The sequence below is a fragment of the Chiroxiphia lanceolata genome, chromosome W (genome assembly GCF_009829145.1).
Source record: "Chiroxiphia lanceolata isolate bChiLan1 chromosome W, bChiLan1.pri, whole genome shotgun sequence".
Taxonomy (NCBI): domain Eukaryota; kingdom Metazoa; phylum Chordata; class Aves; order Passeriformes; family Pipridae; genus Chiroxiphia; species Chiroxiphia lanceolata.
In genome coordinates this window covers 234770-306655 of record NC_045670.1, presented here as the reverse complement: position 1 = coordinate 306655, position 71886 = coordinate 234770, and the positions used below count along the sequence as shown (strand labels likewise).

General features: G+C 47.3%; 1 protein-coding gene across 1 annotated transcript; it reads left to right on the top strand.

Annotated features, from left to right (window-relative positions):
• Nucleotides 1–33794: 33794 nt before the first annotated feature.
• Nucleotides 33795–63051, top strand: LOC116780084 (transitional endoplasmic reticulum ATPase-like). The gene is given in 18 exon segments (XM_032674567.1): nt 33795–33830; nt 37058–37169; nt 39036–39208; nt 41912–42054; nt 43581–43711; nt 45450–45581; nt 46017–46119; nt 48215–48348; nt 48599–48734; nt 49752–49864; nt 50377–50419; nt 50422–50540; nt 50651–50773; nt 58629–58841; nt 60150–60458; nt 61877–62032; nt 62374–62528; nt 62946–63051. Coding segments are annotated over 18 exon segments (2418 nt in total). The 5' UTR covers nt 33795–33813.
• Nucleotides 63052–71886: the final 8835 nt, after the last annotated feature.

Genomic DNA, 71886 nt, shown 5'->3' with positions numbered 1-71886 from the left:
ATTTGCAATTATGGCATATCACTTTGGAGTGGTCTAAGGTTGCTGCTAAGGCTTGGGTCATTTTTTCTGCCATCTGTTGAGTTGCTTCTGCAATTTGGTTGCCTAATTGTGTATTAGTTTCAGCTAATTGGTTAGACATTGACACTTGAGCTTGGACCAGACTATTTGTTAACTTGTCATTAGGGCTAATATCTTTACAAGCCTTTACCATATCCATTGGGGTAGGGTCATGAAGGTTTCTGAGTATCTGCTGACACTGTGCATTTGAATTGGAGATAGTTAGCTTCAAGAATAGGGCATCTTGTGCTTCTTTCACATTTATTTGTTTTTCCATAGATTCTTTCAGTCGCTCTGCAAAATCAAGAAAAGATTCATCAGGCTTTTGAATTACATTATTGAAGGGTGGAGTTGTTTGAGAGGCATCAGCTACTCATTGTAGTGCCTGTAATGCCATATTTCTGGTAGCAATTAGGTCTTGTTTTGGAATTTTGGCCTGATCTGTATTTGCAGCATATGGACCCTCGCCAAAAAGCAGTTGTATTGTAGTTTCTATAGGTCTACGTGTAGTGGTACTTGTTTCGTGAGCATATTTTCTAATTAAAACTTTCCATTCATCTAAAAACAATGTTATTTGTACCTTATTTAGCAAGGATCTCATTATATCTTTTAAATCATTTGGAGTTAGTACAAAGGCTGAGAATAAGGACGACAGAATTCCCATTGCATATGCTGAATTTAAACCATAAGTTGTTACTGCCTTTTTTGCATCCTTGAGAAGGGTTATGGCTAAGGGGTCCCATACAGGGGGTGCACCTGGGGTATAAAACACTGGATATGCCTGCAATAAATTTAAACCATTAACATGTCTATCAGTGTTATTTATATCATTATAATTATTGGTATGGTTGGTTCCTGTGGAAGAAAGAAAAGGGTTAAAAGGAGAAACAGAATTGTTAAAATTATTTGACATATTTGAAAATGGATTATTGGAAGAAAATTGGTTAAGTGTTGTTAAGGATTGCGAATGGTTTGTAGTTGGAAAACTATTTGATGAGTCTGGTTCTGCTGAGTCAGTCACAGCTAGTTCCATGCTGTGAGAGGTGGGGGGAATACTGTCCGTTAGGTGGGTGAGTCTTTGATGCTCGGTCGTGGAGGTGTTCTGAAGCTGTTGTTTTCCTTGCATGTCGCAGCACGATGTAGAAAGGAGCGGGGGAGAGCTGGAACTGCAAAGCAGAGGTTTGCCCGTCCCCAGCGCTGGGCATAGACAGAGAGGGGGGGCCGATGACGTCATCCTGTCCCGCTCAGCATCCGTAGGGAACGCAGAAGTTCTCGCTGTTGGTCCGGTGTCGTTGGAAGCTGGAAGTTCCACGCCTCCTTTGTTTGACCATGCGGTGATGGCGGTTGGGGGTTGCGGCTGTGAAACTGCCTGGGGAAGCCGCAGCTGGTGATCTCCTGCCAAGAGCTGCCGAGCAGGAGGGAGGGCTGGGGCCACACAAACACCTGCTGGATTTTCCTCCGCACAGTTCTGCCCCGAAGAGTGCCTGTGGCAGCTATTCCGTGTGAAGGGCGGTGGAATAAAGTTTTGTGTCACTGGGGGTGTGTTTGGAGCGGCGTTGCTAGTCGGGTGAGGAGAGTCTGGGCTCAGGAACGGCGGGATAGGTTCGCCCGTCCTCGGAGGGAGAGGGGGACGGGGGCGGGGAGCTGGTCGCGGGCGGCTCCTCCTCCCCTCGTTCCACCGGCAGTCGCGACGGAGGAGCCCGGGACAGGGCAGGTGGCGCCTCGGTGCTACCCGGGAGGGGGGTTGCCGCCCCAGGTCCGACCCGTACGCCCCTGGTTGGGGCGGGCCAGTGCCAAAACCGCCAGCTGTATCAGGAACCAGGGGCGCGGCACCGCCATGCTCTGACCACGGTGGGGGAGGCCGAAGGGGGACCCCTGCCCGCGGTTGCCGGACAGGATCTCCGTCTCCCTCCTCCCCCGTTTCCTGCAGCGACTTCGGTCGCCCCCCCTCTCCTAGACCCAGGAGGGAAGCTGCGTTGTTCTCCCGTAGGGGCTTGGAACTTTTCTGTTGCATTTCAAGTATTGCCAAAACGTGGGTCCAAGCTATGTTAGCATGTACTGCTGCTTTATCATTGGAATTTGCAGCCATCCAAATCTGTCTGCCTAGTAAGTCACAATTTTTAGTCGTAAGGCAGAAAGGGAGTTTAAAGTCATTTTTTCAAACCCTTATAGTTCTCTTTTTCAGTCTTAGAGAGGGATGTACCCATTTTACAATTTTAGGTGTTGTTTTTTTTGTTGTTTTTTTTTTAAGGGAATTTGCCGGCGCCTGCTCCTACCTGCTTAGTTCCCAGGGAGGTTGAGAGGTATTCAAAACAGACTGCTATCCCGAAGGGTTGAGTCGTGGTGACATTGCTAAGTCTGCTAATACCTTGAACCGCTTAGACGTCGGTCTGCCGTGGAACGCAGAATCGCCCCCTTCTGCGTCTGAGAACTGCTTATATCTTCACAGAAGAGTTCAGACAGTCGTTGCCTCACCACGAGGGCACCATTTACGGTGGATTAGTTGGAGGGGGAACCTTCAGGCCCTGGCTGCCAGCCCATCACCTGGAGGTGAATGCTCTTCCCCCCTGCCCCCGCCACGTGGCCCGGTGACCCCGTAAGGAGCTCACACAAGACCACCAGGGAGGGACGGATGAAAGAGGAAGTTTATTGTGGGGATAGGGGTTTATAAGGCTTTTAGGAGGGTCAAAAGGGGACCAATTACAAGTTCAGGGTCTTACAGAAAAAAACCAATCAGGTAAAGAGTTAACAGCCAATAGGAAGGGGTTAACAAAGACCAATGAGAAACACCTCAGGACATCTTCCCAGGACACTCCTGTATGGGAGACAATAGTCCTTCACAGGGGGTGTTGGGAAGAAGGAGCAATGACTTTGCAGAAATGCAAAAGCCATTTTGAAACCTGTTTAAACCACATTAAAAACTTCTGTTTCTATAACATTTGAGCGGTTTTCTTCTTTTTCTTCACTAGTCCATCTCTGACAGGACTTCTTCCATCCTACATATGGCAAATCCATTGCCACAGTCCTTCGATCATACTGTCATACAACCAGAGTTTATTTATTATAGACATCACTGGCTCCCGCTTCTCCCCAGCCTGCAATGATGTTAGGTAACCTTTATGTGTGGACGGCCCCATACAGGTGAAGCTCCACCACATCTGTGGTGTACACTTAACCCTGTCAGGATTGTTGGTGGGTTGCCCATCCCCTCCAAACAATACTTCCAGCAATGCCATTTCCCTCAGACGTAGGATCCCTTCTTCTATGGTCTTCCAGCCCGTGGTATAATGATCTGCCTGCAAGGAATCTCTGTAGATGAACCTCTCCCTCACACCATCCAAAAGTCATGCCCAGAGAGACAGGGACTTCGATTCCTTCACAAACGCTTCCTCAATACCCACATCCTGGGCAATAGACCTCAAGAACCTCGCTTCACTGTCATCAAGGTTTATGGCATCACCTGTAGAGTCCCAAACTCGGATCATCCAGGCCAGAACAGGCTCATTCGGACGACGAGCAATGTCTGTCTGTAAGCTCCGGAGGTTGTTATACGACAAAGACTCAGTGATGATTTCTGACTCTGGACCAGCCACCTGTGAGAGTCCTGCCTCCCCATCATCGCCACCTGGGCGAACTGATTTGGTTTTATATTTCTTCTTTTGGATAGGGGCAACCTCCATTGGCTTGGTCTGCCCCTTTGATTTGGCCTTATCCTGAGTCACCTTGGTATTAGGGATTTTGTTCTCATCTTTTCCTTTTCCCTGGAAGTGCTGCACCATACCGAGCAACTTCCTGTAGGCAATGGCCAAAACCCCACATGCAGCTGCCAACTGCCTCTCCATGGATCCATCACGACCTCTCTCCCTCACGGCTTTCATTATTTTTGTAGGGTTCAAGAGTTGTTCAAGGGTGAGCTTCCATGTTGTGGGAGCTGAGCAACTTTCTAGGAATTTACCCATGTCCTCCCATAATCCATGCCACTCGAGGTTTTCCATCCCTGAGGCAGGCTCCTGGACGCCTTCTTGGTAATTCTTGTCCTTGGCTTCGTATATTAGGTATACTATAATGGCACAGACTAGGATAGAAAGCCCAACAATTAAAACATCTCTAACATCTAAAGATGATTTGAACTTCCCAGAGGCCATTGTATTGTATCGAAAGGGAAACTGAATAAAGGGTTGGGCAAATACATTCCCCTGTGTTTCTCCATAGGAATGGGTGCTATTATCCTTAAAACCCCAGAGGAAACAGCTTAGGCTAGAACAGTAGTGCATCCTTGAGGACATATTCCGGATGAAAATCACAGGTGCTGAGTTTGCCGTATCATAAACCCAATGCACAAACTCAAAGGTACTTATCGCAATGAGAGTACTAGTATCTGAACTGAAACACATTAACAGGTGGGACAGATATCTTGGCATGGTTATATGCCAGAGGAAAGTAACAACCCGTAACATCATGGTGCCTACAGGTTCAAAATGCATGTCAATCACACAAGGGGTTCCAAACGCGTATAACTCACACAAAGGGTAGTTATTCTTTTTCCACCTTTCCTCTTTCTAGGTGCCACCTTGGGCGCCAAAAAATGTCTCAGTTTGAAGAGACTGGAATGTTTCCTAAAGAGGATGAGTTATGAGACAAACCAAACTCCTCTCTCTCAGCAATTGTAAATTCAAAATTAAGGGGCTTTAATCGAGGAAGTGTGGAAAAACAGAAGAAATAACAACCCTTTATTAAAAGATATATGTACATTGGCAAGAACAGGTACTGTTGGATCACTGGAGGTGCAGAGCCTGCAGTACTCTGTTGTGGTCTGCAGGGGGCGCTGTTGGATCGCTGGAGGTGCAGAACCTGCAGTACGCTGTGGTGGTCTGCAGGGGGTGCTGTTGGGCTCTGGCGGTCACCACGCAGGGAGAGGGGTTTGGGGGGTGGTCTCCGGTCGCGGGAGAAGCCGAAAAGAAAATGGGGACCCTTCCCCCAATGGGAGAAGGGGGAAAGGAAAACAGTCCACCCCCACGAAACTCACTGTTGTCCTCAGATGACGGTGTCCCAAGGCTCCTCCTTTCTTCTCCCGGTGAGCACAAAAACTCTCCGATGAGAACGCAGCAGGTCTGGGCCAGAGACAAAGACAGCCTGCCCGCAAGTTGAGGCCAGCAGTCAGGGCTGACCAGGGCGGGAAGCCAGAAAGACCGGTCTCCAGGCCTCCTCTCCAAAAACACGCATGCAAGACCCCCGTCTCCATCCCAGAGCGAGAGTTCAGCAAAAAACTGACTTCTTCCTTCTAAGGAGTGCCAGCAATCCCCCAAAACTCCTCCCTACCTTCCCCCAGCCTCCGATGGGCCATTCGTTAGGAATGCAGCTCGGCTGGCTAGACCGTTTTGTAATGCTAATTGCCTCCCTTTCCATTCAAACTCCGTCTTTCCTACAGTGGGGGCAGGGGGAAGAAAAATTCCCCCCTCCTGGATTTCTGACCTATAACACCAGGTAATGGTACCACCTTGCCCTAAGCAGGAACATGGGTGTGCCCAAATAATGGAGCCTGGTGCAGGGACTCATCCCGCAGGATGCTGCAGGGCTCTAGAGAGCAGGATCAGCCCTGGGTGGTGCAGGGTATTGGTTTGCAACTGCAGCGTCCCAGCGTCAGTCCCACAGTGTCCATTGCAAGAGGCTCACTTGTTCCCATAGGGAGGCACAGGTAGCTCTCTGTCTCCCCTCTCTGCTGCCCACTCTGCCAATGTGTCTGCCCTCCTGCAGCATCACTCATCCCTGTACCCTCCCTTGGCAGGGCCACCTCTGTCACAGGCCAATTGAGCATCCTCATAGAAGAGCTTTTCAAGTGGAACAGAAACAGCTAATGAAGGCCGACTTCATTAACTGGGGCTGTTAAGGGGATGATTGCTGCCTTCCTGAGCCACTTTATGAGCAATGAAGCTGGAGGAGAGGGGAGGGGAGGGGAAAAGCCTGGTCAAATACCTCTGCCCTGCTGGTGAGGACACCACCGGGACTCATTTTGGAGGCTGGGGGCAGATGCAGAGCCCAGATGGCTCCAGGGGAACATGGCCCAGCAGAGATCTGGGTACGACCATCGCACCCCCGCAGGACACAACTGGGTCTTGTACTGCCGTGGAGGTGGGACGCAACATGGATCACACCCAAATCAGGGACTATGTAAGGCTCTTGGGTGCTGCTATTTAGACAGATGCTTGCAAGTGAGCCCGGCAGCCACCACATTGCTTTTGGTGTCTCCAACATCCCCAGCCACATGGCACTTTGCACCAGCTCCATCCCCATGCAGCAGCATCCTATTGGGAGGCTTCATGCAAAGGCTTTTCTCCAGCCTCTTCAAGTCTGGAAACCTGGTCCTATATCCATGTGGGGGTCTGTGCATGCTCCCTGGGCTGCATCTCAGCCCCTTGTAGGACCTGATGCCTCTCACCCTTCTTGGACAGCCCCAAACACCTCCAATGGTGTGAGCAGGGACAACTCTATCCATCCCCCACTCGCCTCTTAATCAGCTAATTGTGGGTTTGGGGTTTTAGGCGAGGGCCCCAGCCTGATGTTGCCATACTAGCTGCATCAGCATCACTTTCAAACATTTACCAAGCAGGTTTGAAATGCAGAGGTGGGGAGGAAAAAAAGGAGATGAGGTCAAACAGAGGATTGATGGGAGGGGAGAGTAAAAGGGCTGTCTGCAACTCTTATTACACTGCGTGGAGTTCCGCATGGCAGAAAGCTCTGATTAAAATGATTCTTGATGGGATTCAGAGGCTTTTTAGGGAAAGAGAAAAATGCCTCTGCCTGCTGGAGTCTGCCTGAGGCACTGTTGGTGGTAAATTTCTTCGGCAATCAAGAGTGCAACTTTTTGTATGTCACTGAGAGGGGGCCATCCTTCCTAAGCAGGCTTCTGCTGGAAACTCCTGCTGACCTGCAGGAAGGCACAATGACCTGCAAGAGGAGCCTAGGGACCCCTCCCCCAGGGGGCTCCCTTTCCGGGGCTTAATCACTGCAGTCACATGCAGCTCCCACCTGGTGCCTCACAACAGTGCCACTGCCCCTGGTGTGCGCAGGGGCGGTTCCCTATAGCACTCTCCTTGTAGCGTGCACCACGGGAAGGGGAACGACTGTAGCGATTATTAATTAAAGCAACGTCTCACTTGAGCTAGAGGTGCTCGGAGTCCCTACCCCGAGGGAGGAGGGGGAGCCGGGCGGCTGCCGTTCCCTATGCCGCTGCTCCTGGGCAGACGCTGCCGCTGCGGAAGTAGCTTCCGGAGCGGGAGGCGGCAGGACGGGAGTGCTGAGGGGGTGGGGGTGGTGCCGAGGGGTCACGGGGGTTATGGGGCTGTGAGAGAAACTGAGGAGCAGGAGGAAGAGTCAGGATGCCAGGTGGGGTACGAGGGATGCTCGGAGTCCAAGGTAGCAGCCTGGGGCTCAGGGTGGCTGGGGATGCATGAGAGCACCTGGGAAGAAGGAGGGGGATTGGGGTGCAGTGTGGTGGGGGATACAAGAAGGAGCTGTGTGCAGGGCAGTTATTTGGGTACGGGGTGGTAATGGGTCACAGGATAGTGGCTGGGGGAGTCTGAGGAGTATCAGGGGATAGGTGGATGTGAGGGGTGTTATAGTGCAGAGTAGTGGCCAGGGATGGGTACTGGGGCACAGGGAGTGGGTACTTGGCCCAGGTAGAGCCTTAGGGGCCTGAGCTTACCTGTTCTTCCCTTTAGGATGGAGTAGTGGACAGTGCTGATCTTCCTAGCCTGCGTCTGCTTTCTCTTTTTTGCTAGTATTAGATTCTTCATGAGTGGCTTCCTACTTACCTGGATTGAGCTTGCCAACAACAGTTCCTGCTCAGACCTACTCACTACCATCATGGGAGAGGCAGAGCCTCCTGCTGGTCTCCTGTTGGGCACCCCAGCACTTTTCTAAGGCCGTGCTTGTCATCATCGATGCCCTCCATTTTGAGTTTGCCTGGTTTAACCCAGCCAAGGTCAGCCCACTGCCCTATGAGAACAAGCTGAGTTTCCTGCACCACCTTGCACTCTCCCAGCCCCACCATGCCTACCTCTACTGCTTCCAAGCCAATCTCCCCACTGCCACCATGCAGCACATCACGTTTTTGCCTTCTCTTTTCTGCATATGGAAACCCACCAGCGTTGTGTTTAAAGTCGGAGTCCAGAACTCATGGCTTCCACTTAGCCCCTGCCTGTCAGCAGCCATCTACTGCCTTGTGTTTTACAGCGGGGTTGCAGGGCCTTTGGCAAGGGTTTGTCTGCTTTGCACTGCACCTTCCTAAATTCTGCGGTAGTACAAATGGGTCTGCTTTTTGGCCTGTTGAACCAGGTTTTTCTGCTGGGGTGACACGTCAGAGCTCAACAATAAGTAATGAGGTTGTGCTAATGGATTTAGTGCGGAAGGCACTCATAGGCTCAGAAACAGGGCTGGCAACTCTGTATATTCAAACTCATTTACAACCAGATGGTGATTTTAATTTTAGGTTGCTTTTGAGTGTGGATTGGAAAGGAGCCAGTGCTCCAGACCATGACCTGGATCTGCCCAGACTCTGCATGACTTGGGTAGGCTCCTTACTCTCATTAATTCCCTTCTTGCTGCCTCAGGAAGGAGAGTGGTCTTCATGGCTGATGACGCTTGGGAAGGACTCTTCCCGAATGTGCTGGTTGCGGCTGGGATAGAGTTAATTTTCTTCACAATGACTGGTATGGGGCTGTGTTTTAGATTTGTGCTGGAAATAGTGTTGATAATTCAGGGATGTTTTAGTTATTGCTGAGCATTGCTTACGCAGAGCCAAGGCCTTTTCTGCTTTTTGTACTGCCCTGCCAGTGAGTGGGCTGGGGGTGCACAAGAATTTGGGAGGGGACATAGCCAGGACAGCTGACCACATCTGACCAAAGGGATATTCCATACCATACAACATCATGATCAGCAACAAAACTAGGGGGGCAGATTGGCAGGGGGGCTGCTGCTCATGTGTTGACTGGGGATCAGCCAGTTGGTGGTAAGCAATTGTTTTCATTTGCATCACTTGTCTTTCTTGGGTTTTATTTCTCTTTGTTATTTTCCTTTTAATTAGAAATTGTTATCATTATGTTTTGTCTCAATTATTAAACTGTCTTTATTTCAACCCACAAGTTTTCTCACTTTTACCCTTCCAATTCTCTTTCCCCCATTCCAGTGTGGGGGGGTGAGCGAGCAGATGTATGGGGCTTAGTTGCTGGCTGGGGTTAAACCACACCACCAAACAAGTTTTTCTGCTTATATTTCTTCTCTTCTTTTAACACGAAGGATCTTCACACTGTGAACAATGGAATCCTGCAGCATCTCTATCCAACTGATAAACAGCTCTTTCCTCAGGGCCTGGAAAACCTTTTATGTGATGTGGAAGTCCTACTGCAAGTTTGGGGTAGGGCTGAAGAGTTTTTTCTGTTATGAATGGCACTGGGCAGTCATATCATACACTGCTGCCTGGGGATTACAGTGCTCTAGCTGGATTTCCACCGATAAGTTAGCTTTCAGGGCCTGTAAACTGCTTCTATAAATACCTTTCCTTCCTTTGTGAGAGAATGCAGCTTGATGAGACAAGGCTACAGGTTAGACTTCTACATCTGTCTCAGAAATACACTGCCAGAATAGAGCAGGAAGAGCAGCTTTTTCTTCATGCTTAACTTTGTGTGGATGCCTGAGCAGATGGTAGGAGGGGAAGAAATGGCAGTTTCCAGAGACAACCAGACTGCTCTTGTTCTGTTCTGTTAATGGGACATGTGAATTGCTCGCCTCCTCGGTGTGGACCACTGTGGTCACAAACACAGACCTGTTCATCCCAAAATGGCTAAGAAGCTCACCCAGATGAGTGAGATGCTCAGGTGATTAGCACGGTGGTGGAGGGGTGCCAATTGGCCTCTTCCTTCAACTAGGCTGGTGGGGTCTTCCCAAGGCATTTACAGATGCAGAGGACAACAGGGAACATTTACTGTGCCTGTTACCATGGAGAACAGCTTTGACCAGCGGTAGCTGAAACCCCCGGCCATGGGGTAGTCTCAGTTGCACTGACATGTTCATGGGGGAATGGTAAGAGAACAGGGTTTCAGAGGTAAGGCTGTCTTCTGGTCTTGGAGCCTTGGTTTTCAACCAAACCATCAGGTGATGGTGCTGAGTACAGCTGAGCCTCACTCTCAGTCTTTCAGTTGAAGTTGTTACACTGAGACTTGGCTAATGTTTGAGAAGTACTTGGAGGGCCCTGGCTAGGGAATGCTCATGCAGATGCATGAGTTGTGCCTTTGTGTCAGAGGGCAGAATGGGATTCAGAAATCTTGATCACACAACCATGCCTCAGCTCCAAATGTTGTGGCTTTTGACTCTTAGGACTGCTTTAATTTTTGCTGATGGAAGGACCAAGTAACTTGCGGCATCTGAGAGTGCAGCATACATTATGTCATACTGCATCTTTCAGGGACAAATCACTTCTATTTTCCTTAGAAGTAGGAAATTGTTCACACAATATGATGCAATAGACAAGTCTCAAATAGAAGCAGCCTGAAATTTGTTCCCGTTGGAAACCTTCCTTCTGAATTGCATTTTATCAAGATCCCTGAAGACCTTGAGGGACCAACTACTGTTTACAGGGAACCTCGGCAAGATCAGTCTACTCTCTCAGGGCTCTGAATTTTCAGTTCAGTTTTGAAGCATCCATTGCTCTCTACCTCGCTCAGTTGTTACAGCTCTGCATTAGCACTTTTGCTCAGATCCTTTTGCGGGCCTGTCCTGGTTTTGTCTGTAGTAGCTGGCACAGTGCTGTGTTTTGAATTCAGTATGAGAATAATGCTGATAACACACTGATGTTTTGGTTGTTGCTGAGCAGTGCTTACCCTGAGTCAAGGGCTTTTCAGTGTCTCATGTTCTGCCAGTGAGGAGCTGCACAAGAAACTGGGAGGGAGCACAGCTGGGACAGCTGACCTGAACTGGCCAAAGGGATATTCCACACCATAGAACATCATGCCCTCTGGAGCATTTACAGGATAGTGGACACTTTGTGAACAATCCACACTGCCAGCTCTGAGGAGCAGTAGGCCTCACTTGACATAACTTTGGAGGTTGTTGAAAGAATAGTTTATAGTTGCAAACTGTGTGAAACTCTGTGTGTTTATACTTGCAAGTTGTGTGAAAACTGTATGTTTATAGTTGTAAGTTATGGGAAAACTGTGTGTTTATAGTTGAAAGTTGTGGGAAACTGGAGATAAAGAGAAAACTGGAAAGTCCCTAAAGGTGGATCAATAGGAGGGACTTTGGACGGCACGAATGACGTCAGGACGCGTGGACAGAGCATCAGGACCAATGAGCTAAAGGCATGAAACGCATGCACAGACTGAGCTATCCAGTCGCTTTGTTGTAATCACGTACCCGGAAGAAACTGACTGTATAAAAGCTAACTCATTTAAATTTGAACATCGTTTGATCATATTGATCGTCTGTGCGGTGTTTCCTGAATTCCTGCCATCCATAATGCCCAGTATATAAACTGGGGGGTGTTGGCCAAAAGCCACATATTGCTGCTCAGGGAGGGGCTGAGCATCGGTCAACAGGTGGTGAGCAACTGTATTGTGCATCACTTGTTATTCTTGGGGTTTTATTCTTCTGTCTCTCCTTTAATTATTATCATTAATATTATTATATTTTACTTTGTTTCAATTATTAAACTTTCTTTTTTTTTTGTTAAAGTTTTGGAGGAGAAAGAGTATTAGCTAAAAAGCCATTCTAGATCAGTGACAGAAGGAAAACAGTAAGAAAAGACTAAATAAAAATAACGCCATGTAACAGGTGACAGTAAAGTGGGATAGAGAAGGAACAGTTTGCACCAAGCACAATGAAAACCAGAATCCCAACAGCTGAATGACAAAATTTGAATGAGAGTGACTATGCCAAGCATAAAAGAAGCCCAAGCAATTGAGCAGGCCATGTGCCAGGGCAAGTCAGAGCCTCTATGGAGGATGTGAGGGCCATAAGTTGTGGCTCTTGGCATGTTACAGAACCAGATTTGCCACGTGTTACAAAGCATGTGTCTCAGCTAAGTTCCTGCCTGCCTTTGATGGACCCCTGGATTGCTAGGAGCACAAAAATAGCTCTTCCAGCTCCCTGCTGTACCCCTGGGGTTCTCAAGGAAGAAACCAACACAGCCCAGGTCCTGTTTTGGGCCCAGTTGCCTGGAAACAACCCATTATATACCGATTAGACACCATTGGTGCAAGTCAGCAAGGAGCTGGAGAGGATTTAGAATCGTAGAATAGTTTGTCCTGGAAGGGACCTTTAAAGGCCATCTAGTCCAAACTCCCTTGCAGTGAGCAGGGGCATCTTCCACTAGATCAGGTTGCTCAGAGCCCAGTCCAACCTGACCTCGAATGTTTCCAGGGAGGGGGCATCTACAACCTCTTTGGGCAGCCTGTGCCAGTGTTTTACCACCCTCAACCTAAAAAAAATTTCTTCCTTATATGTAGTCTGAATCGACCCTCTTTTACTTTAAAACCGTTCCGCTTTGTCCTATCACTCCACGCCCTTGTAAAAAGTTCCTCTCCAGCTCTCTTGTAGCCCCTTTAGGTACTGGAAGGTGCTATAAGGTCTCCCCAGAGCCTTCTCTTCTCCAGGCTGAACAACCCCAACTCTCTCTCAGCCTGTTTCCATAGGGGAGGTGTTCCAGCCCTCTGATCATCTTTGTGGCCCACTTTGGACTTGCTCCAGCAGGTCCATGTCCTCCTTATGTTAGGGGCCCCAGAGCTGGATGCAGTTCTCCAGGTGGGGTCTCAGGAGCGTGAAGTAGAGGGGGAGAATCACCTCTCTTGACCTGCTGGCCATGCTGCTTTTGATGCAGCCCAGCCTATAGTTGGCTTTCTGGGCTGCAAGTGCATGTTGGCGGCTCATGTCAAGCTTCTCAACCACCAACACCCCCAAGTCCTCCTCAGAGCTGCCCTCGATCCATTCTCCACCCAGCCTGTATTTGTGCTTGGGATTGCCCCAACCCAGGTGCAGGACCTTGCACTTGGCCTTGTCGACCTTCATGAGGTTCACACAGGCCCAGCTCTTAAGCCTGTCCAGGGCGCTCTGGATGGCATCCCTTCCCTCCAGTGTGTCAACCACACCACACAACTTGGGGTTGTTGGCAAACTTGCTGAGGGTGCACTCAATCCCACTATCCATTTTGCCAACAAAGATGTTAAACAGCACTAGTCCCAATACCAGCCCCTGAGGATGCCAGTTGTCACTGGTCTCCACTTGGACATTGAGCTGTTGACCAGAACTCTTTTGAGTGTGACCATCCATCCAATTCCTTATCCACTGATGAGATGGTAGACAATCTGGAATATCCCATCTATCCCTAACACTTGAGCCTAATCTTGGACTTTATGTCCACTAAAGTGTATTCCTTGTTCACTTTGTATTTTGTGAGGAGGTTTTGTATTGACAAATGAGCTGTTCTAATGCTTCGATTGTGTTATGTTGGTTAGCATATTTGGTGAGTTTAGCAAAAAATTGTCCTGACACTGTATCCACAGCAATGAATACATATTGCCACCTCCTCAACAGGGACCCATGTAATCACCCTGCCAGGTATTCAAGGCCCATTGACCTTGTTTTATCTTTCCCCATGGCCTATATAATGCCCTTAAATGTAGCTGCATACAAATAGTACAATTATGTGCACATGCTTTATAAATATGTAATGTCAATGGAACAGAAAGTATTAACAAGATCTATCACCATCTTCCAGGGCTGTAAATTTTTGCTAATTTTTTCTATGAGGGGTAACCATGTCTGGCACTGTAACTGCAAGTGGGAGGAGGGGTGTGACTTTATTCAGTTGTCTGTAATCTACAGTCATTCTCCAAGTGCCATCTGGTTTTTGAACAGGCCAAATAGAATTATTAAAAGCAGTCATAGTTTTCTTAATGATTCCCATTTGTTGAAGTGCCTGGATGGTTTGAGTAATTTCCTCCTCCCCTCCCCCCTGGAATTCGATACAGTTTTACAGTCATCACCTTAGTAGGCACAGGCAGTACAACAGGATCCCACTTCAAGAACCCACACAAGATGGTTATAGATCAAATAGTAAATCCTGTTTGTGACTTCCCCAAGAAGAAGCAACCATTTAAAGTTTCAACTGTTTGTCCTGCTAACACATCAATACCCAAGATATATTCTTTAATTGGGGCAATTAGCACCATTGTGACAAATGGGGAGTTGTTTCCTATCATTAAGTTAACCTTAGATCGGGGGGTGGGGTTTCCCCCCAAGCCACAGATCTGTGATGTGCCTTCTTTATTAGTAATATCACTATGTAATACCCTGTATCCACCAGAGCTAAGATATGTAAAATCTCCTCAGACCACTACTTTATAGTTAAAGGAATGTAGGGGCATCAGTCCCCCTCAGGGTAAGAGGCTACAGTGGCAACAATTTTGGAGAAAAGGCCCTGCTGTTTTGGCATTTGCCAGGTAGTGCCTTGCCTTAAGGTGGCAGGCAGTGGTGGAGGGTGGGCATAGAGTTGGTGGTGGGGCCAGAGGCAGTTGGTTTTTTTGAATAAGTGCTAACTTTTGCCGTCAGTGAAACATTTCTGATGTTGTAATTCCATTTATTTCTGATTGGGGGATACCAACTTGTCCAAGATCATTCCACATTGGTTTTGTCATCGCCCATGATGTAACTCCTTTGGGTTTTGCCAGCTTTCCTTTATATTCTCCACCTTCACAGATGATCCCAACGTTACATCCCCAGTTTCCCTCAAGGTATCTGCTAGGGTGCCTACATTACCAGCAGCATTTTTGATTGCTGCTATAATCAAGGGTTTCAGTGAGGCAGGCACCCCTCTCAAAAGCTGCACTATGATACTTCTCGTTATTGCTGCCCTGTCCAGATTGGATCCTGTAATCAACGCATGACCCATTGCTGTTATCAAAATGTTCCCAGGCACAGCAGAGTAAGGTGATGAGCAGCACAGCACTACAGCAAGCAGCAAAAGCAAAAAGCAGCAACTAACGAGCACTAAACTAATAGTCAGGCAAGCAAGCCCATGTGTGAGGAACTGGACTTTTTTAATTGACTTAAAACATTGCTACTGTAACAAGCTGTCCAAAGAAGCCACTGCCAGGGGATTGAAGATAAGGCTGAGGGGAGGAGGCCACAGCCCACAAACTGTTAACTTTGTGAAGGCTGGATGGGGGGGGGGGGGGAGGACTCTTTGGGTGTGTAATGCCTATCTAAAAGAGACCAGTGGCACTCTCTTGGTGTGTAATGTTTATCTCTTATGGGCCAGGGTTAGGGTTAGGGTGGGTGCACACATCCACCACTACCCTGGAGAAGGCCTCAGCTCTTAGCAGGGGTGCCTCCAAAGCACCCCCCACCGAAGCCTAGAATGACTTTGCAAAAACCATCACCTCCAACCTCTGCAAAAACAGCCCCCCACGCACACACAGGGAGGCACCAGGAAGGTTTCTGAGGGTATATAAACCCATCGAACTTAACGTTTTGTGGGCTTCTCTCTCCCACCACTCCCCGACAGACCAAGACACCAATGACGACAACAACCAAGTTCGCCGGAGATCTTTGAGTGGTGACTATGAACCTTTTATTCTTTTTCTCTCTCTTTCTTTCTCTCTTTTCCCGTACACATTTTCTTGGGTGGCTATATTACAACCAAAATGGCTAAATGTAGTGGTTTAGACCTTGTTTTCCCCCAGAGGCTAAGAAAAATGGTAAAACCCCAAGCAAGTCTTGTCCCTGCTGGCAGTCCACAGGTGAGGCCTTCGCTTGGACCGAAGGAGAGCAGAGGGGCTTGGAGACCCCCTTGTGTATATTGAAAAGAGATCCAGCTACAACAATCCAGTTGCAACTGCTGCATGGAAGACAGATGAGGAGAACCTGCTGCCTTAGAAGATACTACTGCTGTTCAGAGACTGGAAGGGATCTGTTCCCTCCTGGACTTTTATTTGGAGGGGAGAAGAGATTTGATCCATTGTAAATACTTATGTCATGGTAGAGATAGCTAAGGTTGTGTATAATGTATTGTAGTATTTATTTGTACAGTCATTGTAATATATTCCCTTCCCCCCATTCTGAGTCTGGTGTGTTTTTGTCTGGAAAGAATCATCCCACATTAGGTTGAGATGTGGGAGGGGGGATGGAGCTAAGGAATTAGATTTTTGGGGTATCTCAAACAATGACACTAAATAACTGTTTTCCTTTGCAATACCTTTATATTGCCATGTTATTATAGATCATAACAACCACAATGGCTATATACCTGTTTTCTTTTGCAACCAAATTGTTCTAAAATAAACCATATATATATATATATCTGTAAACACTGATCATCTAGTATCAATTTAATTCACTCCAAGGGATTTAATAATAAAACAAAAGTTACTCCTGTCTGGCAGGGTGGGTTGTAACACCATGGCAAACAGGAGCCTGCCCAATAGCTAAACAGCACTAACACCTATAAATTCAATCTAGCACATTCCAATCAAATCTGTCATTATCTCAAACCCTTTTAGCCCCATGTTGGGCACCAAAAAGGACTGTTGTGGTTTAACCTCAGCTGGCAACACAGAGTCACTTGCTCATCCCCTCCCCCCCATTTGTTAGCAATACATACTGTTCTACAGTATCTTGCAGTCCATGGCACCACTCTGCTTGAGTAGTAATTACTTCTTGCACGATCACCTTTGCATCTTGTGAAGTCTCAGCTTCCTTTTCCAATTCTCTCATCTTACTCAGTAGTGCAACAACTTCACAGTCGAGAGCTCTAAGACCAGTAGCTAACAGCCATCCCCATCTCCCCACTAGCTTTTGAGAAGACACTGATGACACTTTCCATGGGAATCCGCACACAGTGATCTCAATCGTCTGGGGGGGTAACCACTGCCCCATCATCTATTTCAGGCCATGCTTCTGGTGGAACCCATATAGCCAGGAAAGTGTCCATGGGGGGCCAGGTCCAGCACTCAGAACTGGGCCATCCTGGAATGCAGGGAGTCACCATCATGGCTGTCCCAGTCCCCAACTTTTTTGCCAGCCATGACATGCTTGTTCCTGGATCCTGATGACTATGCCAAATGTGTGAGCCAGCACAGGCAGGACACAGGAACAACCACAAACTCATGGATGAAATAAAGGAGTAAATTTATTTTTGTTACCCCACAGACTGGGGGATCCCTGAAGTAGCACCCAAGCAGAGGCACACAAGCAGGGATGCAGGCACTGCAGAGCTCAGTCCATGCTAGAGGATCACCAAACCTGCTGTTTTCACCTGCATATCAGGGATTTGTGCAGGCATAGTTTACCACTGTGCTTTGATCTTTCCCACAGCAGGGCAGGAATTTCAAGCATGCTTGATAGGGTGTCTTTAAGTCTATCACAGGCCTATGTTTTCTAAACACAGATGTTCTACTTGTCAAGCACACAAGGATAAACAAGGATTAGTATGATCTACGTGTTTTTCTACACCCCAGCTGCAAGTCACTTGAGTGTGTTTACAATCCTCCTCACTAATCATCTGTTATTTTCCCACAGTAGGCACTTAGCTAGACCTGGGACCTTTGTCCCCGCTAGGACCAGCCTCTTACATGGAGATGAATGGAAGTACATGATATCCAGTCTGGGGGTGCAGTAATGATAAAAGTCCACTCTCACAAAGGAAAGTTGGACCCTAATAATACTGTGTTATTAACTTCTTACTTTGCTGTAAAGGTTGCAGAAATGGATAACTGGATTCACCACTCTCATGTTAAATGAATGACCAAAGAACATCAGTCAGATGGACCGCTGTCAACCCCACGGGACTCTGTCAATCCTACCTTGGAGATTGAACTGGGACCAGTCCTTCAGCTTACAAAGGCCAAAGGAATCCCAGAACCATGTCAGTTTTGTTTTCTTTCTAGAGCCACCTGGACCAGGGGGTCACCCACTGCTTGGCATTGAACCATCAGAGACTGTAAATCAAGGACAGTGTGATATTTGGTGTATTCAATCACTCCAACCTCAGTTCCAAGAGGGGGAGGTTTGAGATGGCATCAACATGGTTGGCTTTGGTTATCCTGCAATAACCATGGCCCATGTCATCCTGAGCAGTGTTATAAAGGTCGTTGGGAAAACCATCATCAAGGTTAGGGCTGGGGAAATATAACCAGAAAAGGCAGGTGGCACCAACTGCCCAGTGAAGAAGAATTAGATGCGAGACTTAATGTTTAATTTTAGATTATCTTCTATACCTTCTTAAGATAGCAGTAGAGTGGTTTACCCTAGTTCTGGTATTGACCCTTCTTTGTGTTTTCTTCCTTTTTCTTTTATACATTTGATTGAAAACAGCAGGCAAACCATCACCAAAATGGACTCAACCATACATTGACAACCCCATTCTATGAGTTATTCCCAAAACTGTGTTAGTACAATCCCTTTCTTTACTGCTTTTACTAATACCCCCCTGCTCATAGTTATAAGGAATGCAATTCCTTTATGTTGTTGGCCCATCATGTGGCCAACCTAACTACCTACAAAGAAGCCCAGAGTGCATACAACCTCCCTGAAAGTAGTTACAAAACTTGCTCTCTGGATGGGGATTATCATAATTTAGTTCATTGCTAAAAAATCTTTTACCTGTGTTTATTATGCTTCTGTGCATAACCTGTGGTCATTATGCCTGTTGTGTTTTTACTTGTATTTGGGATTGTTTGCAGAATATGCTTATGAAATCTATACAAGGGTATCAAAGAGTCCTTATACAAGACCAACTATAGATGGACAGGAATGCCCAAAAAAACCAAAGGTAGGATGTTATAGAAGGAGTTTGATTAACTGTATTCTTCTCTCTGAATAGTCTCATTTAGCATTAGCAGCTTAGCACTAGTAACTAAAGTAATTGAAGCTTTAGGCTGCAAGAGCTGACCGAGAATAAAATTTTTTATAAAACTAGTGCTGCTAGCACAGAACTAGCTGAATCTGGCAGATGTGAGCAAAATGAAGAAGATAAGGACCAAGGAAATCATTCCAAGAGAATGAGATAACTTCAGAAGAAGGCCAGCCCAGCAACAGTGAAAACCAATAAGAAATCAAGAGACTACCAACCAGAGTTAAGTGATTGGACTTGAGAATCGGGTGCTGGGTGGTACAGGTATAATCTTGGGTAGGGGTCCCTCCTCAGAGGCACCCAACTTGAGCTGTAACCTGAAAACTAATAAAAGAGGAATTGGAAACCTACATTAATCAGCGGGATCCTAGAGCCACCCTGTTATTGTGGCTGGCATGTGTAAATCCATAACAGGAACAGAGAGGATTTCCTGAAATGTTTCCTGGGTTGCTTTGCTGTCTTCAATAGAAAGGTCTCATGCTTTGGACCACACTTATTTGAATGCCAAGAGCTACATTAGGGCTACTAGCAATGTTACATACTTGAGATGCTCCTCTGGGGCCTGGTCAACTCACTGCCCTAGAGAAGCAGATCAAAGCTATTGTCAGAGGAATATTATCAGAACCCTGCCCATAACCTGTGCCCTGAGACAGCTTGGAGGTTTCTCTTCTTCCTGCCCAGACTCAAGCCTGGTATAGCCAGCTTTCTCCCAGAGAGGGTCTGCTTTCTTAGAACAGAGGTGCTGGAGAGATGGAGTTTTGCTTCATCCCAGGAAGCAGTGTGTCCGTACCTAGCAGTCCAGAGGCCAAATACACAAGCCTGTCAGGGGAGAGGGGAGTGGAACCGGGAGCTGTATGTTTTCTGAGCATAGCCCAGGCATGGCTAGTGCTGCTCACAGGGATAATCCCATGGCACTTGGGCCAGCCTCTCCTGTTCAGTGCTCCAGCCATACTGACACACTGTAGGGGTGTGAGCTTTGCCAGGATCTGCCAAACCTGATGGTCCCAGTCCTGACCAAGGCTCTCTCCCTCTGAGGGTGCAGACCTGTCTGCAAGGAAAACCCCAATCTGTGTCCAGAGGCGTGGCTGGCTGTAGCACAGGGTTGATGCCATCTGCCTTGGCTGCCAGCCCTGGGGTTAATTAGAGCCTGTGACACAGCTGGGATGGTCTCCTCCCCATTATGCCACCTTTCCTCATGCTCACCTCTCTCATCTGGCTTCTATGCTTCTTTTGCAACACTCCACAATCTACAGCAGTACTGGGGACTGTGGGAACAAGTTGAGCCAGCAGCACCTGCGTTCAGTTAATTAGGATCAAAAAAGAGTGTTTTGGCCTTGACTGGTATTTTTGATAAAGAGAGTGCTGTGTTCTCAAAGTGAACACCGCTTAACGGTCTGCATGATAATGTATTTTTCTCTCATGGCTGAACACAGCCACCACATGATGCGAGGTGAACGTGTGGGATCAGGGTTTAGGACGATCCTGGGAATTTCGGTTAACTAAAGACAAACACCAGGTGCTGTTTACAAAGGAACACTAATAAAAGGGGAAGACCGGAAATCAAACTCTGTGTGGTGGCAGCCTCATTTCTTTTGGCACCCATATTTGCCATAGGTACCTGCTCCTCCCCAGACGAAGGGGGTTGAATTCCCCTTTGTGTCTTGCAGGTGACCCAGCTGCTGTCTCCTACCTGGTACAAGCCCTGTGGAAACTGAACTGAAAGCAGGAGATGGCTGTTCACTGTCAGAAGTTCTCCCAGAGCCCTGCAGGGAAGGATGGGGCAGGGAAGCTGTATAGAGGGATGGGTGGAATTTCAGCTGCCACACAGGAGAGCTCCAGCAGCATAGCCCATTGTTGTGGTTTAAGCCCAGTTGGCAACTTAGCACCACACAGCCGCTTGCTCATTCCCCCCCCCCCACCTTACCCCAGTGGAATGGGGAGGAGAATCAAAGCAAAAACTTGTATGTTGAGATAAGAACAGTTTAATAACTGAAACAAAGTAAAATATAATAATAGTAACTTTAAAAAGAAATATAAAACCCAGGAAAAACAAGTGATGCACAATACAATTGCTCACCACCCGCTGACCAATGCCAAACCCTGCCCCCAGACCTCTGGAAGCCTGGCTCGAAGTGAGGTCTGTGATGGAAGCTGTTCTGCGTACACCGCCATGGGGCTCAGCATATAAGTCTGCTCACGTGCTGGCAGGCAAAGTGGGCTGGTTTCTGCTGACTGGACTTAAAGCCCTTGACCAGGAGAGTGTGGCTTTGCAGGACCAAGTGGCAGCTCTGGAAGAGTAGATCAGCAATCTGAAATGTGCACGGAGCTTGGAGCAGGCTGTGTTGGCTGCTCACGAACAGCATGGTCAGGAGCTGCAACGAGTCCTGGAGCACTTGGTTTCCTGCCTCTCTGGCGTGTGGCTGATGGAACAGGGTGCAGGTACTCTTTCTGCTTCTTTGGTTTTTGCCCCTGTCCTGAATTTCTTTGGAAGTCCTGGGAAGCAGGATGGATATGGTTTGACAGTCTTTGGTCTCCGAAGTATTCAACCCAGGCCAGTGGACACTGGTTTGATGTGGGCCCTGCTCTGGCTGCGGTGTGTTTTGCCCGGTGGGGAGGTGCAGTTTGCTGGGTCGTATTCCCCAGGGACATTGAAACAGTTCTTATACGCTTGTTGGCGGGGGTCTGGGGACTGCGTGCTGGCCGAGTTTCGGTGGGCGGGGGATGGGGCCATTGCGTTTAAAAAGTTTTGACGCTGGCGGTGGCCTGTGGGGAGGCATAGCCCCCCCTTGCCTCCCTCCCTCCTTCCCCCGCAGTTGCTTGGAGGTGCGTCTCCTGGCGGAGGCCGAGACAGAGGAACTGGCTCCGCCGAGCTGCGGCTGAGGCCCCGTGCCACGGGGGGTGGCCCCGCCCCCGCTCGCCAGGTTTGTGTTGTTCTGGCATTAAGAGGTGCCCTTTTTTGGGGTTTCTGGTGCGTATCGCCCCCCCTCCAGGACTTTGTTTCGAGTGCCGCTATGGTGCGGATCATTATCTGTGCATCGTGCATTCCAGAGGGAAGGGGGGCCGACAGCAGCCTCCGGTGGCTCTAGGGACTGCAAGGAGATAAGGACATCCTGGCTGTTTCGACTGGCTCTATTTGGACTGTTCAAAACTTGTATTGTTCTGGAGAGATGTTCGTTTCGTTCCTGGAAGCATTGTTGAGTCCCCTGCAGGGACTGACCAGGATGAGAGCTGTTTGGCAGTGGGCCAAACAACGTCAAGGAGCTTTGTAGGTTTGCAGACCTGTTCATTTCATCTGCACGATTGTACTTGATTGTATTTGAAGGGATTACATAACCCTTGGAGGATATTAAGAGGGGTCAGTAGGTTTGCTGCTTGGCAGATGCCTGCATTGACACCACCACCACCCCGCCTCTGTCAAGGGGGTGGTGGCCCATGTACCTCGAGCTGTGGATGTGGAATTGGGAATACTTCTGCTGCTAACATCAGCTTCTCGAGTTGCTGTGTTTTATGTGTTTTCTACACCTCCCAATGCCTTCTCCCGAAGGGAGTCCATGGACCTGTGTTTTTTGATTTCATGCTCACGCTTTGATGGGCATCCTGCTCAGCTAGAGTGGTTTGTGCCTCATTGGTCTGGGTGGGCGGTCACCCCATCCCCGGGCTATCAAATTCAGATATATCCTTGTAGAATTACCATGTGTGTACTTGAGTGTAATATTTCCTCTGTGTTCTTTCTTTTTCCACATGGTAGGTACAGAGCACACGCAATGTGTTTGCACCTGAGAACTTGCCCAGTCCAGTTGCTGCTATGCTGCACTCTGTCTCCAGTCTGCGCAGGCTGTTTGAGCCTGATGGCCTGTGCTGCTTATACATAACTGCTGACCCAGCTGCATCAAGGGGGCCTTGACAACGGTGGGACTCCATATGATAACTATGGCACCTTGTCGGTGATGCCCTGTTGGCTGAATGGTTTAATATCACAACAGACAGACTGGGACATTTACCTCTGGCATTATGCGTTTGTCCCTTTCGTGTATGCTGTGCATGTGCCTTTATACATTGTCACCTTATGTATTTTTGGTTCTGGTGGGGAAAGCCTTCCTTAGCAAAGGGGGTGGAATGCAGGAGTAAATACCCTTTTCTGGAAGATTTTGCTACTGAGGAGTCTGGTATTTCGCTTAGGAAAGGCTTCGCTGCCACTTTCTCAAAACAGTGCTATTCTCTCCTCCCTCGCATTTCAGAAGCTTGCTCTGCAGATGCCACAGGCCTTTGAATCCAGCAAGGAGAGAGGGGAGAGCAGAGATAATAAAACTCGAAGAAGAAACAGGAGGCATGTCTTTCTCAGGCCCAGTGCTGCTTTGCAGCCTGGTTCAGGGTCTCCTTTGAAAGTTTTTAGTGTTCTCATATTCAGAATAAACCTTTTTGGATTCTTTCCACTGCCTTGGCATTTTTGGGGGTACCTGCATGTATCTTACCACACATTTATATTTCAGTCATCGTCCTCCATATCAGAGAGGCTTTACCCACTTGGCCTCCTTAATTGCAGCACATTTTACATTCATGGATAACCTGTGCAATAGTGTCCATGGTTAAGTCCAACCCTCGATCACGAGCCCATTTGTATGTTCCATCTCTTCCTTGATGTCCCAAGGTGTCATGGGCCCACCGAGTTAGAAATAATTCACCCTTATGCTTCCTGTCCAGATCCACCTGAGCCACTTCAGTCCTAGCAGCCTGATCCATCTGCTGGTTGTTCTGATGTTCTTCAGTGGCCCGACTCTTGGGAACATGAGTATCTACAGGATGTACCTTCACAACCAGGTTCTCCACCTGGGCAGCAATATCTTGCCACAATGCAACAGCCCAGATGGGTTTCCCTCTGCACTACCAGTTATTCTGCTTCCATTGCTGCAACCACGCCCACAGGGCATTTCCCACCATCCACGAGTCAGTGTAGAGATAAAGTACTGGCCATTTCTCTCATTCAGCAATGTCTAAGGCCAACTGGATGGCTTTCACCTCTGCAAACTGACTCAATTCACCTTCTCCTTCAGCAGTTTCTGTGACTTGTCATAGGAGTGTCCATACACCTTCCATCTCTGATGCTTTCCCACAAGACGCCAGGATCCATCAGTAAACAAGGCATATTGCTTCTCACTTTCTGGTAATTTATTATGCAGTGGGGCCTCTTCAGCAAGTATTACCTCCCCCTCTGGTGACATTCCAAAATTTTTCCCTTCTAGTCAGTCCATGATCACTTCCAAGATTCCTGGATGACTGGGATTCCCTATTCAAGTTTGTTGTGTGATCAGTGTGACCCACTTACTCCATGTAGCATCTGATGCATGATGTGTGGAGGAGACCCTCCCTTTGAACATCCAACCCAACACAAGTAACCGGGGTGCCAGGAGGAGCTGTGCTTCGTTACCAGTCACCTCCAAAGCAGCTAGAACCCCTTCATAAGCTGCCAGTATCTCCTTTTCAGTTGGAGTATAGCAGGCTTCAGATCCTCTGTATCCCTGACTCCAAAACCATAGGGGTTGACCTCAAGTCTACCCTGGTGCTTTCTGCCAGAGGCTCTGGGTCACTTGATGGAGAAGGCTGACAATCAGGCTGTAATTTGGAATGTACATTCTCCAAAATCCCACAACACCTAAAAAAAGCTTGTGTCTCTTGTCAGTTGGTGGAGACATTGCTGTTATCTTGTTAATCACATCCACTGGGATCTGCCATTTTACTCCTAAAAACTGGATCTCCTGTGCAAGTCCCTTTGCTTTGTTTTATGGAAAAACCAGCTTTCAGAATGATTTGGAATATTTTCTTCCCTTTCTCAAAAACTCCTTCTGCTCTCTTGCCCCACACAATGATATCATCAATATATTGCAGGTGTTCTCGAGCTCCCTCCTGTTCCAGTGCAGTCTGGATCAGTCCATGGCAGATGGTAGGGCTGTGTTTCCACCCCTGGGGCAGTCGATTCCAGGTGTACTGGACACTCCTCCAGGTGAAAGCAAACTGTGGCCTGCACTCTGCTGCCAAAGGGATCAAGAAAAATGCATTAGTGATATCCATTGTGGCACCACTCTACTGCCTTTGACTCAAGCTCATATTGAAGTTCCAGCACGTCCGGCACAGCAGCACTCAGAAGCAGCATGACTTTATTCAGGCCACAATAGTCTAATTGTCAAGTCTCCATTAGCGGTTAGACTTTTGCACGGCCCATATGGGGCTGTTAAAGGGTGAGTGGGTCCTGATGATCACTCCTTGGCTCTCCAGTCAACAAATAAGCTTATGGATGGAAATTATGGAGTCTCAGTTGGTGTGATATTGCCTCCGGTGCACCATTGTGGTAGCAATTGGCACCTGCTGTTCTTCGACCTTCAGCAGTCCCACAACAGAAGGATCATCTGAGAGACCAGGCAAGGTAGACAATTGTTAAATTTCCTCCATCCCCAAGGCATCTATACTTAAAGCCCAACAATACCCTTTGGGGTCCTTGAAATACCCTCTCCTGAGACAATTTATGCCAAGGATGCACAGAGCCTCTGGGCCAATTCCAATGGGATGCTTTTGCCACTCATTCCCAATCAGGCTGATTTCAGCCTCCAGTACAGTCAGCTGTTGGGATCCCCCTGTCACTACAGAAATACAGATGGGTTCTGTCCCTGCATAGCTTGATGGCATTAGGGTACACTGTGCACCAGTGTCTACTAAAGCCTTGTACTCCTATGGGGCTAAGGTGCCAGGCCATCGGATCCACACAGTCCAGTAAACCGTTCTCTCTCTCTACCTGGCTGGGGGCAGGGCCCCTCTAATACTGATCACAAGATTCCCACTAACTTCCTGTAGAAATGGAGTAGAACTTCTCTCCATAGAGTCAGTAGTATGATCAGCCCTTCTATTCTGCCTGGAAAACTGTCCACTGGAGACTGGAGCGGGAACTTTCCTGGAAGAACTCCCATTTATGGTTGTTTCTCCCTGCAATTCCCGCACCCGTGCCTCTGGGGTTAAGGTAGGTTTTCCATCCCACTTCCTCATGTCCTCTCTGTGGTCCCACAGGTAAAACCACAGGGTACCCTGTACTGTGTACCTTCTGTATCCTCTCTCTTGAGCAAGAGGACTCCTGCTGTCAATTGCTGAGATACCGGCCTATACAGGTGGGGAGTAGGACAGATCCTCTCTGGATTGCTGGAACTCCCGGGACAGTTTATCTGATAGTTTCTCCACAGCTGAGACAAGAAAAGAAGAAATAGTGTCTTCATATTCCTGGAGTGGACAAACTGCTTCATCCATTGTTAGTGGTGTATCATCTTTCCAAATTAATGTTGGCATGTGCCGTTGGTGTGCTCTGTATAAATTTCCACTACATGGGTCATAGACATTGGACTTCATCTGGATCCGTGGGGAACTGTGCATTTTCCGGGTCATAATATCTCATTTCTCACATGGCTAATTCCCTCAGGCATTGGATACCTTTCTCTACTGCAGTCCGTTTACCTGGCTGACATGGAATATCATCTTTATAGGGATACCTTTCCCTCACACTTGCCAGGAGCCACCTCCAGAGGCTCAGGGCTTGTGTCTTTTTCCCCCATCACTTTGTCAATGCTGAGTTCCTTAGCAAATGATCCCAGCTGCCTGGCTTCCTTACCCTCTAATTCCAAACTGCTAGCCCCATTGTCCCAGCATCAGAGCAGCCAGGCTCACCTGGATGACAGCTAAAATCTAGTTTTTCTGGATTCTGCACTTGCTCAGGGGTAAGTGCTGCAGGATGTTCTATCCCTATAAGACCTAAAATCCAGTCAGAGAAATGCAAACAACGCAAGCTATCATACAAGTTATCTGTGGTGAGTTACTGGTGGTGCCAGGGTACTGGTTTTGGTGTTGAATTATGCTAAAACCAAGCTGGTTCACAAAACTTCAAACACACATCCTGCTTTTTGAAGTAGGATTTGACAGAGAAGCTGCTTGCTGGCCTGTAAATTTTTGACTAGCAGTCAATCACTTTATAAAAGCCCAGTCCAAATTTCATATATCAGATTCTTCCACATACTTCCTTGAAGTGTGTGGAGCTTCTCCTGTGAAGCAGGGATGCCTGTTCATGGTTACTCCCCAGAGGTTAAGTGAGAGATCTGCCCGTGTTCATCGTGTGGTGAGTTATATCAATCTCTACTTAATGATTGTTTCTTTTTGCTAGCTTTGATACAATTGCTTTAATGTAATTGCTTTGATACAGTGCACTATACTATTTTATGCTATCATATACTCTACTAGTAGGTTTTAGCTTTTACACTGTGTAGCAAATAACTCTGATTAAGATCTTTCATCTGTTCACTTGTCTGTTCATTTGTCTGCTCATTTGTCATAATAAATAATGAATTTTATATAAATATATCTGATTTGCTATCATTAAAACTTGCAGGACAAAGTAATTCAATCACACCTCTATAATTCCCTAAATTTAAACCACTGACAAAATCTGAGGCTAAGATTGGATCCAGCTGTACCCAGGCTCCTTTGTGAGAAGGAGTTTAGAAAGCAAGGGAGTCCTTTCTGCGCCTCGTGACTCAATGGCAGGGCTTCTTTAATAAACTTTGTCTTAAGTCATGACAGTAAGGTGCAAACACGTTGGAGGTGCCCACTGCCCTAGGTACTTGCCCATACTATCCCACACACCCCGCCACTCTGAACTATCCAGCCTTGGGGCAGATCTCTGAGTGATGTTCTTAATTAACTGTCTGACCTTAAACAAGACTTGAACCATATGCAGCAACATGCTGGCTCCTAGCAAAAGGACCAGGTTGGTTTCAAGGGTATTCAAAGCATATTCAAAATCTAAAATTCTCAAATGCTACTGTAATCAGCCTGGAAGAGAAGGAAGGAAAGAAGGAGGGAAGAAAGATGTAGGAAGGTATCTTCCCCATAGGTTGGCTCTCTGAGGAGAAAAGACCAAAGGTGTGATTATTAATTGTTCCCAGTAGATGACTCCCAAAGCACAGAGGTGCCTGCAATGCTGAATACATACACCAGATTGGTGTCCCGACCAGCAATTCTACCATATCATAAGCCAATACTACAAAGTACCCCACAATGTTAGTCTTATCCCAGGCCACAAGGACAATAAAAATCACCCCAGGGAACACATACTGCAAGTAAGGCATTACCAGTGTTACAGAACACAAGCCTGAGACAAAACGCAACAATTGTGAGAGCAAATAAATCTACATTGTAACCAGCAACTATTAAACCAGTACAATGAATGTTTATCACAATCTTGTTTTAACATGCTCTGGTCAGATCTGTTGTTATCTCAACCCTTCAAGCCTCACACTGGGCACCAAAAAGGACTGTCATGGTTTAAGCCCAGATGGCGACTAGACACCACACAGCCTGTGAAGTAAGAAAACCCGCAGGTACCCCCAAAATGCCAGGCAGCGGAAGGACTGTAGGAAAATTTATTTCCAAAGTTGAGAATGCTAGACTTAAAGAACATTAACCTTAAAGGCATTTCAAACACTGGCCCTGTTCTTCTCAGGGCTTTTATCATCCCCAGCCCCTGCTCTGTGGGGGCCTTCACATGTCTGCAAGGACTTACCTTTTTTCACACCAGGGAGAGTTTCTCCGGAATGCAGGAAGTGAAAACATCTAAAACTGTCTCTGGGAAAGATGCCTCTTCCAGTCAGGAAAGTCTTCCCAAGCAAAACAAGCCCTGATCTCCTTGCAATAAATCTTTCAGAAGGGTCTTCTACCCTTATGCAGCCACTCACTCACCCCCACCTGTCGCGACGAGGGAAGTGAGGGACGCTCAATATGAGAATCAACAAACTTCGTTTATTGATAAGTGCTAACAGCTTAATATAGGCCCCATAATTAGCTCATGCATATTGCAAAAGCCGAGCTCACCATTGGCTTTGGCTCAAATGTTGATTCCACCTCTCACTCCCTTCCCATGTTGACACAGGTGGCTCTCAGTTGCTTTTGTTTTGTTCCTGTTTACCAGCCAAGTAGCAGGCACAAAGACACTGTAGCTTTGCTATCTCAGATTTTCTCACGGCCTAGTCAGGCCGTGTTCTATACTCCAACAGTTCATCCATAGCTCCAGCTACATCCATATGTCCCCGTCCTGCCAGCCAATCCTCCACACCCACCTCCTCCCCACCCCCCTGGAACAGGGATGAGAATCAAAAGTAAAACTTTTAGGTTGACATAAGAACAGTTTTATAATTGAAACAAAAGAGAGATAAAACCCAAGAAAAAGAAATGATGCACAATAAAATTGCTCACCACCTGTTGACCAATGCCAAACCCTGTCACCAAACCTAGATCAGCTCGCCTCCTGAATACCTCTCCCAATTTATATACTGAGCATGATGTTCTATGGTGTGGGATATCCCTTTCACCAGTTTGGGTCAGCTGTCCCAGCTGTGCTCCCTCCCAGCTTCTTGTGCAGCTCCTCACTGGCAGAACATGAGACACTGAAAAGCCCTTGACTCAGGGTAAGCACTGCTCAGCAACAACCAAAACATCAGTGTATTATCAGCATTATTCTCATACAGATTCCAAAACACAGCACTGTACCAGCTATTGAGAAGAAATGAACTCTATCCCAGCCAAGACCAGGACACCTGTGTCTCAAACTGTGTGGACAATTTAGCTCAGCAACTGCTAGCTTGCTCCAATGTGTATGAAGAGCTTCCCTCATGTCTGCTCTGAGAGACCATGGGCTGTAGCTCTGCAGGACTCCCCAGGGCACAGAAGAGCTGACACCAAGCCAAAGCCTAGTTCTGTGATGGCAAATGGGAGGGCAGAAGCTGGGGGCAGAGCTGGGGGCTCTGCACAGAGCATAGAGAGTGAACTTCCTTGTCAGACCATGGCAAGGGAATGCTGCAGTTCTTAATGCTGCAATACTCCCTTCTCTTTCAGGCCTTTCTCTTTGTACCTGGTGTCATGTCTGGGTGAGTCAACACAGGCAGGCAGCCAAAACAACCACAAAACCACAGCTGAAATGCAAAGAGTAAATTTATTTTATTACCTTGCTAACCAGATGATCCCAAAGCAATACCCAGACAGAGGCACACAAGCGGGAATGCAGGCACCGTTAGGCTCAGTCCATGCTAGCGGGTGGCAGGCCTGCTGTTTGCACCAATTTATCAAGGGCCCGCGCACGTGTAGTTTACCACCATGCTGTGAAGTCTCCTGCGCTTTTTATGATCTCTGAGCTTTGATCTTCTCTCTCCCAAAACAGGGAGCTCAAGCATGTCCGTGAAAATGCCTCCAAGTCTCTCCAAACACCTACATTATCTCTACAGAGAGATTCTACTTCTCAAAACAGTCAGAGGATAAACAGCAGTAGGCATAATATATGGAGTTTCCCACACTGTTATTCTCCAGGCCTTAGCATTCCCACCTGCAAGGTCACTTGAGCGAATCTACCATCCTCCTCCCCATTCTTCCGCTTTTAACCCTTTGCTCCCAACAGTGTCTGAAGCAGATGACCTTCCCACAAAGTGAGTCTCTTGCTAGAAGCATACAGCATTACTTTGGGACTACAAGCCAGGAACCCCTCGAGCTAACCCAGTCAGTCTCCCCATCCACACCTGCTGAAGTCTGGTAGTAAACACTCTGGGGGGGTGGCTGGATCAATGGAAAAAGATCAATTGGCAGCACAGAGGGAAACCCATCCGGGCTGCTGAATTGTGGCAAGACATCGCTGCCTGAGTAGAGAAGTTGGCTGCAAAAGTCAATCATGTAGATGCACACATACCCAAGAGTCGGGCTACTGAAGAACATCACAACAACGGACAAGTGTATTGAGCTGCCAAGATTAAAGCGTGGCAGGTGGATCTGGACTGGCAACACAAGGGAGAGTTATTTCTGGCTCGATGGGCCCATGATGCCTCAGGTCATCAGGGAAGAGATATAACATACAGATGGGCTCGTTATCGAGGGGTGGACTTAACCATGGACACTGTCTTCCAGGTTAACCGTAACTGTGAAACACGTGCTGCAATCAAGCAGGTCAAGTGGGTAAAGACCCTGTGGTATGGGGGGCAATGGTCAAAATATAAATATGGGGAGGCCCAGAAGATTGATTACATCACAATCCTGCAAACCTGCCAAGGTAAGCGCTATGTGCTTACAACGGTAGAAACAATCACTGGATTGCTGGAGATGTACCCTGTGCCTCACGCCACTGCCCAGAACACCATCTTGGGCCTTGAAAACAAGTTCTGTGGCAGCATGGCACCCCAGAAAGAATTGAGTCAGACAACAGGACTCATTTCAAAAATAGCCTCATAGACACCTGGGCCAGAGTGTATACCAGTGGGTATATCATATTTGCTATCATGCACCAGCCTCTGGGAAAAACAAATATAATGGACTGTTAAAAACCACATTGAAAGCAATGGGTTGTGGGACCTTCAAACATTGGAATTTACATTTAGTGAGGGCCACCTGGGTAGTTAACACTAGAGATTTTACCAATCGAGCTGGCTCTGCCCAATCAAAACCTCCATGTACTGCAGAAGGGGATAAAGTCCCTATGGTGCATATGAGGAATGTATTAGGAAAGACAGTTTGGATTAGTCCTGCTTCAAGCAAAGGCAAACTTATCCGTGGGATTGTTTTTGCTCAGGGGCCTGAATGCACTTGGCAGGTAATGCAGAGGGACAAGGAACCACAATGTGTACTTCCAGGGGATTTGATTTTTGGGTGAGAACAGTCTGTAATGTTGAATTGTATGATATTGGTTGCTGAATGACACTGCCACTGTATGTCATAACTACCATGGACAATGAGTATGGACTGCTCCAGATACACCAGTCGTGAGCTCCTGATGCGGTTTGCAACCAGCCAACAGCACACCAGCCCTCCTGCCCTGGAAGACATCTAGGACAGATAGAATCCATAGTCATGGATTAAATGAACTCAACAGACATCTTTGATGGATGGCCATTGACTATGGAAATGATACCTGTGCTTGTGTATATATATATATATATATATATGTATATAGTTAGAAGGTGTAGGACCTGGGCATGATGTAGATGATATAGAATAAGGGGTGGATAACATCCTAGTTCTGGCCAGGACAGGGTTAATTTTTGCAGTATCTGAGAGGGAGGTTATTCTATACCACCTCACATCATTGCCAGGGGCAGGGGAAAGGGACTCTCTTGCTTCCAAGGAAAAGGGGTCCCTCCCGGTTGAGAAAATGTGGAGGATGGAATTGTTTCTTTTCTTATAACTTTTTTTTTTAAAATATTGTTGCTGTTACCGTTCATTTTCTTATCTCACTGCTGTTTCCGGTAAATTGTTCTTATCTCAACCCGTAATCTTCACCTTTTGTTCCTCCAATTCTCAACTCCATCCCGCTGCAGTGGGAAGGGGGAGCGAGAGAGACCAGCATGTGGTTTGGGAGAGTCTCGGTGGGGACACTGAACTGGGGAGTACCATTCCTAAACCACAACAAATGCCTTGCTTAGAGAGATTAAATTCAGTAGAGACAGACTCCTCTGGGCTGGGAGAGCCCCATAGCTGCTCTTCTTCAGTCCCACCTTACTGCCTGGGCTTTAAGAAAAGGAGGGCAGAACAGAGGAGGCAGGGATTAAGTATTAGCTGGCTCCTTGGAAGAGAGCACCAGGTCATTAAATTATTCATAAGCATCTAGGAGAAAACAAGGGAGTGCCCGCCAGCAGTGGATGGTTGAGAACAGCCATCAGACACATTTGATTCCTCCTGATATGAGCGGGGCTTGGGCTGTGGGTACAGTACCACTTGGCTCCAGCAATGTTTCTGGCCCCAAGTAAATGCCACCCAGGTGGGGATGTGAGTGCCCTAACAGACCGAGAAGTGGCAGACCGAGAAGTGGTCGTGGAGGGGTGGCTGGTGGTGGAAGAGCTGCAGGATGGTTGTTTTAGGTGGTTCAAGGGGAACTAGAGCTTCAAACCCCTGATGGGTCAGGGTCTGTGCTGGAATAAGTGGCTTGGAACATGGGTCCTGCGGTGGGGCCTGGTGGGGCAGTCCAGTCCTGCCTAAAAAATCAATCAGGGAAAAGAAAAACCTGCCAAAAAAGAAACAAATCCAGAAAAGGAGTCCTGCAGATACCTTTGGGTGGAGAGGAAGGGCTGGGTCCCTCCCCCACACCCTTTTACTCGGGGGGAAATTAAGCCTCTGGAGCATGTCCCCCCAAAGCCTCGCCGAGGCTAAGAGACCGCCTCCGACGGGGCCAAACCCGCCTCGCTGCTCGCGCCCACTCGCGCGGTCCCTTCAGCTGAGCCCAGGCCTGCTCAGCGCACTCCAGCTGCTCTCCAAGCACCCACCTCCCGCCTCTCCTGCTTGGCTGCAACCCTACTCGCGCATTTCCCTTTGCTCGGGCACTAGCCAATCGCGAGGCGAGGATATCTCAGATGACTTTCGTGGTGAGACTTTCCGCCTGGATTTTCGCGTTGGTGGATTTTTGCCATTGGCTGCTCGACCCGTCTTGCCCTGTAGAACAGCCATGGCAAGGAAGGAGCTGCGATTGGCTGACGGGTGTTGCGCTTGGCTCGTGATGATTGGGAAGGGAAAAGAGAGGGGCGGGACAGAGGAGGGAGAACGTGCGTTCTTTTTTTTCCTCGTCCCCTAGCTTCCGCCTCTCCAATTGGCTGAGATGCTGGCCGGACGAAATTTCCGATTGGTCAGCGCACGCCGTTGTTAGGCAGGTGAGGCAGCGCGAGGTGGAGTCTTCCGACGAGTCGGTTCTGAGGTTCAGTCAGTGTGAAGCGCCTTGACGTACCACCGCCGCGAGTCTGTCTGAGACCTGTTGTCGACCATCCTGAGGAGCTGTCGCCGGCCGCCTCGCCTCTTTTCCTCTAAGCGCCATGGCCTCAGGATCCGAGTAAGTGTGGGCCGTCCGCCGGCAGGCCGCGGCATAGGCCTGGCTGACGTTGGGCCCGGCTCGGCCTAGATCTCCTTACCTCGCCTCCGCGCGGCGCTGCCCAGGCTGGACCCGACGTCGGGCCCGATCCTCCCCCGATCCTGCTGTGTCATTCAGGTTCTGAGGAGGTAGGGGTGGGGCCGGGAGGGGGATGGGCCGCTCTTCGCGTTCGCCCAGCCAGGCTCTTGTCCGCAGTGGGGCCCTGGGCGCCGCCGCCGCCTCCCTTCGCTTGCCGGGCCTCCGCGGGAAGTGTCGAGTAATGGGGGGCGAGGCCTGGCCGGGGCCGTCTCGCCTGGGCTAGGCCTCAGCCAGGGAGGGCTTTGTCTTCCAGGCCCTAGAGCGCCGGGGCAAGTGGCGGAGCGGCTGGCGAGGGGGGGGAGTAGGCATGTCCCGGTCTCCTCCCCGCAGGTCCGCAGCGGCCGGGTCGGGGCTGGAAGAGGGTTGGTATTAGAAGATGACGATATGTTATACCGGGCTGGCCCCTGTGGCAGCTGAGGCAATCAGCTATATTTTTGTCTCCAGTGTCTTGCCTCAGTCGGTTTTCAGTTCCAGGCTGAGGGTCATATTTTGTGCTCCTCAAAAATCAGTCGAGTAATACTGGCCTCTCAGCTCCCAGGCCACGTGTGCAAGTCACTTCATAGTCCCTTGAGAGGAGTAAAAATAATTTCTAAATCCAGGAAAACTTCAAGTGACTTGTTAGCTTTGCCAGAGGCTCTTTCAGTCCCTTTAGTGTCTGTGGTTTATCTTCTCCTTTTCTTTTGCAACTTCTGCGATTTAGACCCACTTGGTCTTACTAAGTCAGTTCCAGCAAGGTGTGCCAAGAATTTAGTGTGCAGTAGAGCTTGTGGTGGAAGTGATGGTATTTTGAGTCTGAGTGAGGTGAACAGTGTTTTTTAAAAAGAAATTTATACTTTTGCAAAGTTGTTCTCACCACATAGGAATTCACAAAAGTTACTCTGCAACTGGAAAACAGTTACTTCTTAGTTACAGTTTTTGGGTCAATGCTGTTGGCAGCCATCTTGTTGAACTGAGCTTTAGCAGAGTATAGCATTGCAAGATCTAACAGAGTGTTTCTGAAGAGATTCTTGGTTTTGTGTGTATACCTGTCTAAAACAGTATTTGAGAACTTGGCATCTTGAGCATGGGTATGAACTCACTGCTTGGTTGTCATGTGTTGTTCCAGTAAGTGGCTGCAGTCATCAGATATTTCACTCATTTACTTTGAGGGATTTTTTTTTTTTAATACTTACCCAGAGAAAGTAGCTCAGACTGTAATAGGGATGTTCAGGGTGGTAAAAAAACACTGACAGGTTTTATCTAGGAAGTGAGTTCATGAGGGTATTGATAAAAAGGTACACCAGCATACAGAAGGCATGACTGTTTTCACTTCTGTTACTAAAGCTGGAATAATTTTGAGTTGGTGACTTTTCATTGTATATTTAACATAGACTTGCAGGAACAAGTCAGTTCCCTACTTTATGTGGAGCTTTGAAGGTTGATAGTCATTTTCAGGAGAATCAGTAATTATTTTCTGATCTCGCTCTTCATACTATCTACCACAATGCATAGCCTCTGGGCATTATCACATGCTGAACAAGGAGAGCTCTGACACAGAAAAGTGATGAAGTGATGTAATCATAGAATCACAGAATGGTTTGGGTTGGAAGGGACCTTAATGATCATCTCGTTCCAACCTCCCTGACATGGGTAGGGACACCTTCCACTAGACCAGGTTGCTCCAAACCCCATCCAGCCTGGTCTTTAACACTTCCAGGGCAGGAGGTGGGAACAAGATGATCTTTGAGGTCCCTTCCAACCCAAACCATTCTATGAACCCCCAGGAGAGATGCAATGATAGCAGATGGTCATAATAATATTCTAAATTGCTATTGGAAGATGGGTAGTGCTTGTCTGTTCAAGTCCTTACTCTTGTCTGTAGGAGCAATAACATCATTCTCCTGTGTAGCTGTCATAATTTCTTTGTCTGCAGAACTGTTAGGTCAGATAATGAATTATCTGTCACATATCTTATGGTATAGTAGGCTAGAGCTGTAGTGATTCCTATGAAGGTATTATGGGAAGGCGCTTATATCCTAAAAAAAAAGGAAACCCCATTTTTCATGAGCAGTTGAATATTTCTACTGGCTTGGTACGTTTCACTAATAGGCTGTGACAGGCTAAACTCTTACAACTCTTCCTGTCAGGGGAGCTGCAGCATTGTCCTTTAATTCCCCTATTTATCTGGAATTTGACACCAAATGGACTTGAACTTTTGTTTCCATCGTAGTGGTTACATGTGATTTCAGACGAGCCTGACAAATTCTTTTAGGCAAAACATCTTAGAGTCAGCAGCATCTCACTGACCACTTCTTTTTATAGATTGCTTCATAGCTATTTCCATTTGATTAGTAAAGTAGTTATATTTAGTGACAGAAAGCATTCTGCTTTGAACTCCTGAAACTGGTGCCTAGGAATAATATTATCTTTTCTCTTACTGTTGTGGTTTAAGCCCAGCTGGAGATGAAGTACCACGCAGCCACTCGCTCAACCCCACCACCCCCTCCAACCTGGTGGAATGGGGAGGAGAATCATAAATAAGAACAGTTTAATAATTGAAAATAAAGTAAAATACAGTAATTATGGTAAATGCTAATAATAATGATAATAAAAAGGGAAAAACAAGTGATGCACAATGCAATTGCTCACCACCCGCTGACTGATGCCAGACCCCCCTTCCCGAACCTAGATTGGCTCCCCCTTCTTGGTAACTCCCCCCAGTTTATATACTGGGCATGGCTTTATATGGTGTGGAATATCCCTTTGGTCAGTTCGGGTCACTTGTCCTGCCTATGCTCCCTCCCAGTTTCTTTTGCGTATCTCTTCACTGGCAGAACATGAGACAAGAAAAAAAGTCCTTGACTTAGGATAAACACGAGTTAGCAAAAAACCAAAATATCAGTGTGTTATCAACACTATTCTCATAGTGAATCCAAAACACAGCACTGTAACAGCTACTGAGAAGAAATTAACTTTATCCTACCTGAAACCAGGACATTTACAAACAAGTATAGTTTCTAAATGACAAGACAACAAAGAAACCTGTAGAAAATGGAGAACAAAACGGGTGGTGGGGGTGAAAGGGGGGAGTAATATCACTTGGACTCATTAACTTCTGTTTTCTTTGCTAGTTCTAAAGCAGATGACTTATCGACTGCTATTCTGAAGCAGAAGAACAGGCCCAATCGGTTAATTGTTGACGAAGCCATCAATGAAGACAACAGTGTTGTGTCACTGTCCCAGGTGCGTCACCTATAAAAGCAAAGCATTTAATCTGGTAATTTGCAATCTATTGCTGTCTATAACCTTTCGAGCCTGCGCAGTGGAATTTTTAGGTGAGACACAGTGTGCGCTGAACTGAGCCCACCCTTTAATCCTAAGGTTCATCTGCCAGGGCCGAGCGAGCTTGGACGGTGGCAGCGAGGTCCTCAGGAGGTAGGTTTGTTTAGAGTGACCTTCTCCTAGATGGATGGCCTTACAGGGCTGATGAGCTCCATCTGCCCGGAGGAGTTCCCTGACCGGGAATCAAACTAGACTAGTGGTTAGGATGCAGCGCTCTCACCACCGCGGCCCGGGTTCGAAGGGTAATGACCTTTCCCAAATCTTCGTTCGCAAAGACTGGCCATGATGATGATGTCTATTAACTTGAAATGTAACTTTGCAACATGAATCTAAGTATTTGTGTCAGAAGCTGCAGCAGTTACAACTGAGAGGGGTGGGGTAAATAAATAATCGTATATAATAATTATTAATGAATGATAAAGTACATTTTGACTCTAACTTTTAGGATTCAGTTGAACTCATGCCCTTAGTCTGGCTTTAGGATTAGCTCTTGACTACTGTAGTGGAAACCTCTGTCTTTGTAGATCTAGTATATTGCTTCCAAGATGAAATTCTCCAAAGTCAAGTAACTTTCCTTCAAATACTTGAATCCATAGAATCATTAAGGTTGAAAAAGACCTCCAAGATCATCAAGTCCAACCTTTGATCAAACCACCACCATGTCAACTAAACCATAGCACTAAGTGCCAGGTCCAGGGATGGTGACTACCACTTCCCTGGGCAGTCTGTTCCAATGCTTAACAAACCTTTCTGTGAAGAAATTCTTCCTGATGTCCAACCTGAGCCTCCCCTGGTGCATCTTGAGGCCATTTCCTCTTGTCCTGTCACTAGTTGCCTGGGAGAAGAGACCAACCCCCACCCCACTACAACCTCCTTTCAGGTAGTTGTAGAGAGCAATAAAGTCTCCCCTGAGCCTTCTCTTCTCCAGGCTAAACAACCTCAACTCCCTCAGCCACTCCTCATATGACTTGCTCTCTAGACCTTTCACTAGCTTCGTTGCCTTTCTCTGGACACGCTTCAGCACCTCAATGTCCTTCTTGTGAGGGGCCCAAAACTGGACGTAATACTTGAGGTGTGGCCTCACCAGTGCTGAGTACAGGGGAACGATCACTGCTCTGGTCCTGCTGACCACACTTTCTGATACAAGCCAGGATGCCATTGGCCTTCTTGGCCACCTGGGCACACTGCTGGCTCATGTTTAGCTGCTGTTGACAGCACCCCCAGGTCCTTTTCCACTGGGCAGCTTTCCAGCCACTCTTCCCCAAACCTGTGGCGTTGCATGGGGTTGTTGTGACCCAAGGGCAGAACCTGGCACTTGGCCTTATTGAACCTCATATAATTGACCTCGGCCCATCAATTCAGCCTGTCCAGATCCCTCTGCAGAGCCTTCCTACCCTGGACCTGATCCCTTGGTTGTCCTGCATGTGCTGCGTGACCACGCTCAAGGTGATCTGTTCCATAACCTTCCCTGGCATCGAGGTCAGGCTGACAGGCCTGTAGTTCCCCAGATCCTGCTTCTGACACTTCTTGCAGATGAGCATCCCATTGGCTAACCTCCAGTTCTTTGGGACCTCCTCGGTTAACCAGGATTTCTGATAAATGATGGAGCACGGCTTGGTGAGCTCTTCTGCTGGCTCCATTAGTACCCTTGGGTGGAGCCCATCTGGCCCCATAGACTTGTGAGGGTCTAAGTGGCTCAGCAGGTCACTAACTACTTCCTCCAATTGTTTTGTCAAAAGCTTGTTCTAATGCTGTTATTCTTTACAGGCAAAAATGGATGAATTGCAGCTGTTCAGAGGAGACACTGTCCTGCTAAAAGGGAAGAAGAGGAGAGAAGCAGTCTGCATTGTTCTGTCAGATGATACCTGCTCGGATGAGAAGATTCGCATGAATAGGGTTGTTCGCAATAACTTGAGAGTGCGCCTGGGTGATGTGATCAGGTGAGGACTAGTTTGCTAACTGTTGCGTATCCCTGGGTTGCCTAAATAATTTGTGCACTGGCTTTGAATTGATTTGGTCTGTAGCAGAGACAGAGTCTGCAGGAAGTATTCTTGCATCTTCCAGAGGAGATCACAGAAATGTTTTCAAATGTGTGTCTTACATCAGGGATCTCAGTTTATTTTTGCATGTGTTTCTGGCTGTATGCATATTCAGATTAATACTAAAAAATTATGCTAAAGATTCTTGAATTCTCTTCAGGACCTTCATAAGCCCGAATCCTGTCGTTAAATTAAATAGCTCAATTTACCCCACTGTTGTCATAGTATTCTTCCCAAATTTACATTGTCAGATGAATTCACAATTTTTTTCCCATCTAAATTTTTAGTGTCAACAAAGTTAACTGTGAAAAGTAGTAAGCAACATTGTAATTGATCTTACAGTATGGTTAGCTCAAGCACTGAGCTGCCCTACAACAAACAGAAGTTAAAACTTGAAGCAGTCAAATAGCAAGATTAAAAATCCCTGAAGGTTGTTTATATTCCAATTTTTGTTATAAAATAATTTTAAAATTAGGAATGCTTTAAGTGTTGCAGGAATTTTGTACAGCACTTGCAGAAAGTAGTGGGAAAGCATTGAAGTATACGTTTTGGCTTACAGGAGGCAGGTTCCATTCTATGATGGGAGTGGAGAGAAAAAATGTGTCAGCATTTCTTAAACATAAAAATGCTAATTTGCAGGCTTAAATATGTGAGAGCTGACAGCTCTTTCTCCTGAGCATTTTTCTAATCTGGAATATTGTGCATGTTCTGGGAAAATTGGAGCCTGGTTTCTGATAGTGGACTTCCTGGAGTGATATCTGGAATAGTCTTTAAATACAAAATTTGTTTCGTATGAACTGTAGAGGAGAGGAACAAGTCTGTTCCACCCATCTCTCTACCACTAGAAAATGCAAGTTTTAAACATGACTGCTTTGAGCTACTCTGTGGATTTAAAATAAAGGTGAATCCTTACTTTAACCCTATATAAGGTTACTGTTGGAGTAATTTCTAGTGTGATGGTTCAGCCTGTGCTATCCCCTTCTCTGCTGGGACTGGGTGGTAGTGGTTCTCAGCCTTCCAGATGTGTTACTGATTGTCTTGGCTTCATTGTTTTCCTTCTGTGGGGCAGTCTGTCTTTACCTTTCTGCTATATCCTCACTGTAAAGCCTGTGGTTAAAGAATCTCTTAATAGTCTCAAACTAGCACATGAAAAGTTGCATGCTCAGCTGCAGTTCCATGTAGGCTTTTTTTAGCTGGCAAAGCCAGTTTGAGCTTTTTGCCTCTCTGCCACAGCTTGATACTCTGAAGTGTCACTACAGTAGGCTGTTGGCCTACACTATAAAATAATAGCTGAGATATTTATTTAAAAGGGGGAAGGGGCCTTCAGACTTTAACCTAAATGTCAGTCTCCACAAAGGGGGATTGACAGACACCTGGCTATCCCTGGTTGGTACTGAGAACCTTTGCTCAGAATCAGGTTTATCAGCAACAGGAGCTCTATTCTCTACTAAATTATGAGGAAGAGAGGAAGGAACAAAGATTTATCCCCAGCTCCCTTTCCCTTACAGTTAGTTCAGCAATAGCTCATAGAATCATAGAATGGTTTGGATTGGAGGGGGCCTCAAAGATCATCTAATTTTAACCTCCCTGCCATAGGCAGGGACACCTTCCACTAGATCAGGCTGCTCAGAGTCCCATCAATTTCTCTGGGCAACCTGTGCCAGTGTCTCACCACCCTCATAGTAAAGAATTTTTTCCTATTATCCAATCTTAATCAGTATTCTTTCAGTTTGAAGCCATTCTTCTTTGTCCTGTCACTGCATGCCCTTATAAAAAGTCCTTCCAGCCTTTCCTGTAGGTTCCCTTCAGGTACTGGAAGGTGCTATAAGGTCTACCTGGAGCCCTCTCTTCTCCAGGCTGAACAACCCCAACTCTCTCAGCCTGTTTTCATAGGAGAGGTGTTTCAGCCCTCTGAGCATCTTTGTGGCCTCCTCTGGGCTTGCTCCAACAGGTCCATGACCTCCTTATGTTGGGGCCCCCAGAGCTGACTGCAGCACTCCAGGTGGGGTCTCACAAGAGCAGAGTAGAGGGGCAGAATCCCCTTCCTTGACCTGCTGGCTACATTGCTTTGGATGCAGCCCAGGACACGGTTGGCTTTCTGGACTGCAAGAGCACATTGCTGGCTCACGTCAAGCTTCTCGTCCACCAACACCCCCCAAGTCCTTCACAGGGCTGCTCTCAATCCATTCTCTGCCCAGCCTGTACTTGTGCTTGGGATTGCCCTGACTCAGGTGCAGGAGCATGTGTTGAAACAAAAGTGAGCTCATGACTCTCACAGGTCTTTAGGCTGCATTAGTAACTTATGAATGTATCTTGGGAATGGCAAAGGGGGGCTACAGAAGAGCAGGGGGTAGTATGAATCCCCCTCAGCAGTTTTGGATAGGGCTGAGAGGAGTGAATGAAAGCATGTGTTGTGAAGACTAGCTCTCTAATGGACATGATTTTTGCCTTGTCATCATTCTTACGCATGTGGGAAGTCCCACCAGGGCTTTGGATGGTCCTTTTTTGCATATGTACTGGCCTGGGAAGGGACATCACTGCCTTTTCCAGACTTGGGTATAAGTCCAGTATGATGTGGTTAACTGGAGTTTTCTTCTGTTGCAGCATCCAGCCTTGCCCAGATGTGAAATACGGCAAACGTATCCATGTGCTGCCAATTGATGACACAGTAGAAGGGATCACAGGGAATCTGTTTGAGGTCTATCTCAAGCCATACTTCCTGGAAGCTTACAGACCCATCAGGAAAGGTAATAGCACCTGTTATTGAAGTCCTGATGGCAGCAAGTGTGAGCTAGTCCTGATACTGAATAAAAAGAATTTCTGGAAGCTTGCACAGATGTCCATGGAGCATTAGACTGACAACTGTAGAGTGCGATTTTGTTGTTGCTGATTTAATTTTTTTCTAAACTTCAGAAGAAAGAGTGATATTTGTTGCTGGCTGGCAGAGCAGCTTGGTAGTTCTCTGTCATGGTTTAATCCCAGCCAGCAACTAAGTACCATGCAGCTGCTTGCTCACACATCCTCCCCCCTTCCCAGTGGGGAGGAGGATCGGAAAAAAAGTAAAACTCATGGGCTGAGATAAGAACAGTTTAATAATTGAAACAAAATATTATATTAATTATAATAATAATTGGAGAGAGAGAGAGGGAGGAATAAAACTCAAGAGAAACAAGTGATGCACGATAAAATTGCTCACTGCCCACTGACCAATGCCCAGCCTGTCCCCAAGCAGCAATATGTGGCTCCTGGCCAACTCCCCCCAGTTTATATACTGGGCATGATGTTCTATGGTGTGGAATATCCCTTTGGCCAGTTCGGGTCATCTGTCCCAGCTGTGCTCCCTCCCAGCTTCTTGTGCAGCTCCTCACTGGCAGAACATGAGACACTGAAAAGCCCCAGGGTTAGCACTGCTCAACAACAACCAAAACATCAGTGTGTTATCAGCATTATTCTCATACCGAATCCAAAACACAGCACTGTACCAGCTACTGAAAAGAAATTAATTCTATCCCAGATGAAACCAGGATATTCTCTTGTGTTTTTTTACTATGTGGGATGGGAGAACATCAGAAAAGGCTCAGGTAGAATTCAGTTTAATGAGATTTTTCTCCTGAGTTGCTACTACTTGACGGGATTGGGGAGTTGCCCACATATTAATCAGTTGGTTGGATATACTAGCCAGCACCCTGACTAAATGCACTTTTTCAAAGTAATTTAATTAATTACTGAGAAAGTGCATAAAAAACAAATATACTTTTAGAGTTGTGCTAGTAGCACTTCTGCTGGAACAAATAGGTCCTAATACAATATATACACAAGTTGAATTTATCCATCTTCTGTAGCCCAGTTTAGCCAGGAGTCATAGTGCAGTATCGTATATTCTGCTTCTGGAGGCAATCAGTTATAACTAGTAACAACTAGTTATAATAACTTCAAAATGAATTTCGATTAAGTCAAGTCTTTTTGCCTTTTTTAGAAATGTTAAATTGAAATTGAAAGGAAAAGAAACATGATTCCTTGCCTTTGTGTTTTGTATTGAAGCAGAGTATTATTTTTCTATTGTTTGCTGATTTTGTTTGCTGTTTGTTTCTGGATGAAATTTGATGGTGCTCGGGTGGTCACAGTACATGCAGCTCTTGAATTTAAAATGCAGGGCAGTGTTAAAAATGCCAGCAGCGTATACCTGCATAACCCACTTCCTTGTCCTCTGGGGCTGCTGGTAGTACAAGGGTTGACATTTTGCAGCAGGCTCCTGAAATGTGGGATTTTACAGGTGACATCTTCTTGGTGCGTGGAGGGATGCGTGCAGTGGAGTTCAAAGTGGTGGAGACAGATCCAAGCCCATACTGCATAGTGGCTCCAGACACAGTGATCCATTGTGAAGGAGAACCCATCAAACGAGAGGTGAGCAGAACCCTGCTATGCAGTTCTACTGAATCCCCTCTGTCCAAAATCTGTTTCGGTGACAGTCCTTAAGAGCAGCAGTGTTATCAGTTCCTGTTTTGGCATTTCGTGTATTGAATGTAATGATTAAAACCTCTGGTTTCAGGAGGTGAGCTGCTGCTGAAGGTAGTGTGAGAAATGTGCTTCCAGTGTCCTTCCTCAGATGCTGAGATAGCACCAGTGCATAGGTTTGCTGATGAGATGCCATACTTTGGCAGCAGCTGGTTTTGCATATATGCTTCCATATATCTCATGCTGGACTTTAGATTCATCTTTTAATTCCAAAGTTCCCTTGATCCATAGCAGGGAGGGCTACAATGTTGCTAAATTTCATGCCATGTGAAAAGAAAGCAATTGGTACTTTTTCAGTGAGAAATTTAAAATCTCTAAATGGTTAATTTTAATTTTTTTTAATTTTTTTTTCTTTTCTCCTCCCAGTCACTTAAGGTGTCTAAGCCTTGAGTGTCCCAAGCTTGAGGCAACCTGAGTGGATTGTCTGTCAGGTCTTGGCCACCTTACTGTTACAGAGTAGGAAATCTCAGAGAAATGGGCTAAGGTGGTTGTATGCTTCATAAAGTAAGTGCCTTTTTACTGGCTGCAGATCAGGATGAGTCCTAGTTTGTAGTTAGCTCTGCCTTTTGAAAAATTCACCTCTGTTTGACACTTGAGGCCATGTCTGAGCACTAGATGAGTCCAGTTTGGGCTCTTCAGGACACAACAGAGACAGATAGGAGCAAGTTCAGCTAAGGCCACCAAAAATGATGTGGAGCTAGAGGTCAGAATGAATGAGGAACAGCTGGGAGGGGGTTGATGCAGCATGGAGAAGGGAAGGCAAAGGGTCAGGCTTACTGGCAACTGCCTGATGGGAAGGGATGGATAATCAGGCTCTCCCAAGAGCTGCACCCAGGGACAGGACTAGAGGCAATGACACAAGGCAGATCAAGGAAAATTCCCAATAGAAAAAGGCTTCTCCAAGCCCTGGAGAAAGGCATGGAGAGGGCAGGAATCTCCAAACCTGGAGACCTTAAGCACTTGATAGGGCCAGACCCTGAGCAACCTGCTTGAAGTAGTAGTTCCAACTTGTGGGGCTTGGACTGAGCCCCTCTGAGATTCCAGACTGTGTTATTTTATTATTTTAGCATGGCCTAATGTTACAGATAACTAAGACCAGTAGAAATTTGGACAGCCAAATGAATGGATGCTATAGAGTTATACTGAAAGATTTGGTTATGGGTGGACTTATCTGCACATCTTGATCTCAACATTTTCTGTTAATTTGAGTCAATCCCAAAAGAAAACACTATGTCGGAGAACTGTATGGTAGCTAGGGTATGTCAGGTAGTCAGAAATGCTATGTACAGTTTAAGGAATAAGTATATTTTATACTGGACTTCATTGTCTTATTATCTTTGTTAGCCACATCAGAGGGTCACACAACTTGTTTTGCACTGGAGTCTGTAGGGGCCCTGGCAACAGAGGCTGTAATTCAAGAGGGTGGGCTTCAGTGACGCATTTCCCTTTGCATGTCTGGGAAGAGAGAGCTAAGAAACAATTGTAGAAGACACCAGGAAGACTTGAAAGTGAGAATCTCAAGACATCAAAGAAATGGCAATGAGTAAAAACCTGGGTTCTGTACACCAGGAGGGATTGTTGAGCTGTTATTTCCACTCAGATGTTTAATGTATTTCCTTCTGGGTAGGATGAAGAGGAGTCACTGAATGAAGTGGGCTATGATGACATTGGTGGTTGCCGGAAGCAGCTGGCTCAAATCAAAGAGATGGTGGAACTTCCTCTCCGACACCCTGCTCTCTTCAAGGCCATAGGGGTGAAGGTATGCACCAGGTGGATTAGTGGGCTTGCCCTTGAGGATGACGATGTCAGAGGTTCATGAGGTATTAGGAGGGGAATAAGTAATTTGTTTTTTTCGGGGGGAGTTTTTTTGTTTGCTTGTATGGTTTTGTTTGTTTGTTTTTTTAAATGCTGATATTAGGAAAGTATTTCCTTACATGCTTTGAAAACAGATTAAAGTACTGACAACTTGCAAAGCAGAGGGATGCTTTGAATCAGTGCTGTCAGTTACTGGCAAGGTTTTTGTTTGTCATGCAAAGTAGTAAGCATGTTGATAGCAATGCTGCGATGGCAGCTGTTGCAGAAGTTTGTATCACAATTTTGGACTGGCTTTATCAAATGCTTGCAGATTCACTGTGGAGCTATTTAGACATTCTGATACTAGCTCACCACCTAAGTCCCTTGCCTGTGTCCTCAGCCTCCACGTGGGATCCTGCTGTATGGTCCTCCTGGCACTGGTAAAACACTTATTGCCCGAGCGGTGGCCAACGAAACAGGGGCTTTCTTCTTCCTGATCAATGGTAAGTTTTGTGGCTACTTTGGCCCCCGATCTGCTGTGTACTTATTCATCCATCTTATGGTAAGGAATGGTATTAATAGGGCTTGTAAAGCCATGTTGTCTCCCTGACATCCTTCCTTACCTCTTTGAAGTGTGCCTCTGGGGACACTTGGAGGCCATTTGTGTGGAAGTGTCTGTAGTGTCACTTCCCATAAGCTTGATTGTTTTGTAGCAGGCTCGTTGAAAAGACAGCTTTGCAATACAGGGACCTGGAGTCTGCGTGGTTGAGTGTTCATTTATGTTGATGAGGGCAGAGCTGGGAGTGGCAAGATTATTCTATGTATATGGGTGCAGGACGCTTGTTTCTGTTGCTGCTAGCATGTTCCGTTCAGAAAAGAAGCTGATCTGTTGTGGATTTGGTTTTCCCTCAAGTAAAGCACAAGACCTGTTCTGTTTCACATAGCAGTTCCACCCAATTAATGTCCTGAAAGCTATGAGTACCTTGGGACTTAGCTACAAGTAACAGAACCTCCTATTGATCACTCTTCACCTGTAGTAGTTGAGGTGGATACTGATTTATGTCCTGTAAGGATCAGACTTTGAATTTTCCTCACTGCTTTTCTGTCCCATTTTACAGTCAGTGCTGGAATAACTGAACATTTGTACTTGAGTGCTGCTTTTCTTCTCTGATTTCAATCACTTAGACCCATGAAGGTGAAAGCAAAGAAGTATATAGCACAGTATAGCAGTGAGCAGTAGTAGGGAAGTGACTTGCTTTGTATCTCAAGATATCAGATGTAAATGGACCATTTTTAACCATATACCGTCCTTGTCATACTTTCTAAGTGTATGGAAGGTGTTACTGCATGATAATGAGCTGGACATTTCTTTAGACAGCATAATAAAAATAACATTGTCAGAGTTAGTGATGCATTCTCTGTCTGCTAGTCCCAAGCATGGAGCTGCAGGCAGTGTTGTAGATGGAGCTGGTATGAATTGGTGAGTTACCTTTAATGAAACACTCTTAGTACTTGCCCACACCAGTGGCTCTGCAACTGGCCTGCTTCAGTTGTCTGGCAGCCTTGTGCTTCTAAGGATCATGTTTCTTTTTCTTGGATCTCTTAGAAGCATACTTTCTCTTCATTACCACTCCCTTCGGCACGATGGAAAATCTGTAAAAACAGAATAAATCTGTGAGCCTGCAGTAGTGTTCAATTGTAGGAGATCTCAGAGGAATGCTGTCCTTCCTTCTGGGATTAATGTACTTACACATTTTTATTATTTATCCTTTGAGAGGAGATGGGGTTTGGGGGGTTGTTTTTTTGGTAGTGGCTTGTTGTTGTTTTTGGTTAGTTGGTGTGCAAGTCAACACAGGCAGGCAGTCAGGACAACCAGAAACCCATGGCTAAAACATAAAGAGTAAATTTATTTCCATTGCCTCGCTAACCGGGGGATCCCTGAAGCAACACCTGGGCAGAGGTGCACAAGCAGAGACGCAGGCACTGTTAAACTTGGTCCATGACAGAGGATCACTGGCTGCTGTTCATACAGGCTTATCAAGGGTTATTCCCAGCTGCAAGGTCACTTGAGCACTCACCAGTGTTTTACTTTTTAACCCATTCCTCCCAACAGTTGTTTTTTTTTTGGAACTCATTTATAGGATCTTATAGAAGCAATTGTATACCTGTGTAATGCATGCTAAAGATAGCTGCAGTAGTTTACAGCTTTTCCTTTCCCTACCCTGATAATTCATCACCATATAATTTGATTGCTTCCCTTGCAAGCTAGGGCTGGCATTAACTCTGTGTGGTGGCACATTACAGAGAAGCTCACCAAGTGTGAAATAGGGTAAGGAAAGAGGCAGCTAAATGTAGCTCATTGACTAGTGTTGCATTCTGTTAGAGTAAACTGAAAACACCAAAATGATGATAGAAAGTAATTCTGCATGCTGGTCTTGCCTGTTCAGATGCAAATTTAATGAACTTGGTTGATAGTATTTGCTTTGGCTTGAAATATACATACTCACATGTGAACCTTGTACTAAAAAAAAAATTGAGCTGCATGCTTTGGGGCTAGTTGCCTCTCTTCTGGGTGCCACAGTGCCATTATTTTTTCAGGTCCTGAGATCATGAGCAAGCTGGCTGGTGAGTCTGAGAGCAATCTGAGGAAAGCCTTTGAAGAAGCAGAGAAGAATGCTCCTGCCATCATCTTCATTGATGAACTGGATGCCATTGCTCCTAAGAGAGAGAAGGTAAAGAAAGCCTTTAGAAGGTAAAGGAGTACATCCTTTTTGGTAGCAGCTGGCATGAATCTCTGCATTTGACTACAGGGTAAAGCAGTATTTAACTTAATGCTTGAAAGCAGTTGGATATCAGAAGAATCTGATATAGTTCACAATGTTTCTTAACAGCTCACATCTGTTGTATCTGTCTGCTCTGGTGCAGTACTAGCTCCTGTGCTGTGTTTTAGAGCTTTTGGTCTAATCATTACTTTCTTCACAGACACATGGAGAGGTGGAACGACGCATTGTGTCTCAGCTGTTGACTCTTATGGATGGACTGAAACAGAGAGCACATGTGATTGTTATGGCAGCCACCAACAGACCCAACAGCATTGACCCAGCACTCAGGCGATTTGGTAACCAAAATTGCCATCTCTTTTTCTGTGTATCAGATACTTTGTTATGGACTGTGCTTCAGAGACCTTGGAAAGATTGAGTAGAAATTAATATTAAACATCTTGTGTTATATAAACCATTGACTTCTCTCCAACTACTTGCTTGAAATTTATTTCTAGATTTCAACCTTTGTTATAATCTTTTGTGCTTTATTAGATTAGAACTCGTAGAAATAATGAAATACTTAAAGAGTAGCACACTTTTTCACTTCATCAATTACGTGAGGTTATTTCAGGACTAAATGCTTAAGGGGTTGTTCGTGCCTCAGGTTGCAGAAGGCTCTGAATTGTCCCATTTCTCTTTTATTGATGAGAAGTCTGGGAGTTTCCAAGATTCAGGTTTTCGAAACTTTGCAATGTGAATGAATGTCTGTCATATGACCAGTTGGTAAAGTCAAATTTGCAGGAAAAATTACCTCTTAAATATGTAATGAGGTGTTTGAATGCACAGTTATAGCTAGAGGAAAGCGATAGTTATACATGCCCTAGTAAATATTACAGTAATACATGGGTTTCCTGCCTCCCCAGAGATTGGGGCAGTTCATACTTTTCACCACTTGGGTACTGCTGTGAAAGTTCTGAAAAATTAAGTCTCTCAGTATTTGTGGACTCCTGTGCTGAGGACACAAAGGTAGGAATAAACAAAAATGTCTCATGGTCTGTTGGTTAGGGAAAGCATATTTTCCTATAAATGAGACTCAGAAAAAAAACCCAGAAATCCTCTGTGTTTATGTAATCCTGAACTCTAGTTAATACAGTAGTCTCACTTTCCCTAAATGGCTATAAGCGTTTCTGCCTTCTCTGATCTGACTCTGCTACTGTGCTGATAGATGCTGCAGAGAAACCCGAAGCTCTGGCATTTTCTGAAATTGTATGTATTTGTGGCTCATCATCATGTTCCTGTGTCAGAGGAAGGCAGCAACTGCAGCTCCTTTAGATCGCAGAATCAGCAGCTCAACATGTGTTTGTACTCCCCAGGTCGTTTTGACAGAGAGGTAGATATTGGTATCCCAGATGCCACTGGGCGCCTGGAGATCCTGCAGATCCACACAAAAAATATGAAACTGGCTGATGATGTGGATCTGGAACAGGTGAGTAGCATGCTATTAGGAGAGTTTGTCTCTGCTTGTTTAGGACAGCGTGAAACTGAGCAAATATGTGATCTCTGGGCTTCCTTCTAACTAGCTTACCAGTGACCAAAAGTCCTCACTCGCTATTAAAGTGCCACTGTTGTCCTGTGTCTGTTTGCTGTGGCTTTCTCTTTAAAAATAAAGCAAGCCTGAAACAGTGCTCAGAGAGCTGGGTGAACATTGTGGTGATACTGGATGGATGTAATCTCTGTCCTGAATGAAGAACTGCAGACCTCAGGCTTATCTTTTTGTATGCTATCTATTCCAATTGCAACTTGGATCTCGAGTAGGAGATGGAACAGTGTCTTTGCCTGCAAAATAAGTGACAGCACTTATCTTGAATTTGCAGCAAAGCATTAATGTTTCTGTCCTTCAGAGTTTTGTTACACCTCTGAGTGAGTGACCAGAGTATGCATTGCCCTTGCAGAGTGCTTGCTCATATTCCTGAGTCATAGTGAATGCTCTGCTTTCAGGTGGCAAACGAGACCCATGGCCATGTTGGTGCTGACTTGGCTGCTCTTGTTCAGAAGCTGCTCTTCAGGCTATCAGAAAGAAGATGGATCTCATAGACCTAGAAGATGAAACTATTGATGCTGAAGTGATGAACTCACTGGCTGTGACCATGGATGACTTCAGGGTAATGCAGGAGTGCCTTTCTTTCTTTTGTGTGCAATGTCTAATTGCTTATCTGAAGCAAGTGAACATAATGTGTTAGAATTGATATAATGCTGTTTCTTCTAACAATAGTGGGCTTTGAGCCAGAGCAACCCTTCTGCTCTTCGTGAGACTGTGGTGGAGGTGCCACAGGTTACCTGGGAAGATATTGGTGGTCTAGAAGATGTAAAGAGAGAACTCCAGGAACTTGTACAGGTAAGGGTTTCCAAGAGATTTTTGCCTAGTCAGCTTGAAAAATAATTATAATAATTGTTGTGGTTTAGGAATGGTATTCCCCAATTTAGCGTTCCCACTGAAACACTTCAAACCATGTGCCGCTCACTCCCTCCCTCCCTCCCCCTGCCGTGGGCTGGAGAGAAGAATTGGAGGCACAAAATGTAAAGATCATGGGTTGAGATAAGAAAAATTTACTGGAAACAGTAAATGAAATGAACAGTAACAGCAACAATACTAATAACAGATTGTGCAAGAGAGGCGAACGATTCACACGCAAGTGCTTACCATGCAGAACATGACATTACCCCCAACTGCTTGCTTGCTTCACGCTACCCTGACCAGAAGGGACTCCTTCCCTCCTGCCCCCTGTACATGATGTGAGGTGGTATACAATAACCTCAGGGTCCTGGCCATGCCCCTCCTGGCTACTGCAAACATTAACCCTGTCCTGGCTGGAACCAGGACACAAAATAAAATTCAGAACCTCTACACATTCCTGTTTGGGCTGTGAACAGGGTAAATAGAGAGTGGGTATGGTATTTTTGTATAATGGACTGAAAATATCATGCTGTTCTATCTTAAGAACTTGGGGAGAGGGAGGTGCTGGGAAGCAGCATCAGGCTTTCCTGAGCTGAGTCTACAGGGACATCTTGGGTGGGTGTTGTGATACATGCAGGAACAGCAGCAGTTCTGCTTCTCTTAAGTGGAGACCAGCAGTGGCACCACTGCCAAGAATCCTGTTATGTGGTGGCTTTAATATGCTAGAAAGTAGATAAAGATTTTCATACAGAGAGCCTCTGAAGTTTGACTTTCCATCAGTGTTAGCATAGATAGAGGTAAGAAGTAATTGTGAAGCCTTCTGTGAAAGGAGAAGCTGGAACAAAGTTGTGAACGGTCTGTGGAAACTTCTGGTACCTGCCCGCGTTGGGTGGTTTGAGTTTGATACATCCCTGCTTCAGTTGGCACTGTAGAAACAGCCTGTCTGTGAATAAAAGAATCTACTTTTCAGTCTAACTTCTGGTGTTAAAATCATCACCTATCTCTGTGTTGTGAAGGATAAATGCTTACATCAGACATCTTGCCTGTCTTTGGAGGGCAGAGCAAATAGGTTGCAGGGCAGACTGAAGTTGGGCTTAAGTGTGCTGGAAAACTACCTGAACTTGTACTTAGTTCACAGGTGGAAATAAACTGTTTTAAGGCAGATTTACAATTTAGCTGTGATGCTTTTCAAACCACTGCCCATTTAAAAACACCAGTGCCACTGAGCAGGCAGAATCTTGTGTTTAGCCCACCAGAAATCATAAAATTATTTGGGTTGGAAGGGACCTTAACGATCATCTCATTCCAACCCCCTGCCATGGGCAGGGACACCTTCCACTAGACCAGGTCGCTCAGAGCCCCATCCAACCTGGCCTTGGATGCTTCTAGGGATGGGGCATCCACAACTTCTCTGGGTAACCTGTGCCCAGAGTGCCTTACCACCCTCACAGTAAAGATTTTTTTTTTTCCTGATATTCAATCTAAATCTACCCTCCTTCAGTTTGAAGCCATTCCTCGTCTTATCACTACATGTCCTTGTCCTTTTAAAGAGTCCCTCTCCAGCTTTCTTGTAGGCCCCCTTTAGGTACTGAAAGGCTGATCTAAGGCCTCCCCAGAGCCTTTTCCAGGCTGAACAACCCCAGCTCTCTCAGCCTGTCTTCATAGGGAGGGGTGCTCCAGTCCTCTGCACTTGCTTCAGTTGGTCCATGTCCTTATGCTGAGGGCCTAAAAAATGTTACACTCCAGATTTTAAGCCATAAGCTGCCCAGAGTGGTTACATTTTATTTAAGACTTTTAAAAGTCTTTTGGTTCGTTATAACCTTGAATTAGTGTCTGGAGAAGGAGTCACACACTCTTCTCTAAGAGAAATTCTTTTAATTTAGTGAGGAAAATAAGATATTTTGGCAAAAGGTTTTACAGGAGTAAAATACAACCAAAAAAAATATTTCACTAAAACACTCAGCACAAAGACCCATTCTACAGAATCAGTGTACCAGCTTTAGTAAAACACAATGCACTGATTTTAAGTTACCCATAAGAGAAGGAAAAGAATAAAATAAGAAAACAGATGAAAAGAGTAAAGAAAGAAAGAAGAGAGAGAGAGAAGGAGAGAGAGGAAAGGAAAAATGGTTGCTGACAAGATTCGATGATTAACATGGTGCAGGCAGCAGCAGAAAAGAGAGAGAGAGTGCTCACATGGAGTCTCATGTATTCATATAGTTCAGTTTTCTCTCCCAGGCAGGATATCTGGTCAGTGCCTTCCAGGCCTGAATGAGGAATGCTGTAGCCAGTCACAGGCTCCAGGGGCGTGGTGTGGGTGGGCTACCAGGCAGGTCTGCCTTGACTGACAGCCCAGCTGCATGACTTTCAGCTCTGCCATGTGCTTTGCATGGGCTCAGCCATGTGCTCTCAGCAGGCCTTACTATGTACCTGCAGGTCTAGGCCCAGTCCTTACACACATACAGACACATACACACAGTGAGTTGGTTCTGACCCATATCAATAATTCAGTGAGATTTGGATCCAGTATCTCACAGGGCCCCAGAGCTGGATGCAGTACTCCATGTGGGGTCTCACACGAGCAGAGCAGGGGAGCAGAATCAAAGAACAGTTAAGGTTGGAAGGGACCAGAGTGGGTCATCTGGTCCAACCTCCCTGCTCAAGCAGGGTCATCCGAGAGGACATTGCATGGCATTGCATCCCAGTGGTTCTTCAATATCTCCAGTGAGGGAGACTCCACACCCTCTCTGGGCAATCTGTTCCAGTGCTCAGTCACCCGCACAGTAAAGAAGTTCTTCCTCATGTTCAGGTGGAACTTCCTGTGCATCAGTTTCTGCCCATTGCCTCTTGTCCTATTGCTTGGCACCACTGAGAAGAGTCTGGCTCCATCTTGTTGGCACCCTCCCTTCAGATACTTATAGACATTGATGAGGTCCCCTCAGTCATCTCTTCTTGAGGCTGAACAGCTCCAATTCCCTCAGCCTTTCCTCATAAGAGAGATGCTACAGTCTTCTAATCATCTTTGTTACTCTCTGCTGGACCCACTCAAGGAGCTCCATTTCTGTCTTGTACTGAGGAGCCCAGACCTGGACACAGCACACCAGATGTGGCCTCACCATGGCTGAGTAGAGGGGCAGGATCACCTCCTGCAACCTGCTGGCAATTCTCTTCCTAATCCAGCCCAGGATACCATTGGCCTTCTTGGCCACAAGGGCACACTGATGGCTCATGGATGGCTTGTTGTCCACCAGGACCCCCAGGTCCTTCTCCACAGAGCTGCCTTCCAGCAGATCATCCCCAGCCTGTACTAGTGCCTGGGGTTATTCCTCCCCAGGTGCAGGACCCTGCATTTGCCTTTGTTGAACTTCAGACAGTTCCTCTCTGCCCATCTCTCCAACCTGTCGAGGTCCTTCTGAAGGGCTGCACAGCACTCTGGGGTTTTGGCCACTCCTCACAGCTTTGTGTCATTATCGAATTTGCTGAGGAGGCACTCTGCCCCTTCAAGTCATCAATGAATAAGTTAAACAATACTGGGCCCAGTATGGAACCTTGGGGGGCACCACTAGTGACAGGCCTCCAACTAGACCCTGTGCCACTGATCACAACTCACTGGGATCTGCCATTCAGCCAGTTCTCAATCCACCTCACTGTCTGCTCTTCCAGTCCACACTTCCTGAGTTTGCCTATGAGGATGCTGTAAGAGACAGTGTCAAAAGCCTTGCTGAAGTCAAGGTAGACAATATCCACTGCTCTCCTCTCATCCATCCAGGTAGTTGTTTCATTGTAGAAGGCAAGGTCAGGTTGCTCAAGCATGATGTCCCTTTAGAGAATCCATGCTGACTACTGATCACCTTCTTGTCCTCCATGTGGGTAGAGATTGTCTCCAGAATGAGGCACTCCATCACCTTTCCAGGGATTGAGGTGAGGCGGACTGGCCAGTGGTTCCCTGGGTCCTCCTTCTTGCCCTTTTTGAGAATGGGGTGACATTTGCTTTCTCCCGTCCTCAGGCACCTCTTCTGATCACCATGGACTTTCAAACATGATTGTGAGCAGCCTCGCTATGGTGTCCATCAGCTCCCTCAGCACTTGTGGATGCATCCCGTCAGGGCCCATGGACTTGTGGGTGTAAAGTTTTTTTAGGTGTTCTCTGACCCAATCCTCCTTGACCAAGGGAAGGTCTTTCTGCCACCATTCCTTTGCCTGGTCTTCTGGGTCAGAGATCCCTGAGGGCTGGTCTTGTCAGTGAAGACTGATGCAAAGAAAGCGTTCAGTACCTCTGCCTTCTCTGCGTCCTCTGTTACCAGGGCCCCCTCTCCATTTACTAATGGGCCCACATTATCTTTTGTTTTCATTTTGTTACTGATGTATTGGAAGAAGCCCTTGTTGTCCTTGACATCCTTGGCCATATTAATTCTAGATGGGCCTTGGCCTTCCTTGTCTCATTTCTACCTACTCTGACAACCTCTCTATATTCACTCAAAGTGGTCTGACCCTGCTTCCGTCTCCTGTGCATTTCTGCTTGTGCTTGAATAATGACAGGAGTTCCTTGTTTATCCATGCAGGTCTCTTGCCCCCTTTGCCCAATTTTCTTGCTCATCAAGATGCATCGTTCTTGAGCCTGGAGGAAGTGATCCTTTAATATTGACCACCTCTCTTGGACCCCTCTTCCCTGCAGGGCCCGTTCCCATGGGATTCTTCCAAGAAGATCCCTAAGGAGGCTAAAGTTAGCTCTCCTGAAGTCCGTGGTTACAATCTTACTTGCTGCCCTGCTTCCTCCTTGCCCCATACTGAACTCCACAATCTCACGGTCCACTGCATCAAGGCTGCTCCCAACCTTCACATCTCCAACAAGGCCTTCCCTGTTTGTAGTATGAGGTCGAGCAGCACACCATTCCTCGTGGAATCCTCCACTACCTGTGAAAGTCCCCCACAAGAACCAGGGCCTGTGACTGTGAGGCTGCTTCAAGCTGTCTGTAGGTCTCATCCACTTCCTTCTCCTGCTCAGGCAGCCTGTAGCAAATATCCACAATGGTGTCACCCTTACTAGTCTGCCCTTTTATCCTAACCCAGAAGGTCTTGACTCACTCATCATCCACCCCAAGACAGAGCTTGATACATTCCAAGTGTAACCTCACATAGAGGGCAATTCCACCACTGCGTCTTCCTTGTCCATCTCTCCTAAATAGTGTGTAGCCCTTCGTGACAACATTCCAGTCATGTGAGCTATCCTACCATGTCTCTGTAATGAGTTCAAAGCCCTGTGACTGCACACAGATCTCTAGTTCCTTCTGCTTGTTCCCCATACTGTGGGTATTGCTGTATAGGCACTTTATAGAGGTATTTGAGTGTGTCAATATCCCATTGGGGGTGCAAGGAGATGCCCTGTAGTCCTGTCTAGTGGTTACATCTTTGGCTGCTTGTGCTTGCTCGAGGTATCCCCACTTAAGCCTCCTTTTGCTACCTGGGTGGTCACTATAACTCTCTCCTTCCCCTACCTTTCCTAGTTTAATGCTCGCCTTACTAGGTTGGCCATTCTATTGGCAAAAACATGTGTGCCTCGCTTTGTTAGGTGGATCCTGTCTCTCCCAATCAACTTTTGATCAGCAAACAGGGTGTTGTGGTTATAGAAACCAAACCTGTTTGCAACACCAGTGGCAGAACCAGTCATTTACTTGGTAAACGCATCTAGTTCTCCTCTAGCCATTTTCCCTAACTGGCGGATCAAGAAGACTACCTGGCCCCCAGACCCTTGACCAACATCCCCAAAGTTCTGAAATCACATCTGATGGTTCCTAAGTTACCCTTGGTATCATTAGTGCCCATGCGAAAGACCAGCAGGGGGTAATAGTTGGATGTGTTGACAAGCCTTGGCAGTCTTTCCACGACATCTCTGATTTGAGCCCCTGGCAGAAAGCAAACCTCTCTGGACAACTGGTCAGGTCAGCAGATGGGTACCTCTGTCCCCTACAGTAGGGACTCACTCACAACAATTGCTTACTGCTTTCTCTGGGTGATCTTGTCCTGGCACAGGGTCTAGCAACTCAGTTGCTTTGCTTGAAGCCTTACCCAGCTCCTCCTCAGCTTGGAGGGCACTAAACCTGTTTGTTAATGGCAAGTCCTCAGGAGGAGCAGGAGCATTCCTTGTACAGAGTGGCCAGTTTCCAGCCTTCTTCTTTTGACTTTGGATTTCTTGAGACATGGTGCAAAGCCCACCTGCATCTCCGATGTAGAGGGGAGCTGAGACTCCTGAGTCTGTAGGGTCTCTGAGAATATCCTGTCTATCTCTTTCTCATCTTCATGAATGCTGTGCAGTCTACTTACTTCCTCATGTAACTCCTTGACCTGGCAACATAGCTTCTCAACAAGGGCACACCTTCTACAGAGGAGATGACTCAGCTCCGGCTTCCCAGACAGGCACCAGGCACTCCTTACAACCAGAGGCCTGCAGAGCTACATCTACTATCAGAAGATCTGTCTCAGTGGAAGTCTCTGACATCATTGATGTAGGAACTCCAACAGCCACTGGGGAACAAGCTCTATAGCATGTCATCACCATAACAGTGGGAGTTTACACTACTAAGACTGGGGAAGAAGGGGCCTCCTTTGCCCCTCAGCATTAACTGCTGCTCCTATTTGCTGCTCTCTGGTACTGCTACTGTGTTGGCCTTCCCAGGGAGAGGAGCCCTTCCTTGTCTACTGCAGTGCAAGCTGCTGCACCTTGTCCTGGCTGACAGGCTGACACCCTGTTTGCCAAGTTCCTGGTTATTCACGCTCCCTGGGGGCTTCTGCACCTGAGCTATTCACCTCTGTGAGTGACAGTTAGATCAAGCTTGAATCAGCTGCCCTCACTCCTGGCCCTGCCCATGCTGAGTCAGCTGCTCCTGTGCAAGCTCAATGTTGGTTTTGGCACTCTCCTGGGGTTACCCTGGCTCTAGAAACTCACCCTCTTTGCTGCAATCTCCTGCTTTGCTGCAGGATGTGCCTGCACTAGAGCTGTTTGCTCCCTTGACCTGCTAGCCATGCTTTGATGCAGCCCAGGACACGGTTGGTTTCTGGGCTGTGAACGCACGTTGCTGGGTCTTGTTGAGCTTCTTGTCTACCAACACTCCCAAGTCCTTCTTGGCAGGGCTGCTGTTGATCCATTTGCCACACAGCCTGTATTTGTGCTTGGGATTGCCCGCGACCCATGTGCAGGACCTTGTACTGGCCTTGTTGAACTTCATGATGTTTGCACAGGCCCACCTCTCAAACCTGTCCAGGTCCCTCTGGATGGCATCCCTTCCCTTCAGCGTGTTGACTGCATTGCACATCTTGATGTCATTGGCAAACTTTCTTAGGATGCACTCAATCCTGTTGTCCATGTCACTGACACAGATGTTAAACAGTGCTGGTCCCAATACCAACCCCTGAGGGACACCACTCATCACTAGTCTCCACTTGGACATCAAGCTATTGACCTCAACTCTTTGAGTGTGACCATCCAGCCAATTCCTTATCCACTGAGTCATCCATCCGTCAAATCCGTGTCTTTACAGTTTAGAGACCAGGATGCCATGTCGGACAGCGTCAAATGCTTTGCACAAGTCTGGGTAGATGATGTCAGTCATTTCAGGTAGTGCTTCTGGTAGGAACAGAAATAAAACTGGTCTAGTGGAAGGTGTCCCTGCCTATGGCAGGGAGGTTGGACTAAATGATTTTTGAAGGTCCCTTCCAACCCAAACCATTATGTGATTCTAAAATACAGTCTTATTCTGGCTCATCATGCGAGGTTTTTGTTTGTTTTGTTCTCTTTCAGTATCCTGTGGAACACCCAGACAAGTTCCTCAAATTTGGCATGACCCCATCAAAAGGAGTTCTGTTCTATGGGCCACCTGGTTGTGGTAAGACACTTCTGGCCAAAGCCATTGCTAATGAATGCCAGGCAAACTTCATTTCCATTAAAGGACCGGAATTGCTCACCATGTGGTTTGGCGAGTCTGAAGCCAACGTGCGTGAGATCTTTGACAAGGTAAGTGTATCTTCTGCTCCTTGTGCTATGTTTGTGCTGAGGTACCCCCAAAACCTCCGCTGCACCTGTCTTACTGGCCTGGTTCTTGTTTGTGTGTTTTGTTTTCCCTGCTTGCATTGAGAGCAGAGTCTGCTTTCCTGATGTTAGGGGATTAATTTTCTTTGGCAATATAGCTATTTAGATGGTTTTCTCTGCTGCAATTGTATCTGTTGTTACAGGATTAAAAATGCTCCAGTGTCTTAGCAGTGAGGCTAGCATTAGGATGTCATAGATATTCTCTGCATCCCTGAAAAATTATTTCAACACCATCATTAAGCCATCACCTTCTATAGATTTTTTAAAACACACTATGGGTTCTTCTTTTTCTGCAGTTGGACTAAATTATCATTGTAGGTCTCTTCCAACTGAAATTATTCTATTCTTGTCCTGCAATATATGTGCTTGCAAAGGAGCTCACTTCCACTGCCCAGTTCCCCCATAGATAGTGTGATCTCCTGTCCCAGGAGGTATCTGCATGGATTATCTTGGGAATCTTCACTCCTGTGGTCAGGGAAGGTGCTGAAAAGAGCAAAGTTAGAAGGAGAGTGAGAGAAAAAAATTTAGGTTAAGAGGGAAACCTCAGAGGCCATCTGGTCCAGCTGTTTGTCCAGAGCAGGGAGGTAACTTGGAAAGTCAATCAGGTTGTTCAGGGCCTTATGTTCTGATCACATGCTAAGGATGGAGAATCCCTGACCTCTCTGGGCCTTGTACTAGTGTTTGAGCTCTCTCATTATGAAGAATTTTTTTCCATAATTTCTAACTGGAATTTCTCTTTGCAGCCATTTGTCCCTGGTCTTTCATCCTGTTTGCTGTGCATTTTTAAGAAAGATATGGCTTCCTTTTCCCTGTAACTCTACCTATTAGGGAGCTGAAGACAGAGACTGGATTCCCCCTTCCATTTGATATTTTTCACCTACTGATACTCAAGTGCCCTAAATAACCAATTGATGTCCCAGATCCTGCAGGGAGAGTTCTGGTCCAGGCAAATTGGCTCCAGCTTGTCCTCTAGGCATTGGAGTACCACCCTTCTGCCTGGTTCACAGTGGCTCCTAGCTTTGGGGAAGTGCAGCTTGTTGTTCAGGAAAATTTAATTGTTTGTGTGGCAGATGACTGTTCCATAGCAACTCCTCTAAGGTGTCCTTGTGGCAGCAGGGCTCTGGTGTACTCCTCTGAGCTGCTTTAATTGTAGGGTAGGCTTAGTGTGAAGTCAGCATGTTCCTCACCTAGTGGTATTAACATGGAGTAATTGTTCCCATTTGCTTTTTGCAGGCCCGCCAAGCAGCCCCATGTGTGCTCTTTTTTGATGAACTGGACTCCATCGCCAAGGCTCGAGGTGGGAATATCGGTGATGGTGGTGGTGCTGCAGACCGTGTCATCAATCAGATCCTGACAGAGATGGATGGCATGTCCACCAAGAAAAATGTCTTCATCATTGGTGCCACCAACAGGCCAGACATCATTGACCCAGCCATCTTGCGTCCTGGTCGCCTGGATCAGCTCATCTACATCCCTCTGCCTGATGAGAAGTCCCGGGTTGCAATTCTTAAGGCCAACCTGAGGAAATCACCAGTTGCCAAGGTAGGATCTGTGCTTTGACTGCATCTGACTTGGGTTTGCTGTAGGCTGCATGTACTCCTCACAAGCTGGGGATAGAGCACAGGGCTGGTGACTGCTCCATGCAATCCAGAGCTGGGAAACCTTCAGTCCCTGAAGGATGGAAATGAAGAGGTAGGGGGAGGCTTGAACTCAGACTAGGTATTAACAAAGCTAGATGTTGGTGTGTAAGCACAGCAGGTCTTTGTCACATGGTGGAGTTTTGTCCACAGTGTGGGAACAAGAAAACCCGTTATGGCAAGATGGAAAAGATCCTTGTACTCGAAAGAAAAGTAAATGTAGAAAACGGATGGGAAATGGAAATTGAAGAGGACTGCTTGCAGTGAACTGTTGCTGAACTCTTATCATAGGCAAGAGCTATGTTCCTTGCCTAGGGAGCAGGCAGTAATGCAACTGGTAGTTAATCAGAGAAAAGCAGATGTCAAATGAGAGCTCAAGCTATTTTATGCCAAGCTACCTTTTAGGTGCTGCTGGGAAGGAAAATTTCAAAGGAGGTTGCAGTACTACTCCCCTCAGTTGAAGGGAAGGAGCAGGGAGGTTGGTTGTCTTGATCTGCTGTGCTCCATTTCCAGTCTGACAGTTTCATTTGACTCCTAATGCTGAGACCTGAATAAATCATCTCCTAAATCCCAAGTCAACCTACCTCTTCTTGAGGGTGAAGAGTGCAGAGGCATTCTTCTCCTCTACTCCCCTCCTGCTGAGACCCCACTCAGAGGGCTGGAGCCCCTCTCCTATGAAGACAGGCGGAGAGAGCTGGGGCTGTTCAGCCTGAGAAGAGAAGGCTCCAGGGAGACATTATAGCAGCCTTCCAGTACCTAAAGGGGGCCTACAGGAAAGATGGGGAGGGACTCTGTCAGTGCATGTAAGTGACAGGACAAGGGGGAATGACTTCACACTGACAGAGGGCAGGTTTAGATTGGATATTGGGAAGAATTCTTTACTGTGAGGGTGGTGAGACACTGCACAGGTTACCCAGAGAAATTGTGGATGCCCTATCTCTGGAAATGTTCAAGGCCAGGTTGGATGGGGCTTGGAGCAACTTGGTCTAGTGAAGGTTCCCTGCCCATGGCAGGGGGGTTGGAACTAGATCATCTTTGAGGTCCCTTCCAACCCCAACTATTCTGTGATTTACAGCTGCTTCACAGGATCTTGCTGGGTGTGGGGGGAATAGACCTGCCTTTGTATGTGGTTAACTTTTTCCAAACCAAGAACCTTAACAACTCATCTTTTCAAAATTGACCAAAGTTAAGGCAGCACCTTTATACCATGGGATCTAAAGACACTTTTTGTCACCTGAGGGTTGTAAGGTGTAAAGGACAGGGCCTCTCTTGGTTTTTTTTGTTTGGTTGCGTTTTGTTGTTTTGGTTTTTTTTTCCCACTAGGATGTTGACCTGGATTTCCTAGCTAAGATGACCAATGGCTTTTCAGGGGCTGACCTGACAGAAATTTGCCAGCGTGCCTGCAAACTGGCCATCCGCGAATCCATCGAGAGTGAGATCAGGCGAGAGCGCGAGAGGCAGACCAACCCTTCTGCCATGGTGAGTGGGACACTCCAAGCTTTCCCTGCTCATGAGACAGGCAGCCCATTTCTGCCTGGGGTGAGGCGATGATGCCTTCCTCTTCATACCCTCAGGTGGGGGGATGAGTGGGGTCTCAGCACAAAGCATGAATGGGAACATGAAGCCCTCCTGGGTACCTCACTGTCAGCATTTCTCAGAAGACCCCTGCTGCAGCCCTGACTTAGTCTGCCACAGTGTCTCTTCTCTAGCCCCAACTTTGGTGGGTGTTGGAGCTTCCTGATCTAGCGGGAGGCTGTGGGTGGCTGTCGGACCATAGAGCTTGGACATACAGCTCACCTGGACCCTCTGTCCTGCTCCAGGAGGTGGAGGAGGATGACCCTGTTCCCGAGATACGCAGGGATCACTTTGAGGAGGCCATGCGCTTTGCTCGCCGCTCTGTCAGTGACAACGACATCAGGAAATATGAGATGTTTGCACAGACCCTACAGCAGAGCCGTGGCTTTGGCAGCTTCAGGTAACCATGGTGGAGTGGGGAGAAGGGCAGCATGGCTCAGTTAGCCCCAGAATAGAGCATTGAGGCAGCTTTCTGCTGGATTCTGGGTAACAAATTCCCTCTTCCACTGCTTTTTCCCATTCTCCCCAACATGTACAGCAGCCAGCTGAGCATGTGGCAGGTGTAGACTGTGCTGCATGTTGATTGTAGCTGCTCTGTTAGTGCTCCTGAAGTCCAACAACCCTTTTTCCTTTTAACACAAGCGACAGCCAGAAGTCATATAAGCCTTTTGTGTGATCTGCTGTAAGGTTTCATCCCATTTCTCCTGCCTCTCCTACTTGTCACTGGGGATTAGCACAGAGGGAGGGGATGGTGCTGAGCTGCGAGTAGGCTTTTGAACAGCATCTCTTCTCTCCCCTTCTGCACCATAACATGCAGGTTCCCATCAGGTAACCAGGGTGGTGCTGGTCCAAACCAAGGCACAGGAGGTGGCAGCGGGGGCAACGTGTATAGCGAAGACAATGATGACGATCTCTACGGTTAACTCCCTCCCTGGTGGACTAGCTCCACATCAGGCCTTGTTGTACAGCAAAAAAATCCAATATTCAGTGGACTCTTGGCTTCTTCATTCTTCAGTCAGAACAGTGTAGCTGCATATCAGACTTTGTACAGGGAATGTTTTCTGCAAACACAAATCCAGAGCGGTGTTCAGGTGGGAGGCAGACAGTGAATTAACAAGGAGGGAAACCAACTTAGTTTCTGAGAAATTTCTGTTCTAGTTTATGTGGCAGAATCAGCAGCTTTAGCAAAGAATACAATGCTAACCTGTATAAAAAAAATCCCACAAAAATGATAAAAAATAATAAAAATCCCACAACACTCCTTTGTGTGTGACTGGTGCAGTGTAGCTTGTGCTGTCTCTGTAAACCTCATGTCTCATGTGCTATCTGAGCACTCCTCAATCTGGTGGAGCCCATCTGTATGCATGCTTCTCTGGTGTGTTCAAGGTTGCTCTTTGTTGTTATATCTCTTAACCCAAGTTAACAAAAGAAATTGGTTTGGCAGTCTGTCTCTCCCCTGCCCCAATTTGGCAGGAAGCACCAAGTGAGAGAGCCTGGTAGCAGATATCACTTGCTTCTCTGATGTTGGCCCTGAGCTGTTGGTCTCTTGCTGCTTTAGCTCCTCTGCAGCAAAGGACTTCAGTAATCCTCGTTCCATCTGCCCTGCCTGAAGGCAGGCACAAGGGGGCTCTTGGGCTGTCTCTGAAGTTTGTGGTGCAGCATTACCCCCACTATGATTAGGAAAGAGGGGATGCTGCAGCACTGTTCATCAGACTCTGTGGAGAGATTTTCCCCCTTCTCCTGCAATGTTTCATGCATCCCTTTGGGTTTCTGATGACAGACATGGCTCTCTGCTGCCAGCCTGCCCCTTGTTTTGCCTCATACTCAGTAGCTGAGTTCTGATCATAGTTCTTATCCTTCCTTTATGCTTACAGGTTACTACCTTGCTCCTTGATTTATTTTCCCTCCTCTGAACTGAACAATGTGCAACTGCTGTACTTCAGTGTTTTATATGAGAGAAACCCTGGGTCTGGTCCCATCATGCACACAGGAGCAGTGTGACAGGCTGGGTATGACCCAGCTGTGAACTGAAGGGGAGAGCCTGTTTGAGGCAATGGCCATAAGATGCACAGAGTGGTCATGTGCTATTGACTTTCGGGGACGGTGCAGGAACTGGCATCCCCCAATGATCAGTATTGGGCCCAGTCCTGTTTAATATCTTTATTGATGATCTGAATGAGAGGATTGAGTCTACCACTAGCAAATTTACAATGACACTAAGTTGGGGAGGGAACGTCGATCTGCTGGGGGGTAGGAGGGCTCTGCAGAGGGACCTGGACAGGCTGGATAGATGGACTGAATCCAACAGTTCAACAAGGCTGAGTGTTGGGTCCTGCACTTGGACCACAACAACCCCATGCAGCACTACAGGCTGGGGGTAGAGTGACTGGAGAGTGGCCAGGCAGAAAGGGACCAGGGGTACTGATTGACAGGATGCTGAACATGAACCAGCAGTGTGCCCAGGTGGCCAAGAAGGCCAATGGCATCCTGACCTGTATCAGGAATAGTGTTGCCAGCAGGACCAGGGAAGTGATTCTTCCCCTGTACTTGGCACTGGTTAGGCTGCACCTCGAGTACTGTGTCCAGTTCAGGGCACCTCAGTTCAGGAAGGATATTGAGGTGCTGGAGTGTGTCCAGAGAAGGGCAATGAGACTGGTGACGGATCTGGAGCACAAGTCCTATGAGGAGAGGCTAAGGGAGTTGGGGTTGTTTAGCTTGGAGAGGAGGAGGCTCAGGGGAGACCTCATCACTCTCTACAACTACCTGAAAGGAGGTTGTAGCTAGGTGGGTATCTGTCTCTTCTCCAAGGCAACTAGCAACAGGTCAAGAGGACACAGTCTTAAGCTGCACCAGGGGAGGTTTAGGTTGGACATTAGGAAGAAGTTCTTCACAGAAAGAGAGACTGGGCATTGGAATGGGCTGCCCAGGGAGGTGGTGGATTCACTGTCCCTGGAGGTGTTTAAGAAAAGACTGGATGTGGCACTTAGTGCCTTGGTCTAGTTGACAAGGTGGTGTTGGGTCATGGGTTGGACTTGATGATCTCAGAGGTCTTTTCCAACCAAGTTGGTTCTGTGACTGTGAACTGAGGATATCTGCAAAGAAGCTTAAATGTAGACTGTGTGGCAGAAGGGTGCCCTAGGCTTTTGGGGCTGAGCCATGCTGAAGAGGGCAACCTCCCCTGTGGCAGGAGTTATGTGGGATCTGAGCAATGTGAGTTTCAGCCCCAAAGCCTGGCAGACCTAGGAGGGCTTCATCAACCTGTCTAGATTTAAGGGAAGAGGGGAGACAGGGAAGAGTCTTGTCTCAAAATGGTAGAAGGATGGGACTATCCATGAGAGGGAGGCTAGTGCATAGCAATGGGGAGAAAAACCTACTATAGTAGGAGGACATCTAAGCCCCTGGAAAGGGCAGGTAGCCCCTGTTCAGGTCCTCTGTTCTACTTAAGAGCTGTCTGCCTGCCAGGATCACTCTTGCCCTGTCCTTATGCCACCTCTGTTCTGCCTTGCAGAGAAAATGCTGCCATTGTCTCCTATGGCACCTAGGTTAAGGATGGCCTGTTCCTCTCATAGACAGATACCTGGGAACCAGGAGAGCCAAGCAGGGAGGGCTGGCACTCCCCTTTCTGGGGGTAACTGGCACCTGGAAACCTTTACTCCAGGGCTGCCTATACTTCTCAGTTGCTCTGTGTTCCTCCAAGCAGGGTGGATGCAGATACTGGCTTTGTTTTTATGTTATACCCATTTATCAGTGCAAGCCCAAGAGAGGCAGCTCCAGCCAGGGAGGGAACCAGCCACCTGGAAAGGTTCTCCACCCCTGCTGGGAACTCTCTAGGACTCTTCCACAAGCCTTCCCCAGCTCTGGTATTGGATGAATTTCTTCCTGCCTGTTTGGGGATGTGACCATTCAGCAAGCCCCCAGCAAATCTACCCTGGTGTCTCTGTGCTGTGGGGGCTGGGGCAAGCAGTGTATAGGATAGTAGGGTATATGTGTCCCAGCTCCCCAAAGCCTTCCCTACTACCTCTCATAATTGCAAATGCTAATTAAATCCATCACAAGGACTGGAAACCCTCATCTTTTATCCCCTGCCACCTGTGGGATGTGGCTCCTAGTGGGGACAGCACCCACAGGGGTACTGAGAGCATCTGCCCTGCACTGGATCTGTGTAAAACTGCTGGGGGGCTGAAGGTGTCCCCCAAATCAAAACCTGCATCGGTCAGGGAGCTTGGCTAGGGCTTCCCTCACCCCCCATGCACCTCCACCCCCACCAACCCCAGGAAAGCAGGCAGCACCAGGGACTGTCTTTGGCCCCAGTCCATGCTCTTTTCCAGGGACCACCCCTGCAGCAGAGATCCCTGGGAGCTGCATGAGCAAGAACCTTCCCATAACACACTCCTCCCCTGCCCAGCATCTTGCTGGGGAGACTGGGCAGCCCCAAAGGTGCTGGCAGCTGGGGCTTGTCCTGAATGGAGCAGGAATGGCCAGGTGGGCAGTTGAGGGAAACCCTTTCTTCACTGCAGTGGTCAGCATTTCCTTGTGCCCCCCTGGGGTTCCCCATGTGGCCCCAAAGCTACATCCCTGTGTCCTTGTGTGTCCCATGTCCATCCCCCACCCCCAGCCTTACAACCAGGCCCCACAGAAGGCCAGATGTAGCAGGATGGAGGACTGCCCCCCCCCTTCCAAGGTGTTGGCATTAGAGACTGGTCCCTGACCCAAGAGATTGGGGCCCTGCAGCACCCCAAAAGTCTCTGGGCTTAGCAGGGTGCTCCTGCCAGCAGAGGGCAGGCAGGGGCCATGCTCAGCATGTCCCCTATCCCAATCTAGGCCATCTCTATGGGTATCCCTGGCCCCAGGAGCCTCCCCTTAGGCATCCTTGTCCCATGAGCATCCCCTCCTTATGGCTATCCCTGCCCCAAGAGCATCCCCACACCATGGGCATCCCTCCACTACAGGTATCCCCTGCCCCAAGGGCATCCCCACACTGTGGGCATCCCTCCACTATAGGTATCCACTGCCCCATGGATGTGCCCTCCCAAGTGATATCCTCTGCCCTATGGGCATCCCTGGCAACATTGTCAGTCCCCATGGCTGGTGGGAGAGGGCTGTGCTGGCTCTGCCCCCAGCCTGCCCAGCCCATTAGCTGCTCCCAACCCTGTCTGCTGTGTGGGCTTCAGGATGAGCTTGTTGTAGGGTGATTTTTATGACCCTGAGCTCTTGCCTGGGAGAGGGCAGTGAGCCACGTCCCCTATTTGGGGTTTGGCAGCCTCTGCCCAGGCCCCTCCCAAAACCCAATGCCTATGGGATTTTGTTCAAACCATCTGCCCTTACTTGCCTCTTGCTTGGTGCCCTATGGGCAAACATTTTTCCTGGTGCCTCTGTCAGCCACATCCTGGGAGCCCCAAGGGGACGCAAAACCCCCATGGGGTTGCCGTGGTGCCAGTGGGAGATAAGCCTCTTCCCTGACCCTACTGTCTGCGCCCAGGCCAGGGCAAGCAGAGCCCCAGCGTCTCCCATGACAACACGCCCCAAGGAGGTATGTTTTTTAAAATACTTTACTTTTTCTTTCAATACTGACATAAAAAAAATTTAAAAAACCCAAACAAAATAACCCAATCCTGCTATAAAATATTCAGGTCTCATTGAAACTGAGAAAAACAAAGCAGCTCGCATCTGTGCACTGACTTGTCTTTTCCCTCCAGCAGTGTCCACTATGTCTAACTCCACAGGGATCAGTGGAGTGAACCAGCGGCATACCTTTACCATTCAAACCAGGTGATAAATTAAATAGTGCCTAATGAGGTCTCCTCACCCTGTGCCAGAACTGTGGCACCAACCAGCCTCCCCGCCCTGTATGACACAATGTACAGCTGTACACCTAACCTCCAATGGACACCCCATACTAACCCCTCCTCCCCTGTCCAAAAGGATCTCCTGTTTCAAGTCAATGATTCCTCCTTAAAAAAAAATAAGGATTCCTGGCAGAATATTCCAGAGGTTTTCTCTGTGGTGCTGTAGTGGAAGAATACAGAACCTGGTCAAATGTGCCTCCCACTCTAGGAGCCCTTCCCAGGAAAAAAAAATGGCACAAGGCGGAGTGGACCAAGAAAGGTAAGAACTATAAAAATTCTCCTGATATAAATGCAAAAGTGTCCTGGCTTTATAGACAATGTGTGCCAGGAGGCAGGACCTCAGATGGAACAGAAACCCCTCCCTCCAAATTACAAAAATTTGAAATTATGAGACGTTTGAGAAAAGTGTAGAAATGAATAACAATTTTACTAAAAATGGAGAACAAAACAGAACTAAACAACAACCAAACAATAACAGAGAAAATGTCACCCAAAAATCACTGGTTCACCTCCACACTGCTGAGGTAGCAACGCAGTCTCAAGACGGTCACATGGTCCTGCTGTAGCCCAGGCAGAGATGTGGCTGCACAAGCGACAACAGTGGCAGTGGGGCAGCTGCCACGCAGAAGTGACAACTATGGCGGTGGCAGGAAGCCTGTGGCTGCGCTGGCAGTCAGAGGGCTGTGACAGCAGCGGCAGTGGCTGTGCTGGTGGTCAGTGGCTGTGCATGGCGGGGGAAGCACTGGTATGTGGAGCAGTGCCGGCGCTGGGAGTGTGGGACAGGTGCCTCAGCTTGGGCAGCTGGCAGCAAAAGTGCTGGGACTTCGGGGAGAGACAGCATGGATTCAGTTGGCGCCATGCAGCAGCAAGGTGGCAGCAGCAGTTGAAAGGCAGTGGCGGTGGTCAGGGACCTCCCGGGTTCTGTGACAGGGGCAAGAGGGAGAGAGCAGAACTGCTGGCCCCTTTTATTCCCCCCAGTTCTTGTAGGACCTTCATTCCAGAGATCTCGCCTCAGTTCCTGCAGTATTTTTCTCTTTCCCATCTCCTCTGCCGCCCACCTCATCCTCCGTGGCCGGCACCCCAGCAACAGCTGCCATGCACTGCTGTTGCTCGCATGCCCCCCTCCTCCCTGCCCTGCTCCTTCCTTCAAAAATACATGGAGGCATGGAGAAATTCAACAAGAAAATCTAAACCAACACATTATCCACCCTGAAATTTTTCATACCAACATGCTGGGATTTCAACTATACACATAGATGCATTATTCTAATTATATACGCATTTACAAATATATGCATACAGGTACAGTGTTATGGACAGTTTACCCAAAAATTAGGTCCTTTTGAGGTATACACTGTGTTTCCCCATCTTTCTGCATTACCCATGAAGTGCACAGTGGTCCTTGAGCAAAAACAATCCCACAAATGGGTTTACCTTTGCTTTAGGCAGGGCTAATCCAAACCATTTTCCCTAACATACCTCTCAGGTGCACTACAGGGACTTCATCTATGGTGTGAAGGGTCTCTGAGTGGGCAGTGCCAGCTCAATTGACAGAACCTCTAGTGTTGACTAACCAAGTAGCCTTTGCTAAATGCTGATCCCAATGCTTGAAATCCCCCCTGCCCAATGCCTTCAAAGTAGTTTTCAACAGTCCATTACACTGTTCAACCTTCCCAGCAACTGGTGCATGATAGGGGATATGATATATCCACTCAATACCATGCTCTTTAGCCCAGGTGGTAACTAGGCTATTCTTGAAGTCGGTCCCACTGTCTGACTCAATTTGTTCTGGGATGCCATATCACCACAGGACTTGCTTTTCAAGGCCCAGGATAGTGTTCCAGGCAGTGGCGTGAGGCACAGAGTACATTTCCAACCATCCGGTGGTTGCTTCCACCATGGTGAGCACATAGCGCTTACCTTGACAAGTTTGAGGCTGTGTGATGTAATCAACCTGCCAGGCCTCTCCATATCTATACTTAGTCCATCGGTGACCATACCACAGGGACTTCACTGTCTTAGCCTGCTTGATTGCAGTGCATGTCTCACAGTCAAGGATAACCTGGGAGATAGTGTCCATGGTTAAATCTACCCCTTGGTCTCGAGCCCACCTGTAGGTGGCAGCTCTGCCCTGATGACCTGAGGTATCATGGGCCCATCAAGTTAGGAAAAACTCTCACTTGTGCTGCCAGTCTGGATCTATCTGTGACACATTCCGTCCTGGTTCAACTCTCAGGACGACTCCAAGTTTTTCAACTCCTTTCTCTCTCTAGCTGCTACTGCATTTTGGGACTCCCTAAGGGTTTGGAAGTCCACCCCTCCTCTTCAGGAGGTCTCTGGGTTTTGGGAAAGTGATACAGTCTTACCCCAAAACAGCCCTGTTGAGTTTTCCTCTGTTTTGTTGCCAGCTCTCCCTCCTGCAGGAACATCTCTGCGTCTTTCAGCTGACTTCACATTATCTCGCTACTACTGGCTATCTTTTTGGCTTTTAGCCACCGTTGTCTCTGTTCAGGACTGCTCTGCTGCCCCTTTCAATGTCTTCTGCTGCTGCTGACAGTAAGGAAACTCTTCCAGCTCTTGATTACGGGACCCGGTCCAACTTTGACACTATACTGGGTCTCCCGTAGCCTCAACTGGGGACTGGGGGCCCCCAGAGGGGCTCACTGGCCCCCTGCTTCCTCCTAGCTCAAATCATGGCTACCTACCTTCTAAACTATCTTCACCACCTTCTCTTCCGTTTCTGTGGGTATGTAATTTCCGCAGGGTGCATGTGGACTTTTGATTGGTCCAGTATTATCAGTGGGGCAAACCATTACTACCTCAGAGAGAAGGTTTTTCAAAACACCACACTTCCCAATCCTTCACCCTTCAGATCTGCCACAACAGTTTTTGAAGAGTTTAAATTCCCTCTAGATGTTAAAGATACCTTACTCTTTGAGGTATGTCTGCAAGGTTGCGTAGTTATGATCTATATCATATATGAAGCTAGGACCAAGAACTATTGGGCAAGTGCCCAGAAGCCCACCCCAAGAGTGGATAGTTTCAAGTGGCATGGATCATGGGACGACATGGGTAAGTTCTTGGAGAATTTTTCTGCTCCAATGACCTGGAAGTTTACCCTTGAACAACTGTAGGACGCTGTCAAGGGGATGAAAAACTCTAGACTCGTTTTGAGTATAGAAAGCCAAAAAGCACACACGTTTATTTCAATGTTTCTCAGTTTAATGAGACTGAAGTGTTTTGCTAAGGAGGATGAGTTATGAGGAAGACCAAGCTCCTCCCTCTGAGCAACTGTAAATCTGAAATTAAGAGGCTCCAACTGAGGAAGTATGGAGAAAGAAAAACTAACAACCCTTTATTCAAGGATATATGTGTATTGGCAGAACAACAAAAGAACACAAAAACAACTAAACAATAATCCTGTACCCCAAATTCCCTTTCAAAAAGAAAAAAACAGTTCAGTACTTTCTGCCTTTTGGCGCAATTCTAACCACGATCAGGAGGGGACGCTGTTGGATCACTGGAGGAGCAGAGCCTGCAGTTGCTTGGTGGTGGTCGGCAGGGGGCACTTTTGGGCTCTGGCGGTCACCACGTGGGGACTCCAGTGCGCAGGAGAAGCCAAAAATGGATGTCTCCCCCCCACACCGAGAAGGGGAAGGGGAAAAGGGGAACAAAAGGTCTCTTCCCACAGACTCACACTGTCAACAGCTGGCTCCAACCGGGACTCCCCCAAAGGTTCCTTTGCAGAAGGATCAAGCCTCTCTGATGAAATCTGAACAAATCCGGGCTGGGGGCAGAACAGGACGCAGGAGAAAGGAGGCGAACAGGGGCCAGAAGCAGCCAGATGACCCGACTGAAAACAAAATGAACCACGGAAATCCCTCCTCACACACACCCTCCCTGAGTCAGGGC